We start from the raw sequence: 72089 nt of genomic DNA, 5'->3' as shown, positions 1-72089 counted from the left end.
TTAAAAAAAAATTATTTTATATGATGTCACTTCCTGAAAAATGAAACTATAAATATAAAACTAACATCATCTAACTACCTCAATTGAAAAAAATTTATATGATGTGTCACCTTTATTAATTATAAACCCTATGATTTCATTATTTTAAAAGTGACATCATAAATTATTTTTGTAGTAGTGTCACCTTGGATGAGGTTCATTATTATATTGATAATGATCAAGTATGGTAAGCCTCATAGTCCATAATTTATGTATAAGCTAGATATGAGATCTCAATTTGGCACCTAGCTAGTTGACTAGTATATAGAGAACTTGAGTTAAACACTTGATGCAACCAAGCTAAGATCTCTATGGTGTCAACAATATGACATGGTGCTTGTAGAGCTATATTGTAGCATATACTTCATAATAAATGTGCTTAGAAATCAAATGCAAAGGTAATTAAGTAAATAGATTCTTGCTTTCTCATTACATGAGTTTTTTTATAAATCATTGTGATTATTTTTTATGCCCTATTACAACCTTTGATGTCTAAAGATAGAGGTTTGGTGTATGCTACTCTAGTAAGTCTATGGTCATGATTGATGTGACCTAAAGGAACATCATTTAGAAAACAACTAATTAAACTAAAGATAAATGACATGAGGACAAGGAAAAGGATATTTCGCTACATAGTCTTATGCTCATTATCAATAATCTATGTTATAATTTGGATGTTGTAATATATTCATGAGAAAAACTAATTGAAGTGTGACTCTAAAATATTTTTCTAGAGGGGTCAAGGGTGCTTATTGAGAAATGACTAAATGAGTCTAGGACATGCTAAGATTTATCGAAGATGAACTATGTTGGTCTATGTGAGATTTGATATAATACTATTTGTTTTCCTTCATGTTCTCAATGGTCACATGATTTATAAGTCAATATGAACTAAGATGGCAAAAAGATTGACGGAAGAGAGTTGATTATTGTTTTGCCCACTATTAAGTGATAGATGATAGAATATGAATCATAAAAGTCGCTTGAAGTAGGCAAACTCCTATGACGTTGGGTTCTTCCTATTTTCTCTTCCTTATTCCACTTTTCCTATAATTATTGGTTTGATTGACTAGAAATGACGAGGGATAGGAATTTAGGTTTAATTCTACTAGGCACTCTCCCTTGGTAAAAGAGGGGCCTCTTCTTTCCTTTGCACTTGGAACACACAAAAAAACCTACATACAAAGGTATAGATACACATTAGTATTTCTCTCTCCCTTCTTCCCTCTTTTTGTTTTTTCACTGAGGTTTTTTGGATTGTGAATGTAGTGTGCATGCCCTTATAATCTTCACCCATGTAGGACCTATTTTTAATAAATCGTGAGGATATCATTAGAGGACTAAGATAAAGGTATGTCTAGATTTAGGTTTTGCATTCTGTGAGCATTTGTTTTTTTTTTTTTTTTAATGATACTATATATTATTATTGTTATTGTTGATGTGGTTGTTAATGCAAAAGTTGTTTTTTTTTTTTTTGTAGAGAAAGTAAAAAGAAAGAAAAAATAATTATTTATTCTATGCAATTGATTTTATGTTTGGGATCATATTTTAAAAATGATTTTAATAAAAATAAGGTTAATTTTGGTGTTTTTAAAATTTTAGTTAAATAAAATTTACTTTTTAGATAGTAGGATAATAGGGTCTTTTAATTTTGTGAAAATATAAATTAATCTTCCAATGCAATTTCCAACTTTGAAGAAGCTCTCGCAAATGGGCCTTTAGGTCTCTACAAGTTCTATCTACTAAGTTTGGCAAAAGTGGAGGCAATAAGAGGACTAGAAAGTAGGTGAATGCCAATTCAAATTAAATTTTGTTGTAGGCGTTGGGCCCATATGAATGCACTGATTGTAGAAAATAGAGACACGATCCTTTCGGTTTGACTGTGAGCGCATTGAGTAAGTGGTTAAGAGGTTAGACGTAAGTCACTTTTCCTTCTAGAAGATTCAAATGGAATTTTAATTTTGAGATTCTTGGAATTAGGTAATTTTGTTTTTAGTACAGTCTCTGACTATGAGAAGTGTAGAAACGTTAAGAAATTTTTTAAATTTTTTCATAAAAATTAATTATTTAATAGAATTTTAATAATCATTTTAAAAACCTAAAAAAATCCCTTAAAAGTAATTTTTAATGCTTCTCCCGATAATAACATTTCTTTTTGTCCAGTATCACATTAGTTAAAAAGATTCAAAATACTTCATTCTCGATTTAAATATTAATTGTGTAGACCCTTGTTAGGGTGAAGACACGGAGAGAGTGGAGTTTGGGTTTTTCTTTGGGAGAATTGTGTTTTGGTCCAGTTGGGCCCAAAAATTAATATTTGGTCCTCCAATCACCTATATTTAAGCCCAAGACCCAAACAAAGTATGAAAATTAAGATGAAGGATATTATTTTTTATTAATTCCTAAAATACCCTTATCCCTTATATATCTACAAGTGAGTGTGAATTTTAATTATTTTTGTGTTTTTTTTCTTTTTCTATTCCCTATTAAATATTACTCATTTCTAACTTTCTTTTTTCCTTTTTATTCCAATATATATTTCTATTTTATGTAAAATAAAAAGCAATAATATTTTTTTATTTTTCATTTTTAAAGATATTGAATCTTTTTGCTCTTATTAAAAGTAATGATAAAAATTTTGGGATTTTTCATTCAAATATTTTTTATCTTTTTGTATTTATCTTTTAGTTTAATTTTAATTTTTTATTTTAAATTTATATTACCCTTTCATCTATATTTTTCTCTTATTTTTAATTATTTTTTATATTTTCTACGTTAACCATATTTTAAAATTAACTATCACTTCACTTTATTATATATATATATATATATAGCTTTTTAATTTTTAGTGTTTTTATTTTAAAATTTTTAAAAAGATAAATTTGTTGAAAAAAAATAACTAAGATATAAAGTTCTAATATTATATTAATAATTTTTCTTATCTAGATAAATTAATGTAAAGTATTTTGACCCACAACAAGAAAATTGTCAATACAATTTTTTAGTTAAACTTTAAAAATTAAGTTTCAAATAAAATATATTATATAAAATTTTATCTAAAAATTATTGAAAGCGGTATTTAATTTTTTTTATTTATTGACTTTCAAACTTATCTAATTTAATTATTGAAAGTGGTAATAGAACATGTTTACAAAAAAAAAAAACTAGTTTTTCATTTTTTAAATAAATGAGTATAAATATATTAAAAGAATTAAAGATAATCTAAGTAAAAATTTTGATAAATATGATTATAATTTTAAATATAGATTCATTTGGATAAAATTTCACAAAAAAAAAAAAAAAATAGTGAAAAGAAAGAACATTGCTAAAACTACAAAAACAAAATATGCAATTACAAAATTTTGATGATGAAATTTAAAAATAAAATTCAAAATAATTCTTGAGTGAGAGAATTTGAGTGGGGGAAAAATCTTTGAGTGGAAAAAAATAAGAAAGTTTTTCAAAATCACTTAAAATCCATAATAAAAAGTAATCTTGTACACCCTTATACAATTAATAAATTTGTCTTGTATAGTTAATGTAATACCCTTGTACAATAACTCAAAATTTTATTTCTTATGTGTTAATTTTTGTAGGGAATGTCTTAATGAAATAGTTTGGTAAAAAAAAGAAAAAAAAACTATCAATAATCGTCTTAATATCAAATTCAAGTTGTTTAAAAATCGTACAAAACCTATTAGGAGCCTTATACACCCTTGTACACTTAACACATTTCTTTTGTACAATTAGTGTAATACTCTTGTACAATGACACAAATTTCATATTTGTCATAACTTAAACGTATTTTCAAAAAGAGACAATATAAAAAATAAAAATAAAAACTAGAAAAATATTTTAAAACCAAACTCAAATATAATCTATATAATTTTTAGTTATTTGTTTTCATCTAAAACAAGTAAATATACCTTTCAACCCTTTTTATATAAAAATAAATAAATAAATTTCTACTATGTATTGATATAATCCACTTCTAAAATTAAGTCATATGAAAACATTTTAATTGAGTACTTAAAATAAAAACTATCCATCCATCATCATTTTAATCGAGTACTTAAAATAAAAACTCTCAATCCATCCACTTTCTTTATTTTTCTTTTTCTTATTTTAATAAATTTTCAATTAATTTAAATCATTAAAAAAAATTCTTAATAAACAAATTTGTAGCATTTCATATAACTTATTACTAAAAGTCATGTTCAAAAAGTTATTAAAATAAGGAAGGAAGAAGATTAAAAAAAAAAATTGAACTTTTTATTTTATAATAGTAAAAAAAAAACTTTAAAATACTTTTTAGTATAAAAAAAAATTAAAATAGTGAATATATTTATTTTAAATGGTATTTTAATCATTAAATTATTTACTTCTAAAATGTAAACTATAAAAATAAATGTAAAAGATAATTTTTATTTATTTAAATTAATATTTATTTAGAAAATATTTTCCAAAATAGTCTTTGAATCGTTAATATAATTTTTGTTTATTTATAATTTAAAAATAAAAAATAATGTAAATTTTCAATTATTTATAAAAGAGTTTTAAAAAAATAAAAAATCCAAAAATGGTTAAATAAGAAAGAAGAGTGGCAAGTAGTAGAATAAAGACAAAAATGAGTCAAGTGGGTATTTTTGTCAATTACTATCTCATATCCTTGGGCTTAAATATAGATGGTTGGAGGACCAAATATTAATTTTTGGACCCAACTGGACCCAAAACACAATTCTCCCTTTTTCTTTTTATTATTTTTCATTGCATTCCTTTTGAAGTGTCCATGAATCCCGCCCAGATGGGACGGGCAGCCATGAAGGTGGTTAGGAGGCCATGCTGCTGAGGGCATGAACAGAAAAGAGGGGGGAAATGGCTTGTAAAGAAAGATAGCACCGGCTGCCAGAGGGGGGAGGGTCAAGGAGGAGATAGTTTTTTTGGAGGAAGAAAAAGGAAAATAGAGCAACTCAGGGAACCAGGTTGGTCTTGCTAGTACTGGAGAGGCAACTTGCAGGTTAGATCCCCAGACACTTCGTACTCCATCACTTTCTCATCATTTTGGCTATTAGATGTTAAACATCGTTCAGTTATTTCCGTTGATTCCTAAATATTGTTTTTTTAAGTGATGTTTGAGGAGCCAAGTTTAACTCACATTTAAACTCCTCTTGGTGTTTTTGGTTCTAGTTTGAGTATTGATTTGTTATTCTGGTGAAGGTAGACAAGGTTCGTTATTCACTTTCGTTAAGCTTAACCCCCTGTATGCGTGTTCTAAACTTGGGTTTCCTTTAGTTTCGTGAGTCCCCCTCGCTTTGAACCCATGAGTGTCACGTGAAAGAGAGGCTTGTACAGTCATGCATTTCATATCCTCATGCTTGCAGCCCTGTATGTGGTTCTACCCACCATGTCTCGCCTCTGGAAGCCATGTACACGCCCATCATCTCTCATGCGCACCCCCTACGTCCGTACTCCCTCCAGCCTAGGACACAGCTCTGGAAGCGGTGGCTTTCTTCTACAGCACTCCAGCGAGCCCCATGCACTTTCGCACTTCGCGTAACGCCGTCGCCGTCAGCTTTCGCCGCAGCCTCGTCGTCCACTGGCGCCGGGTTCAAATCCTCCGCACGGCTCGCATGCTATAGGGGCTCCTCGGCGGCGACGTCGAGGGTGATGTCCGCCGACGAAGCTCTCCATGCTCCCATGAAGGCTGCAGCAGCAGGCTCCACACCGACACCAAGCCGCTGCAGTTGGACGTGTTCGACGGCGGAGGAGGCAGCACGACAAGGCGAAACGGCGCGGAGCGGCTGCAGCTTGGACCAACTTCGAGGACCTCCGGCGATGCCTCTCTCACCTCCGCTTTCTCCATCATAGTCTTCCTGAGGTGAAGAAGAAGAGCACGTGGCTGAAAGGCCCAAAGAGAATATGAGTATGGATTTGGATTTAGTGGTTTGGACCCAAAAGAGAAGCCCAAGTTTGTGAAGGCTTTAATTGCCTTGGGCTTGCCCATTGATATCTTTGGACTTGGGCTTGAATTGGGGCACTAGGCCCAAGTTGGTGATGGATTATTGTATTAGGCTTGCCCAATGAAGACATTGGACTTGGGCTTGAGTTGGAGCCCAGGCCCAATTCGTGTGGATGATAAGCGCCATGCCAATCCTTCAAAAAAATCCTAAGTTTAATTTAATACTTTCAAAATACTTGTTTAAATCATATTTTTATAAATCAAATCATTATCCCTTATTTATTATTTATTCAAAGTCCAAGCTATCAAAAAAATCATCACATGTCTTAATTTAGTTCTTCAAATACTCTTTTAAACCTTATGTTCATCAACTAGAATTATTATTCTATATTCACCTATCTATCCATGCCAATCCTTCAAAAATCCTAAGTTTAATTTAATACTTCAAAATGCTTGTTTAAATCATATTTTTATAAATCAAATCATTATCCCTTATTTATTATTTATTCAAAGTCCAATCTACCAAAAAAGTCACGTGTTTTAATTTAATTCTTCAAATACTCTTTTAAATCTCATATTTATCGACTAAAATTATTATCCTATATTCTCCTATCTATCTATGCCAATCCTTCAAAAATCTCACGCTTTAATTTAATTCTTCAAGTACTTGTTTAAATCTTAATCTCATAAATCGAATCATCATCCCGTATTATTAGTTGTTCGAAGTCTAATCCATTAAGAAAATCCCATGCCGTAATTTAACTCTTCAAATACTCGTTTAAATCTTATGTTCATCAATGGGAATTATTATCTTATACATTCATTTATTATTTAGCCTAACCCTTCAAAAATCCCATGTTTTTAATTTAATTCTTCAATTTCTTGTTTAAATCATATTTTCATAAATCGAATTATTGTCCCATGTTTATTTAGTTATTCAAAGTCCAATCTTTCGAAAACCCTCCTGTCCTAATTCAAACTTCAATCCCAAAAATTCTACTACCCATCTTTATTCGCCTAAATATTATTCTCGTTAATTAGTATTATAATCTCATACCTACCTATTTATTCAAAGCCTAATCCTTTAAAAATCCAACGCCCTAATTCAAATTTTCAATTAGAAAAATTCCACTATTTTATTCGTTCAAACATTATTTTTGTTAATAAATATCATTATTCCATATTTGTTTATTTATTTATTTCAATCATTAAAATTCAACTCTTTAAAACCGGATCTCCAAATTTAACCTTTAGACTAAAAAAAAAATTCCACCATTCACTTTTATTCATTTAAATATCATCATTGTTATCGTTATCATAAATTCCACGTTTACTTATTTCTTTCTTCTAAAAATTCCAATAATTAGAGTTCAATTATTCAAAGGTCCGACTTTCAAACTTAATTCTCAAAATCCCACTATTCACTATTCATCCGTCCAAATATCGTTTTGATTAATTAGTAACATTACTCCATACTTACCCATTTATTTCTCTTAAAAATTTCAATCATTAAAGTCTAATTCTTAAAATTCCGATTTCTAAATTTAGCTATTTGAAATTCCAATTGTCCCACCTCCAAATTTAATTTTCAGTTTCCCATGCTCCAATTCCCGTATTTATCCTGCTACTTATTATTATCGTTATCATTATCATCTTATTCATTATTTCTATAAATTCTGCCTTCGAATGATTTCTAAGATTTCCAATTTTTATACATCAACTTTCATAGTTTCTACGCTCAAATAACTTACGATTCTAATCCCTTTCAAAATTTAACTCCCATAATCTCAATTTTCGTAACTTAATTATTCTTAAAAATCCTGAACTTTCAAATAATTCTTCAAAATCCCAATTCTCTTTCAAATTTAATTTCTAAAAGTTCTCATTCTTACATTTAATTCCTATGAATCCAATTTTCAAATAATCTCTAAGATTCTGACTCTCAAATGAATTTCAAAAAATCCAGTTTTCCTTCGAACAATTTTAATCCTTGTTTAGTGATGCATGTGATCTATTTTGTGCTCTATATGGTGTACTAACTCTCTCTATTGATAGCGCACGGTGGCTCGTTGCCCAAGTATGTACCCATTTTCCCTCTAATCGTTGTCTATGCATGTCTCAATTCTTATGCGTGCATGATCATTCAAGATATTCATTGATTTACTCATCAATTGCCACGTCAGTTTCATCTCATTAGTAAAGACCCGTCTTTAGGGACTTAGAGGGATGCTATGGTCTTCACCGTACCTTCCCTATAAATAACCTGACCCTAGAGCCCGATCCGGTTTTTCGTAGATCACCTTTTCCAAAACCAGGAGTCGCACTTAGGGTTTTCTTTCTTATTTTGTTTACCCTTTTAAAAATAAAACAAAAATAAGTGGCGACTCCAAGTCATTTTCTTAATCAATAAAGATCATTTTTTTTCAAATCAAAATCGAGTTTGCCATCGAGAGGGAAACGCATGAGCCGAAATACGGGTCCACAAATTGACATCTAAATATGAAAATTAAAATAAAATAAGATGGAAATGAGACCTATTTTAGTAAATGGCTTTTGATTAGGTAGCATTTTTAATATGGGTTTAGTAAGTAATTGTTGAAGACCACTCTCCCATTTACATGACACCAATACGTACAGGCGTTAATCTCCAATGCATTCGCAGGTTCATGTTTTTCCTACACATATCTCCACTACTTTATGACAAGTCTATCGTCGTCTCCCATGAACATTAGGGTTTTGCATGCACCTTCTTTACGACTTTTACATACCTTTTTCTTTTACATTTTAGTTAATTAAAAGTTGAACAAAAAGTCAAAATCATATATAAAGATGCAACAATTTCCGTCAGGTGTTTTATTATCAAACCTTAAAGCCCAAGCAACTGGTTGGAAAGAAACCCATCTTATTTAGGAACTAATGACCGAAGGATCTACATTGCACTACTCAGCCTCCATGTCAGGCCATTTTGTGTTTTTTTTTTTTTTTTCCAAGGTTTTTTCTTTTAATGTTATCGTGAAAATTCCTTCTTTTTTTTTTTTTAAGACGTGAGTAAAGAAGTCAATTTATAAGAGCCATTAATTTTTTGTTAAGAAGACCTTGATGATAGAAAAAGATGTTTTTTCTATATTTCTTTTTGTTTCATGATTCTTTACCCTATGTTTGTTCCTAAAAAGTATAAAAATAAAATAAAAATGAGAAAGTAATGGAAACGGAGAAGAGAGAGAAAAAAAATGTTAAGATTGTGATTGGTTTTTTAAAAATAATAAAAAAAATGTTAAAAAATTATTTTCATATATTTGGATAATACAAAAAATATACTGAAAAAATGAAAAGAAAAAAAACCTAAGTAGGAGGAAAAAGGTAAAAAAAAAAAATTACAATTTTTTTATTTAACGTTTCATTGAAAAGTTACTTTTCTTAAACAATTAAACATTCCTCATGTTTTTTTTTTTTTTTTGAAAATGAGGGAAAAAAAAATCTTAATAGTTTTTCCTTTTTTTTTTTTTTTCTTAAGATTTCCCATAAACCGAGCATAGAATAAGGAAGAAAATAGTGAAATTGCCAAAAGATTTTCTTCTTTATTTTTCTTTAAAAAAGTGGAAAAAGAGTATTTATATAGTATCAAGAACTTTCTCCCTTGGCCAATGTAGGACATTACAAACACCTCTCATACAAATGCAATATCCTCATTGTGTCTCATAGGATTCTAGGGTTAAACAAACAAACACCCCCCATAAGATCAAATAAACTCCCACACTAAGGTCAATGATCGACTTTGATACTATTTGTTGCCTACACCCAATCATATAAATATTGTCCACTCTAAACCCAAAAGGGCTCTTATGGCTTTAAAACGTATCTACATGATTAAGAAAAGTTCATACTTATATAGCATCAGAAATTTTTTTTTCTTATCCAATGTGGGATATTACACTCATACTTTTTAGAAACAAAACATATTTTAAAAGTTTTTGTTTTCCACAATTTTTCTTAAAAACAAGGTAAGGAAAGTTTTGGATAAATTTGATTTATTAATGATTTAATTTTCTTTTTCTCTAGTTTTTTATAAACCAGCTTTCCTTTTTTTTTTTTTTCTATTTTATTTATCTCAAATTCCACAAATCAATCATAATTTTATGAATATCTTTAGTCTAACCAAATTTAGAGCTCATTTTAGAATAATTTCGATATATTATAAATGTTTCTAATACTTTGACATATTTTCTTAGAAAAATGAGGTGCAAGGACCTACACCTAACCGTATAGATATTGTCCATTCTAGTCCCAAATGGGGTTCTCACAACTTTAAAACTCATAAATACAGTTAAGAGGAGTTCATACTTATATAACGTCAAAACTTTATCTCTCTATCCAATATGAGATATCACAAACATCCCTTCTTCCCCACCTTTCCATGTAAACATAACGTCCTTGTTGTGTCCTATGACATTACGATGTCAAATAGATAGACACTTTTCATAGGACCAAACAAACCCCTACACTGAGGTTGAGAATCAATTCTAATACAATTTATAACAACTCAAACCCAATTGTGTTTTGGGCTCAAAGGGGTCCTCACAAGGAGTTCATACTTATATGGCGTCAAAAAATTTCTCCTCTATCCGATGTGGGACATCATAAATACCCCCAAGTAGACACAACGTCCTTGTTATGTCCCACAAGATTGTAGGGTCAAACAAATAGACCCTCCTTATAGGACCAAATAAACCCACACATTAGAGTGGGGGATTAGCTCTGATACCATTTGTAACGATCCATACTTAATCGTATAGATATTGTTCGCTTTCGACCCAAAGGGATCATCACATTTTTAAAACTCATCTATATAGTTAAAAGGAGTTCATACTTAATAGCATTAGAAACTTTCCCCCATATCCGATGTAAGATATTACAAACATCCTTCATGCAAACATAACATCCTTGTTGTATCCCGGTATTATGAGGTTAAACAAACAAATACCCCTCACGGAGCAAAACAAACCCCCACACCGAGGTCAAGAATTGACTCTAATACCACTTTGGATTTAAAGGGGTTCTTATGACTTTAAAACACGTCTACAAGGTTAAAGAAAACTCTTACTTATATAGAGTTATAAACTTCTCCACTATTTGATGTAAAATATCACATGAGGTATTTGATAAAATTTAAAACTCAATTTTAAAAATCTAGAAAATGACTTAGTAAATACTTCTTTCAAAAATCACTTTTTATTTTATTTTTATTTTTTATGGAGTATACCACCAAAAACATAATCAAAAGTGCTTTTTAATTTATATCCAAACAGTAAATAATTCTCTATAAAAACATTTTTGATAAAAATGTTAAAAATAAATGTGTTTTTATTATCATCAGTCCTAAGGAGGCCTTAACCAAACAATAATTTTCTTAAACTACTAGCTAACCCAAAAGTTTAATTTAGCTTAAAGGGAATAGGTCAATATTGTCCTCCCATGCTCTAGGCTCAATAAATATGTGAATAACTGAATATGTGAATAACTAGGATACCTGGAGTTTTGAATTCAGCAAATGTACCTATGCCAGGACAGAATATGACGGGATTTTTCTTTTTCTTTTTTCTTTTTCTTTTTAGTATTCTTTAGAAAAAAATATTATTAAAATACAATTATTTAAAAAATAAATAAATAAATAAATGACACTTTTCATCAATTCTTTTATTTTTGCACTAAACTCATATTTTTAAAAATTGAATCCATTTTTTATTTTGAACTCTTCTCTTGAAAACACGAGTTCACTTTTTGTATTGAATTTGTCTTATATTGAATTCGTCTTTTCAAATACAAGTTTCCTTTTTATCATAAAACTTTTTTATGCTAAATTCATATTTTCAATAAACACATTCACTTTTACACTTAACTCACCTTTTCAAAAGACAAATTCTACTTAAAATTGAAAAATGCTATAATTTTAAAATTATTTTTTATGTTACAGTTTTTTAAAAAACTTAGTACTCATTCAGAAAACTTGGATATGACAAGGGTCCATGTATGAGGATACTTTTCAATAATCAACCTTCAAATATTCATTGTTTTAAGTTTTATTTATTTTCTTAAAAAAAAAGGGTAAAAAAGAAAAGAAAGATAATTTTAGGCCCAATTTAGGAACTATTTTTAAATTTTATGTTCTTAAAAAAAAAAAAACATTTAACAATTAAAAAATAAAAAATAGCTCATCTTCTTAAAAATAAAAAATAATGTATTTTTAGAGACTATTTTATTAAATGTTTTCACTTATTCTTTATGAATTATTTTAAAAAGTAATTATACAAATATAGAAAAAGATTAAAAATAAAATATTATATATAAAAATTATTTTTAAAATATATTTAAAACAAGTTAAGAACATTTTTTATTTTAAAATAAATTTTTGTTCTACAATGTTTCTTTTTTAATTATTATCAAAAACAGTTTTTTAAAACTGTTTTCAAAAACAATATTTCCCAAACAGAACCTTATTTTTTACAAGGATATGTTTTTTTTTTTTTTTTTTCTTCTAGTAGACTTTCAATTAATTTTTTTCCCCTTTATTATGTGATGCAAATACCATTCAAGATCATTTTTTGGTTAAAGTCCCCCGCATCCTAAAAGTTGAGATATTAAAGATTTGATGCCTAGACACGCAGTCACACACTTGTACCTAAACCCCTATTAACATATGTGGACATACACATAGGTAGAACACAAGACCAAGCTCAATAGGATAATTGAAAAATTCAACTTATATCAGGTCCTATCTCCACCAAAATCATGATAAAGGATGCTTTAGGTTTTAATGGTGATTTCTTTTTCAACCTTTTGAACCTCCATAAAGGTGATTCAAAAGAGTAAAAACCCTAGACAAGAATCCATTAATATAAAATAACACAATGCAAGCTCTGAACCAAGTAAAAAAAAAAAAACTGAAACCATATAGTAAGAATGAGAAAGTTAAGCAAATCAATTACACTTGGCATGGTTACTATTAAATAAATGTCTTAAAAAATCATATCTTTCTCAATTCAGAGATCTGCCTGTAAAAACAAATTAAATTTGGAAGGATAACAAGGAAAGGATGCCCACTTCTCCTTGACTGCATAATATGCAAATAGTCTTAACTTTGGAGCCTTAATATTTGTAGGAATAAATGCAAGCTTGTGAGATCTCAGCACCAGTGGCAAAGGAGCGAATTCAACTGGATACCTTAATAGAATCCCTGTCTCGTATGCAAGAGAAGAAAGAAAACTAAAAGGTTAGTAAATGAAAAATAAGAGTTGTTTTCAACAATTCAGTCACAATGATGGTAACAGATAACACAAAGAAACAAGAAGAAAATTGGTAATAAAGTTGGTAAGGATTCAATTAATTGGAGAGGTAGCTTTGTATAACAAGCAAGCATGTAGACTGAATGATGCAAATGTTGTGCCAAATGTACAAGGGTAGAGGGGTTGTGAAAAGTTTTTTAGCAAGAAGCAGGTACCAACTATAAGCATGGTAAATCTTGTCGACCCATTACCTAAAAGCTTAAACTTTTTGGTCACACTGGTAATTAGTATGTTCAGAACGCTGATTAACTAGAGGTCTTGAGTTAACCAATGGATTGTGTAAGCTTTTGGTCCTACTAGTTAACAGCTTAACCTTTCAGGTAAAATTGATAACCTAACATGGTATCAAACTTCTTGTTAACCAATAGGTTGTGAAAGGTTTTCAACAAAAAGAAGGTACAAACAATTAGCCTAGTATATATTATTGGTCGGCTATCTATCAACTTAAGCTTTTGGGTCAAATTGATAACCTAACATGATATCAAGCCCTTGGTCAATGAGGATTCATCACCACTTGGCCACGGTGGATGCAATGGCAAACAATTGGTGTGGCATTATACTTGTTTAGATTGTTGATTGAATATATGCATAACCAAGTAGGTGGTTTCATGCATCAATGGAGATAGAAGTAAGTGATGGCATGGCAAGAGGCATCTGGACCTAAGAGCAGATAGCCAAGTGACTCTGCAACATAGGAGCATGGATGCACACAAAGGTGCAACATGGCACAGGCAACAAGTGGGGTTTTTGCATCTTTCACAGGCAAAACATGGATTTTCTTAGCAAAAACAATTTACCTAGCTCGGTTTTACGAGGCATGATTTTGCAAGTGCAAGCTGCTTAGGATTTTCTTTTATTTAATAAAAATCCATTATGACAGCATAAGACAAGTTGATGTTCTTCCTACTAGAGTGGAAATGCCTCATAATGCTTGTTATGAGGAGTGGAGGGTGTATGTCAAAGCAACGGCATGGGCACTTCTGAAGGCATGGCAAGAGTTTGTCAAAACATGTATGAAGACCCTCAAAAGAGTAATGTAAGGTGTAGGGAAGCCTTACCAGCACAAGCACCATGACCATAATGCCATGGGTTGTGACACCCAAACTCTTTCAACTTCAACTAACACACTCATGTGGACACAACATGATAAGGGTGAGTATGAGATTCTTGTCAAATACTCCTGTTTTGCTTTTACTATTGACTATTTTGATTTTCTCTTTTAAATAGAGATAAAAGAGTGTTAGCCTAGTATATATTGTGAGACCCATATCTTAATAGCTTGATTTTTTGGGTTAATTTGTAGCTTAATATAGTATTAGAATTGTAGTTAACTAGAAGTCTCTATAATTTATAACTGCTAATTTGTCCCTCCATATGCAGGTATCAGACTGCATGTGAAAGAGTGTGAGCCTAGTAAACATTATGGGCTCATATTCTAATAACTTAAGCATTTTAAGTAGCTTAACAATGAGAAAAGAAAGATTTTTTTTTTTTTTTAATTCAATTCAAGGACATGTTATTTTTTGCTTCTAATTTATTTCTATTTATTTTTATTATGTCATATCCAAGTACCATTCAAGATTATTTTTCAGCTGAATTCCTGAATCCTAAATTTAAAATGTGGAGGATTAGACACCTAGAAATACACCCACACACGGCACCCATACCTGAACCCAGTAACATAAGCCATAAGCAACAAAAACTATAGCCATATGTCACAAACTGCTCAAAATGACCCTCACTTGAGCTTGTAAAGGAGATCAGGAAGCTTCTAGAACCATGTGGAGTCATACAGATCTCTACTAGTGGAGGAGTATAGAAGATTCTAGAGAAGTCTGGAGGCATCCGCACATCTCAACACAGAGGGAATATAAGGGAAAGGTGTGGAGTATTCTATAGAGTTCCAAAGATCTCTTGTACATATCATCTACATAACTTTTGTATAGGTCATTCTCGAGAATTCTAGAGTAGAGGGGAACCTTTGACGGTGCTATAGAGTTCCATAGGTTTCTATAAATAGAGGATGACCTCATTTGACCAAGGCACCAAGCACTTGAGAGCATTCCTAGTCTTGTAAAACATTCTTGTGTAATACAAGTCTCATTCTTCCAAACTCTCTAAGTGCTGCTTTCTTTGTTATTCCTAGCTTCAAAGTCATGTGCATTGCTTAGCACAGAAAGCTAAGTTCGGGGACAGGCTGACTTAATACCATCAAGTGGCTTGAGTTGTCTAAGTGTCACACATGAGCTGAAACACGTAAGTTTGTGACACATAGCTGCAATGCCATGATTGAGACAAATAAGGCCATAGGCTGGGTATTATTCAAGTAAGAAAGACACAATGGTTGGCGAGGCAAAACAACTGGGAAACATGCAAAGGTAGTGACCAATGCAAGGTCTTGGCATGGGCTACAGATCACACATACAAGTGCAAAGTGAATGGTCAGAAAGCTCTATTGGCATGGAAGGTAGTAGGCTGTTGGTACTGTTAAGGTTTTGTGGTTAAATAACTGTTACAAACTGTCAAGGGGTGTTTGGCATGTTTGCTTCATTTACAACATAAAGAAATTTTATGCGTCTTGAATTTCAAAGAATTCCAAGGTCAATTTCCTTGTATTCTACAAGTAAAAATATCAACTTGTGCAAAGTTGACCCAATATATTGAAATTTTGTAAGTGTCTCACCCTAAAGGATTTATTGGTAGGAAAGTGGGGCATTCCTAGGACCACAAAAGAAAAAAAAAGGTGCAGAAAATTTTAACCTTAGGAGGACAATTGATATCAAAGCAAACTGATGAATCAGTTTGTCTATGGTGGGTGGCATTACTGTTAAGGCATTTAGGGAACAAGTTGAACATGTTGAGGAATTTATGAGAAATTCTCCCACTAAAAGGGAGTGTAGAACAACCAAGGCAAACAGACTAGGGACAACCTCCTTTGAGGTTCTAGACAGGCACAATAACTTAGGAAAATAAATATGTGGTGAGGTTTAAACAATGTTCTGATACAATGTTCAACATTCAATTTTGCCAAAAGTTTAAGCTATCAGGATTTGAGCCTACAATGTTCTGATATCATGCTCCCTGATCTGATGGAATGGATTGCTGACTAGGCTGACAAAATCCACGTGAAAAGCATGCTACTGCAACAGAGATGAACAAGAACTTCAAAGCCATAGAAGATGAATTATCTGTTGTGAAGAAGGCAAGTTGGGTGGGTTATTAGGCAATCCAAACAGCCCAACTGAGGCAAAGGTCTCTGAACAAACAGGTGATGGTCCCTGGAATGAAAAGCTTCAAGTGAGCATGCATCGCAAAGAAATAGGAAACTTTCCTATAGGACATGGAACAGAATTTCAAGGCTGCTCATGCCAAAGAGAGGGAAAATGTAACCGGAGTTGCTAGTGATTCTAAAGAGGGTTTGGACCATTGCAATTGCTCAATGCCAACAATTTTCGGTAAGGGACTCAGAAACAGTTGCTGCATGTTTAGGCCATGGTCAATGAGAAAGTTGTGCAGGCCATCATGGATATAGGGGCTCTATACACATTTTTCTTGAAGCATGCGAGGCAACAAAGCTCAGTCTGGAGTTGGTACAATGCAGTAGAAAAGCAAAACATCAACACCGAGAAGGGGTTCATTAGGGGAAGGGTTCACAGTGTTGTGCTGCAAGTTGGAGTTTGGAAACCAGTCTTGCTGCAATTTTCCTCATCAACTTTGACATAACATTGGGGCATGAAAGGTTCATGCAAGCAAAGATGGCAGTGCTGCCACACTTGGGCCATGCTGATCATGGATGAACAGCTAAAGTGTTAATGACATGGAAAGAAGAAGCAGAAGCAGTTTCAGTCCTTTCATTACTTTCATTTAAAAAACTTTCATTTTGTTTGTTATACAAGTGCATACTTTGATGGAAGAAAAACAGTTTGATCACTACTTTGCATTACAACTCATCCAGAGTCAACGAGTTTTCTTTTTGAGTCAGCATCTGCAGAAAACAACTCAGACCATGGGGTATATGCTGCTCAGTTTGTGGGTGAACAGGGGGCAGAGATAGCTTAAGAGAAAGCTGTTTATTACAACATAAGGGATAAAAACTCCAAAAAGGCTCAATAGGAACTCAAAGATTCAGAATAAAACCCACCAATTAGAGATGTTAAGTCCTTATTGCTGACAGTAGTACTTGATATTTGGAAACATACCATTATATCATAAATAAAGATTGACTTAATCTTTTAAAATGGTCCCCAGAGATCAGAGCTTTGACACCAAGTCTGGAACAGTGAATTGGGCTTGTGGAAGACAAAAGAAGAATAAGAAGAGGAAATGTGTCCCCTAATAATCAACGAAGAAGGAACAACATTCGCCCATAGTGCTTGAGATTTGACTATGTATGATATATATTGACAGAAAAAATTAAATGATGCAATGGAAACAACTTATTTATGTAGAAAATGCCAGCAATCTAAATGGAAATACAAGGTCTGCAAACCTGATATTTAGACAGCATACCTTCATGAACCGTCCATTTCCATCAATTAACTGAAAGTTCTAATCCCAAGGCAAAGGCTACTTGGAGATAATTCTGTATGCTGGTCTCTCAGACAAATTTTCTCCTGCAGCAACAGATTTAATTTCACAGATCTGAATATCACCACTCAAACAACGGCATGTAAGACAATTTAGCAGTGCTGAATGCTTAGGGCAATGACACAAAGTCCAGCCACATCATCCAGGACTACTGATGGAGAGCTAGAACTTCCTCTAGTGGGACTGTGTATGCATATATGCATAATACATGGACATACACTTGCACATACATATGCAAAATCAAGTTAATCTGAATTACCAAATTTCAGAATCTAAGTCCAACAAGATGCCACTTCATGCAAAAATGCTATAGATTAGGACTGTATTCATTCAGCTCAGCCCTCACACCCCTGCATTGGTAGGTCTAGCACAGGGTAATGGCCTTTTCTTATAAACTAGAAAACCTTTCAAACTTCTCCAAATCTCATTGAACTTTTTACTTGTCATGCTCAAAATTTTATGCTCCAAATGAACAATAATAAAATAATCATCATAATGATAATAATAATAATAATAATAATAATAATAATAATAATAATAATCTTGTTCTTGAAGTAGAAAGTGTTCCATCTATATAATAATCTTGTTCTTGAAGTAGAAAGTGTTCCATCTGTTCCTGAATAGTTTCTTTCAAAGGGGTTTCTTAATCTTGTTCCTGAAGTAGAAAGCATTCCATTTGTTCCTTAATAGTTTCTTTCAAAAGGGTTTGAGCTTCCTCCATGAATGTTTTGGTAGAAGATATGATTTCTTGGAACCGAGGTTTATTCGTTTTTTAAGTCATTACGTAACTCAACAAGAAATTTCCTTACCTGTACAATTTCTAATGAATCAAGATAACCATTTGTTCTAATATAAATAGTCATTATCTATTCTTCCACTGTAAGAGGGGATGATTGGGATTGTTTGAGCAATTCACGTAATTGTTGACCTCTTACCAATTGACTATGAGTAGCTTTATCAAGATCAAAAGCAAATTGTGCAAAGGCTTCTAATTCTGCAAATTGCGCCAATTCCAATTTTGATTTTCCAGCTACTTGTTTCATGGCTTTAATTTGAGCCGCAGATCCTACTCTAGAGACAAAAATAATGACATTAATGGCAGGCCTGATTCCTCAAAATAGTCACTAATTATTTTTGCATAGTCCTTATTTTCAGCCCATTTGAAGGCAAAAAAAAAAAAAAAATCAATCTCCAATCAATTTTCACGAGTATTAGTGATTGTGAATCTATTAAAAAGAAAAGGTGAAAGTTTGAAAGACACTCAGTTGATTAGAAAAATATTTCAATCTTTAGATTCAAACTTGAAATAGTTACTAATTATTTTTGCATAGTCCTTATTTTCAACCCGTTTGAAGAAAAAAAAAATCTTTGGGTTCGAGTTTAAAAAAGAATCAATCTCCAATCAATTTTCAAGAGTATTAGTTATTGTTAATCTATTAAAAAGAAATGGTGAAAGTTTGAATGACACTTGTGTGATTAAAAACATATTTTGGTCTTTAGATTCAAAGTTTGATTTGGTGATTGAAGAGACTAAAGATTTAGATTCTATAACTATCAATCAACTTATGGGGATCACTAAAGCCATAAAGAGAGATTAAAAATAAATAACTAAGAAAATTATATAAGTTCTTAAAAAAATGTTACTTTAAAAGAGAATGAAGAAAATTTTGGTAATGAAAAATAATCATAGACTTGGTCATGGACATGTCCATGGCTAAGGAAATAGAGGAAGAGATATTTTTAGTTCATCAAACAAGAAGGAATAAGTCAAAATTCATGTTCCTCAAAAGAATATGAGAGAAGTTGCAACCCAAGGCAAAATGAGAGGAGAAGATATGATAAGTTTCAAATTCAATGTTACAATTATTGTCAAAAGTATGATCATTGTGCTTATGAATGTAGAAGTGCTACTAACAATAGGGAAAGGAAGAACTATGTTGAAAAGAAGGATCAAGAAAAACCGGTTTTATTGTTGGCATATAAAAGAGAAAGTGACGAGAAAAATGCATATTATCTTGACACTAGAGCAAGCAACTATAAGTGTGAATTTGAAAATATGTTTGTGGAGCTTGATGAATCGAAGTGTGGCCATGTTACTTTTGAAGATATATCCGAAATACAAGTAGAAGGCCTTTAAGGTAAAATTTTGATTTTTTTTTTTTAAATGGAAGACATCAATTTATTTCAAATGTCTACTATATGCTTAACATGAAAACCAATATATTAAGCATGAGTTAATTCATAGAAAAGGATTATGATATTCACATGAAAAATCAAAGTCCCTTAATAAGAGATCAATATACCGACTTGATTGCTAATGTACTTATGATAAGAAATAGAATACATTCGTTGAACATTCAAACCAAAGTTGTAAAATGCCTAAAATATTATGTTAATGATTTCTCTTGGATTTTACACTTAAGTATTTGAGATCCTAAATGGTGAAAAGATTGCCCTCTATAAATCACTAGAATTAATTATGTGTAGGACATTTACTTTGAAAACATGCTTGAAAAGTTTTCCAAAGAAAGCAACTACAAAAACAAAAAAGCCTCTAGGACTCATTCATACCAATGTATGCAACCAATACATCCAAACTATTTTGATAAGAATAAATATATTTCTCTTTATTAATGATTTAAGTGAAAAAAATTAGGTGTATTTTTTTAAGAAAAAATCTAAAGTACTTAATGTTTTAACAAATTTAAAGTGCTTGTTGAAAATAAAAGTGGCTACAATATAAAGGCAACGAGATCGGATAGAGGAGGTGAACTCACATCAAAAGAATTTGAAGAATATTATGAAAATTATGAGATTCATTGACTCTTAATGGTTCCATATTCTCCACAATGAAATAAAGTAATTGAAAAGAAAAATAGAACCATTCTTGACATGGCCCAAAGTCTGTTGAAAAATAAGAAAATGCCTAAAGAGTTTTGGGTTGAAGGGGTTGATTGTGCGATCTATTCGTCAAACTATTCTCTTAATTGAAGTGCATAGAATAAGATACCACAACAATCTTGGAATAGAAGACAATCAGGTATTTCACATTTAAGAGTGTTTAGAAACATTGCATATTCATGTACTAAATAAAAAACAATCAAAGTTAGAAGACAAGAATGGAAAACATATTTTCATAGGATATGACTTGAGCTCTAAAGGCTAAAAGTTATACAATCTAATCAATGGAAATATCATCATTAACAGAAATATCAAGTTTAATGGAGTGGAGTATAGGATTAGAGTGCTCAAGAATGCAACTATGATACTCAGCTTTATGAAGAAGAAGAGCAAACAAGTGAAGCCTTACATCAGATCATTACTCTACCTTCATCACTACCTCCATCAACTCATGGAGTTCCAACATTATCATCTTAATTGTAAAATTCAAGTGAAAGGACACCATGTTTTAGGAGTCTACAAGAACTTCATGAGGAAACATAAAATCAAAATGATCTACTTTATTTTTTCATTTTGCAAATTGTGAGACAAATAGGTTTTGAATAAATAATGCAAGACAAAAAATGGAAAGGTACTATGAATGAGAAAATAAAAGTAACAAGGAAGAGTGACATAAGAGAATTACGATATCTTCTAAAAGGGAAAAAGACGATTGGAGTAAGATAGGTGTACAAGACAAAGAAAAATGCAAAAGGAGAAGTAGAGAGATACAAAGCAAGATTGGTAGCTACAGGCTATAAGGAACAACAAGTCATTGACAATGATGAGGTATTTGCTCTTGTTGCTCATTTAGAAACTATAAGATTAATTATCTCTTTAGCGGCTCAAAATAATTGGAGAATTTTTCAAATGGACGTGAAATCTAGTTTTTAGAATGGACATCTTGAAGAAGTGTATGTGGAACAACCCATTGGGTATGTGGCAAAAGGGCATGAGAATAAGGTTCTAAAATATGAATTAAAACAAACACTAAGAGCATGGAATAGTACAACTGAGAAATATTTTCAAGACAATCTTTACTCAATGCCCTCATGAACATGCTCTCCACATAAAGGTGAATTGAAAAAATGATATATTACTTGTTTGTTTGTGTGTGGATGATTTGATCTTCACTGGAAATAATCCAATAATATCTTATGAGTTCTTAGAAGTAATGACTTGAGAAATTTGAGATTACTTACATTGGTCTCTATGAGTGTTTAGCTAGGTTGACAATTTCAAACAAAAATTCTGAAGTGTCTCCTCACTTGGATATTCTAAATCCTTCCTTGGACTACTTAATGAAGATCAAGATGTTGAAAATGCTTAGAGGCCAAGGTATATAGTCAAGGGTGTAGGTGAATGTGAATCAACTGAGTTTCAAAATTGCTATTTTTTTTATTGAACTACTTTTTTTTTTTTAAAGAGTTAAGGAGGCCAGGTAGTAGGATTTTGACTAAGTGTTTTTGTGCCATGTTCTAGGATCAATCCAAATCTAAGTAAGATTGATCTATCTTTTGTTGGATCTTTTTTTAGTCGTCTAATCGAGGGTTCCCTTTCATATTTATCCTAAGTGTTTCCAGTTTAGGACAGAGAACACCAACATCCGTTTTTCACTCCCATTAAGCTCTCTCTCTTCAATCTAAATTGGAAATGTTTGTTTTTCAAGAAAATCCTCTTTCAACTTGATTTTCAAATTGTTTTTCAATTGGATTTTCTAAAAAATGGGCTGATTCATTTTTTCCATTCATTTCTCGTGTTCTTGTTGATTTGAGTTTGAGTGAAAACTCATTTTCTTCTTATGTAGATTCAAAAAGAGCCAATATAAAGCTTGGTGTGGACTTCAAGTGTGCTCCTAAAGAAGAAGGTGTGAAGCTGAAGTTGGAAGGTGCTAGTCAAGTAGTCCGTGAAGGATTGGTGGACTTGAGCTAGGTAAATCCTTGTACATATTGGTTGTTCTTCATAGTGGAAGTTTTTTATCGTTGCTAGGCCTATGGTTTTTTATCTATTAGAAGATTTTCCATGTAAAAATCTGGTGCTATTGTCTCTCTCTCTTCCTCATTCTTCTCATTTGTTCATTTTCATTTGTTGATCTCAATTCCATGCTTGGTTGTACATGTTGGATGGGTGAAAAATGAGCTAAAATAAGTTGAATTATTCTTTGGAAATCTTGGCTAATTTTCATTTTAATTTGATTATGATATCAAAGAGTAATTGGAGATGAGTTTTAAGTAGTTAATTGTTCTTATGAATTTTGGTTAGGGAGTGTTGATTCATTTGTAAATGAATTGCATTTATAAATTGTGAGGAGAGTGTTGTTTCATCCATACTTGCATATGATTTTTATTCTTTGTTGAAAAGTTGTTGGAAAGGAAGAATCTAAACTGTAAGAAATACTAAAGAAAGATAATAATGTTGGGGGACCTCTTGAATTTGTTTTAAAATGCCTATTCAACTCCCTCTAGGTGTAATCCATCATTGAGATTCACCCTCAATCTCATGTCATATTATCTTGACATAGAAGTGAAACAAACCGAAAAGAGTATTTTTATTTTTCAACAAATCCATGCGAAAGAAATTTTCAAGAAGTTTACCATGAATAGATGCAATCCATTAAACATACCAATAGAATGTGGAGCTAAATTGTCAAGACATAAAGAAGGAGAAAAGATGGATCCACACAATATAAAAGCTTAGTTGGAACCCTAAGCCACTTGACTATTAGTTGGAAGTACCAATAGTGACTCGCATGAAGACAACCAAAAGAATTCTTTATTGCATCAAAATACACTTAATTATAGTCTATATTACTCACCTTCTAATTATTTTGAGCTTGTTGGATATAATGATAGTGATTAGACAAAAACTTAGATTATTTAAAAAGCACCGCTGCCTTTATGTTTTTTATGAGAGATATCACATTTACTTGAACTTCAAAGAAGCAACCAATTATGATACTTTCAACTGTGGAATTTATTTCAACATCATGCATATGCCATGCAATTAAGGTCAAAAGTTTGTAAAAAAAGCCTTAATTTTCAAAAGTGGACCTCACAAAGATCTATGCAGACAACAAATCGGTGATTGCATTATAAAAAAATATAGATTTTTATTATAGAAGTAAAGCCATTGATACAAGATATCATTTTATTAGGGAGTGCATTATGAAAAAGGAAGTGCAATTAATTTTTCTAAAGTCTCATAATCACATTGTTGATATTTTTACAAAACCTCACAAGTTTGAAGATTTGAGTAGGCTAAAGATGCTAGTTAGAGTTACAAATCAGATTTAAGGAGACATGTTGGAAAGTAACCTTGAATTAGGAAGTTTCCAAAAAATTAGAAATTATTTTGGTTTATGAATGTTAGAATATTTTTATTTTGAGTGGTTAATTTAGTTTTAATATGTAAGTAGTTGAGTCCTACTAGGTTTCCATATTTTTTTATTAAAATTTCTATTTTGTTAGATGTGAGTATCTACAAATAAAAGGTTGCGTAGTAGTTCAACAAAAGTGGTGAAAGATATTTATTTTCTAAATTTTTCTCAATTATTTATCTCTCTTTACACAATTATTTGTCTATTTTTTCAACCCTATTACTCCAACAAAAGATTAGCTTGGTTTTAAATTAATGATTCAATTGATCAAATTAAATTACTACAGAAAATGTTTGCAAAATACTTTGAAAGAAAACTTTCCAAAATGGATGGATAAAACTCATTAGAAGGATCAATTTTTATTTAGTGTACTAAATGGAATCCATTAGACAGTACTCTAAAGTTTCCCATTCATAGTGATATGGAATAATCTATTAGGAATTTAACCACACAAGGGTTTCATATGTGTCTAAGCCAACTACTTATTAAAAAAAATATGTATCTAAGCCAACACTCCAGTTAATTTCTTTCCCTAGAAGGTAAATGTGAGTATGTGAGAGCATGCACATCTATTAGTATGAACCATCACCAACTTTGTAATTTCTCGATCAAAATGGAAAGTTACTTTTCTAAATCATTGCGTAACTTGATCTTTCTTTCTTGGTAACACAATTTATGTAATTTACAACATAGAATTCCACGTCCTATTCTATAATCTTTCTATCTCTCCAAGGAAGTAAAATAATAATAATAATGATAATGATGATGATGATTCATAGCATGTTTCAGTCACTCCAGTGGCTTTCATAATTTATAGAGCATAGGATAAAAGTATGGTTTGTTCTTACACTCAAAGGTCGCCCAGGAAGAGTAGTACGAAGAAGATGCAATAGATCGCCTTGGTTTTGCATCTTGAACATAAGGCAAGTGGAAGAGATCTGTAGTAGCATTACCCTTATTCAAGGATGTGTTGCATCCTGTGAATGGTGGTCCTTTTTCAGGTGGTGAAATCTTATTCAGATCTAAAGAACCCTGTTCAGAAATGATAAATCTTTAGATTATGACATAAAGAAATTGATCTAAAGAATTTGCCCAAACTACCATCAGTGATGATTTTCTAAGGGGAAAGAAAAAGAGATTAAAGAAAAGAATTCAAAGAGAATGGAGAACAAAAAAAGAATATGACGATTTCAGCCAAGGACTCCTTGAACATTGACCTGACATTATTGTTAGTTAATTATTAGAAAACAACCATATTAAGACAGCTAAAAATAACATATGACAATATACTAATACATAAGCACATTTGTTGGTTTCAAAAGCCCTTGGCACATAAACTTCCCTTTCTTCATCCAATTGTTACCTTAACAATATTAGAAGCATATCACAAACTTACTGAATATCAAACACAATGATAACATTTGTAAAAATTATTAATGTAGTTCTAATGCTGTCCTAACTTTAGGGAGAAAAAGAAATGAAAAATATTCCCATGGTCTCATATTGATGTAGAGAAAGCATGCACAAACAAAGAAGTGAGCTTAACCACTATTTAGTGCTCCATAACTATGGTTGAAGTTTGTGATAAAAGAAAGAAGTTAAGAACAATGTGAAAGGAATTCCACAGAAACACTAACAGATTCTTCACCTACATAGAATTTCCTTCAACAAATGAAAACCATATTCCTCAGAAGTTCATAGTACAGTACTTAACCACTAAACCCTAAAGATGGAAAAGGACCTGAAAAAGCTTAATTCTAAGAGTGTCAAATTTACTTGAGACTAATCATCCTGGTGTTTGATAAAATAAAACAAAACTTAGTAGGAAGCTCAAATTTATACTTCTTCCAAATCTTATGGGGAATATGTATGGGAGCACCTAACTTTGGTTGTCATATGACCCCTTCCATTCCACCAAAATCAGATGGAGTGATATCCTCAAACTGAAACCTAAATGGGAACTAAGGTTAATATTTGATACTTGATTCTTCAGGGCAGTTCAAATATTTCTTCAGAAATTAGCCTGCTGCCATTTTCCCAAGGAGGCCAGATAAACCCAAACTATACATTCCCTAACCAGCTGTCTCTTGGTGACTCAAAATATGAGAAAATGAACCAACTGAAAAATGAAAATGTCTAAACAAAGTTCCATCTTATGCCCATGCTAATAAGCATGAAATTCCACATCAAAGGAGTTACATCTGAAGGAATGTATAATACATAATTTCTATTTTATGCACAAAAGACACATGCAGGGATAAACCTCGATTAGGCTCCTTTTTGAAGCAGATGTCCTGTTAACTTTCATGAGAGCTATAACTCAAACTGTGGCTTAATTTAGGAAGGAGGTTTTGAAGATCAAAGCATGTTGCTTATGCTGAAAATGAGGAGGGTGTCCTGACGAAAGATGGCTTTAAAGAGAAGTTTGCATAGGAAACCCTACTTAACTTGAGAACCTAAAATTCTAGAGACTACAATTTAAGATTCAAATACACATGATCACAAACTTCAGGAAGAGTAATCAACTCTCAGGTTTCAGAACAAATTAAACATAGCAAAAAATTAATACTGACAGGTTCCAATTGAGAGGACATGACATAGAAGCAATGGAGGCATCACATCATTGGAGTGTCTGAATTTTTATGACCTAATTAAACATTATCTAACATAAGGGCTAAACGGAAAAATATGACAAATAAATTTCCACTACTGACAATACAATAATTATTAGCTGGGTTACAGTACCAATGATTTGAAGAGGTACATACAGTAAGAAATTGATCCTACCAGCCACTCTACAACCAAAACTGAATACTTAGACACCAAGAAATTGATCCTAGGCCCCCCAGAAATTTGGGAAAAAATCATATTAGAAAATATTTTTTTGCCCTCTAGTATAGACCATCATAAATGCATTAGGAGCCCCTAAATTTTGTTGGCCACCTCAACTGTCATTTTGAACATGGTCATGAAATAAACTGGGACCTAGGAAGTAAACAGGATCAGAGTGATTCAAAACTCCTAATGATATGTAGTTTTTTAATTCTAAGGGGTTAAGACTTCCCTAACATGTCTAAGATCCCAAAATTCTGTTTATGCAGTTCCCCTCATAGAAAAACTGAAGACCTGATAGAGATCTCAACAGCCATGTGCTTAAATCAGAGTTTATGGCCTATGGGGCTGCCAAAGGAGAAGCCCATGTTCAAGAATCGAGACTAATCTGAGGCATTTGGAGTTCTTAATTTTAGCCCCATTTTGTAGACCTTGACTTCTAGAAACAAGTTTTCAAGACCAATCACAACTTCTAATGATATTTGGATAGGCTCTCAAATGTGGGCCCTACAATTCTAACCAAGATTTATCCATTGTTTTGGAAGAGGAGGAGAGATCCCTACTTTTCCTCAAAAGCAATGTGGAAAATATATTTTTATTTATTTAAATTTCTAAAAATGTTAAGACTATCATCACCTTTAATAAAAACTTTTTTAAAATATAATTTATGTTAGTGCATTAGGCAATTTTGATTTAGGTGACAATTTTGTTCCATCCATCTTAGTTTAAGACTTTGCATACTTTCCTATGATTTATAGTCCTTTTGAAGATTCAAAGTTGTTGCAAAATTAACCCAAGATTAAACAGGTAAGTATGGTTAAGTTAACTTAGAATAATGATATAAAAGGTATGAAATAGACTTATATGGAAATTGAGAATTTAGAAAGGAAAATCTTTCCAAATTTTCTTCAAAAATTTGAAAAGGAATTTCATATAAGGATTTAAAAAGGAAAATGTTTCTAAATCTTTTTTAGCTTAAAAAAGAAAATCTTTCCAAATCTTTCTAAATAAGTTTCCTAAATTGTTTTTTAGTAAAATATGAAACTTTTCCAAATCTATCTAAAATTTCTTAAGTTTCCTAATTTTATTTTATTTTATTTTTTTGGAAAATATGATTTATAAATCAATGTCAAGTCCACTAGGTTTTGTCTAATATGTATCTATTGGGAGAGTTTTCTAAAGAACTCATGTCCCTAAGTTCAAGTCTAAGCAAGAATAGGATAGAATAGATAATCAAGGCAATGAAGTGAATGCTTGAACTCTATATAGCATATTTAATAGGGTTAGTCTTAATGGATTTCGAAGGATAGCCACATGTAAATGTGCTAGAGAAGATTGGGATATTCTTTCAATCACGCATGAGGGCACTTCAGCTATGAAGTTATTCAAGTTACAGATGCTCACTACCAAATTTGAGAACATAAGAACGAAAGAAGATGAGACATTTACTACTTTTTATTCAGAGTTAAGTGATACTGTCAATTCAAGTTTTAACTAGAGGGAGGAAATTCCTAATTCTAAAGTAGTAAGAAAATTTTTGAGACCTCTCCCTAAAAGGTTTAGACCAAAGGTTACTTCTATAGAGGAAAGCAAGAACAATGACTCTCTAAGAGTTTACAAACTTGTTGGCTCCCTTCAAACATATTAGATGCCCTTACCTAATTCTCAAAAGCCAAAGGAAACCACTTTTAAGGCTTCTAAGAATGAAAGAAAGAGTTGGTAATCAATCGCTTATGACTGTGGATGAAATGACCTTATTATCTAAAAGGCCCGAATATACTATGAGGATTTAGAAAAAACACTTTCAAAAATTAGACCCAAAGAAAGGAAAAAAGAATTGACAATTCCCTTAATGAAAAAGCAATATCTTATTTAAAGGGAAGACAATTGAATGTTTTAACTATAGTGAACTACAACATATGGCATTTGAATGTTCTAGTCCTAAAGATGTTAAAAAGACCATGCAAGTTACATGGAGTGATATAGAGTCAAGTGGCGGTGAGACCTCAAATCCTGGAGAAATCAAGTACAAGCAAAACGATCATCTAGCTTTCATGATATTGATTTTGATGATGATGTTTGTGCATTTCATGATATTGCTCTAGAATATCAAAAACTCTTAAATGAATATATAAAATTGAAAAAGGAAAGCATGCATAAGAATGATAAATATGATGAAAAATTTGTTTTGCATGTTTCTCTCAAAGATGAGAACAAGATGTTAAAGAATGAAAAAGAAAACTTTCTTAAGAAAATTAAATTCTAGAGGATGAACATAATTCTTTACTTGAGAAAAATAAAGCTCTATCTCCAGCAATTGAAAAACTTATAAAGGATTTTGTCTCTAAAAATGAAGTCTTCCATAGGACTAAGATGTTAAATGAAATCATTAGTAAAAGGAAGTCCATTGGAGATAATATCTATGAACTAATATTCACAGTTCCCATATGGGTGCTTCAAATTCATCTTTTAGAGTTGCTAAGACTAGACAAATTTGGCTTAGGAAAAATACCCTTGGTGAACTTCAAAGTAAAGGTTTTGTTTGCTCTTATTCTACTCCTTTAGATTCTCTTTGGATTTCACCTCCTAGGAAATCTTTTGGAATTTCCCCTTCTAAATTGGACATTTAGTTCCATAGCCTATTGTCACAAGATGTTTCAAATAACCCTCCCCATGGGCTTATATAGGAGGTGAGAAACTTCTAGAGTCCCTTGGAGACTCTACACTTAGCTACAAAGTGGAAGAGTATGGAAGCTTCTAGAGAGGGCTAGAGATGTCCACACATCTCTACACTTAGCTAGGAGAGCATTGGAATAGTGTGGGGTGTTCTAGAATCTTCAATAGACTAGTGTAGGAGCTTCTAGATTATTCTTGAGTTGTAAGGAACCCTCCAAGGTTCCAGAGAGTTCCATTGGTGCTTATAAATAGATGAGGACCTCATTTGGCCAAGGCACCACCCAAATCACTTCCTAACCAAGCAAGTGAGTTCCCAAAAGCACTTGTAAAGCTTCCTTTCAGTAATAAAAGCTTTCATTCTTTAAGAGTTGCCTACTACGCCTTCTAAAGCTTCCAAGTCGTGAGCATCTTAGCCTAGCAAACTAAGCATTATTGTGAGACACTAAAGCCTTTTGAAACATGAATCATACCGATTTTACCCAAGGCCTCTGATGTAGGACAACCCTAGGATGGTTGCCTATACTCAAAAGTAGGTGGGCTAGGGTTTCATTTTTAAGGTGTAAGGAGAGGAGCAAAGAATAAATTTTATAATAGAGAAAACATATAAGATAAGAAATAGAGAGAAAGAAGAAACAACGAAGAAAAGATCGAAAACCTTAAAGTCTCACTAAGGCCTTCTAGGAGTCTCACCTAAAAAAAAATCAATGTAATCTCACCATTGAGGATTGCAACACTTCCAATGAAAGAAAATATAATATTATTAATATCAATTTATACCTTTGATTTACATCAATTAGCCTATTTATAGGATTCTCTAAGCAATCCAAGGTCTATTAGGATTCTAATAACCTATTATGACTCTAATTCTAATTATAACATCCAAAGTCCATTGGGACTCTAATAACCTATCATGACTCAAATTCTAATTATATTATAACTTAACTAACCATTCTTAATTAGACTCCAACAAATACCCATCCTAATTCAATCCTAATTAATACTAATCCTACTTTAATTGAAACTAATACTAATTCCCTTTTTTGATAGATATCTTGGAGATTCATCCTCATCAATTCCCCCTGACTTGAAAAAAAAACTCAACCTCAAGTTTTAGTGATTTTCCACGATCAATTGAAATTCTGAGCAATGCCTTCCACCCTTTCTTTCTTCGTCGTCTCTTTACCATGCTAAGACAGGATCTCAAGATCTCTTGAACTTGTTCAATTTCATGCAAGACAAATACTAGACTTTGAAAACTTTTTGATGTTGTAAAACAAATTAATAATTCTCGAAATAATTATGTGTCTTCAACAAGCTTGTGGAGAGTTACTTCTCATACTTTTCTTGTAAACTGTCTTGCAGAAGAATAAGATTCTTGAATTCCCTATGTTCAAAAGAAATTTCAGCAGATTCTTCATGTTTGCCACTACTCAAGATAATGTTTGGCCTTGGGAAGTCAAACATCAGTTCTTTTGAAGCTTCTACAACTTCTTTGAGCTCTTTTACTGGTTGATCTAGGATCAGTTCCATCACCTCTTGCATTGCAGATTCATGATTGATGATTTCTTCTTCCTTACTAGTAACTTCGACTTGCTTTTTAATAGGAGTACTTGATGGCTCTTCTAGTTTCAAGGGTGTTAATTTTTCCTCTGGTTGCTTAAGTGGTGGAATTTCCTTCATTAGACGGAGGATCTTTTTACGCCCATCGAGCACAAGTGTGTAAGTGTTCTCATACCCATCATGTTGGACCCTTTCATAAAAAAGTCATGTTCTTCCAAGCATAATATGGGCAACTTTCATTGGCAAAACATCACACCATATTGATAACTCAAAATTATTACTAAAATTAAATGTCGCTAAACAATGAGAACTCACCAAAATAAATGTGTCATTTGCCCATGCTATTTGATAGGGATTTGGATGATCTTTTGTCTTTAGATTAAGCTTCTCAACAAGCTCCTCTAAAGCTAGATTGGAACAACTACCTCCATCAATAATCAAAGTACACAATCTCCCTTGGCAAGCAACACGAGTTCGGAAGATGCTAGTACGTCGCCAATCCTTCTCTTCGTTTAAGCTTGATATGTTCACTAATGGTTGCATAAAAAAGTTGTAGCCTTCAACCATGTTTGCATATGTTGCTCCACTCCTCAACTACATATGCCTTCAAGCCAAGAACTTTTGCTATGATACCAAAATTGATGTAGGACAACCCTAAAATGGTTGCCTATACTCAAAAGTAGGTGGGTTAGGGTTTTATTTTTAAGGTGTAAGGAGAGGAACAATGAATAAATTTTATGATAAAGAAAACATATAAGATAAGAAATAGAGAGAAAAAAGAAACAATGAAGAAAAGATCGAAAACCTTAAAGTCTCACTAAGGTCTTCTAGGAGTCTCACCTAGAAGAAAATCAATGGAATCTCACCATTGAGGATTGCAACACTTCCAATGAAAGAAAATATAATATTATTAATATCAATTTATTCCTTTAATTTACATCAATTAGCCTATTTATAGACTTCTCTAAGCAATCCAAGGTCTATTAGGATTCTAATAACCTATTATGACTCTAATTCCAATTATAACATCCAAAGTCTATTAAGACTCTAATAACCTATCATGACTCAAATTCTAATTATATTATAACTGAACTAGCTAATCCTAATTAGACTCCAACAAATACTCATCTTAATTCAATTATAATTAATATTAATCCTACTTTAATTGCAACTAATACTAATTCCCTTTCTTGATATATATCTTGGAGATTCATCCTCATCAACCTCACTCAAGTTACCATAGATTTGTGTGGGGATGGGGTCCCAGGTCCAATTCCATGTGCACAAAATGCCAATAAAATAAATAATCATTGTGATTTTGGACAAATTCTTAGTTTCAAATACAGAAACCAGCCTCTTATCTCTCGTACAACCTCATAGCAAGAACATAGGATCTCCTAATCTAATTTGATCTAAAGAACCCTCAATAGATTTCAAACAAAGTGTCTCATCCCTTAAACAACTTGAACTTCGAATATAATAAATAGGGGATCTTTGCAACTGTAACTACCTTATCAGCTAGCTCTTGCTAGACAATTGGCAAGGCTACCTTTTGACTCTGATAAACTACCCATGCTCAAATGATGACTATTGGAAGAAAGCAGGTTGCTGTTATCCAAAATGGGAATCTTACTTGAACAGACAGACATTTACTTCCCTTTTTTGGAAACAAGTTTAGACTATGACATATCAGGCCCTTCAAAAAATAAATTGCATTGATAAATGACTGCAAAATAAAGAGCAAATCTTGGAAAATATTTTGGACAAAATAATATAACGTTAATGAGAGGTGTGTATATTCACACACATACATTCATGTATTTATGTAAACATATATATATATGCAGACCCTCATGGATAAATATATATTGGCATACATTTGTATATGTATGCATCATGAATATATGTAAATGCGTACTTATGTATGCATGTATTCCTACTCATTGAATATTTATGTTATAGATTTGATAAAGAATGTGAAATGTAAGGACTGATCATAAATATCCCTGCAAGTATTAACCAATGCTGAAATTCCTCAATCAAGCATAAAAGAAGAAAATAATGAAATTCAAACTTTACCCATCGGGTTCTTCCTGCTGGAGGAGCAATTTGAGCTATATGGTTAGTAAAAATTTCTTCCTCAAGAGACAATTTCCTTGTTTTACTACGAATCCCACTTCTAGTTCCACTTTCCATTGACTTGTGGAAATTACTACTCTTTTCACTTGGCTTTGTAGTTGGTTGTGTTGCTTTCTTTGAAACCCATTTTTTCTCCACATACCTGAAAATTCCCATGTAAACATCTAATAACCAAAAGGAGAAAGAAAGAAAGTTCCCAATTAGAAAAGATAGTCCGTAGTAAACTACAGTAAATTACTTGGCGCGGATAAATCTCTCATTCTCACTTCTGTCATAATTGGGCGGCAGATTCGCTTCCCAATAATCGTTAGACCTCTCATTACCCATTGCTACACCACAAGAACACAAATCAAGTATGATTGGCATCTTGACAATACAGTATAAAGATGATTGAACAAGAAGCAAAGTAAACACCCAACAAATCTTTCTTAACAGCAATCATTATATGTTCTGTTAGCAATCTGAAAATGTTAAGTGGCTAAGATGAAAAGCATCCATAAATATGAATCAATTTAGTAAGAATATCATATGAGGACCACCATTCTTTTGATCACACCACAAATCTCATAATACTATAGGCTAACCACTCATATGCTCAGGAAAATGGAACTTTAATAACAAGATTAGAAGATTGAACCATATTCTTACACTGCATGAAAGCAACCTGCTCTGGTAGCCATGTATCCAAAGTAGTGGACCGTACCTATAGTGTTAAATCAGAAAAGTTATGCCATCTCTAAATATTACAATTGTAATAATATAATAGTGGTATGACCATGTGTAAAGAAGAAAATGGAATTTGTGAGTGTTTTAGGTAGGTTGGTAATTCTAAACAAAATTCCTAACTGTCTCCTAATTCGGTTTTTTCAAATCCTTCTTCAGACTACTTACCTAGTGAAGATCATGTTGTTGAATTTGCTAAGGAACCAAGGTATGTAGTTGAGGTTGGAGTTGGATGAAATTGAATCAACCATGTCTTTTAAATTGTTGTTTTTCTTAAAATATTTTTTTAAGGAGTTAGGGAGGCCTGGGAAGCATTTTTTTTACTAAGTGTTTAAATGCCTTGTTCTAGTATCAATCCAGTTTTAGGTCAAATCAATCCAAGTTGCACTTTCTTGATGTTATTTCATCTGTTGGATCAAGGGTTTCTTTCAACTTAAAAACTAAAAAATATTGCTTCCAAAAATAAAGAGAGAGAGAGAGAGAGAGATTAGCAATCATTTCCCCCTTTGTGCACTCTTTTCTTACCAAATCGAGGGTGTTTGGTTGCCGAGAAAACCCCATTTTCTTTCTGATTTTCAAGCTGTTTTCCAACAGATTTTCTAGAGAAAAAATGGGTTGATTTTTCCATTCATTCATATCTCAATTTCTAATCTATTTGGGTTTGGGTGAAAACCCATTTTCTTCTTAATTGAGCTTCAAGAAGAGGCTAAGATCAAGCTTGGTGAGGATGTCAAGCATGTTCCGAAAGATGAAGAATACGGCTGAAGTGAGAAGATGTTGGTCAAGTAGTCCGTGAAGGATTAGAGGACTTGAGCTAGGTACATCCTTGTACACATTGCTTATTCTTCATAGTGGAATTTTTTATCGGTGGTAGGCTCATGATTTTTTATCTCTTCGGAGATTTTTTACGTAAATTCTGGTGTCATTATCTCTCTCTCTCTTATTCTAGTCCTTAATTTATTTTCAGTCTTAGTTTTCATATATTACTTGGGCATACAAGTCGAATGGAAGAACAATGAGAAAATAGGTGTGATTTTCTTTGGAGATATTGGATATTTTTTTCTGTTTATTTTGATATAGTTATTCAAAAGAAATTGAAAATTGTGTTAATGAGAAATTGTTCTTATGAACCATGATGGAGAGTGTTCAAGCATTTGCATGTGACTTGCATTTGAAATTTATTGAGAAAGTGTTGTTGTATTCATAATTGCATGTGACTTTCACTCTTTGTTGGAAAGCATATGAAGAGAAGAACAAAATTATGAAAAATTCAAATGTTAGATGGTATGTGTTGGGGATCCTCTTGAATTAGTTTAAAAACATCTATTCATCCTCCCTCTAGGTGTAGTACATCATTAAAATTCATCTTCAGAATTAATTAAAAAAATGATATCATCACTTAAGACAACAAATGAAAAAATAAATATGAGAGAAAATTCTTGGTGATCTCATCACTATAGGAGCGAATATTAAATGGCAGGAATTAACAACATATACCTTTGAGATATGTACTCCAAGACTCCTATGGATTCCTGAACATTGCATGCATATAAATATTCCAAGGTTTACACTTGCCCATCGTGGAGCCCTGAAACAAATGCACGGACAATGCAAGACAAATTATATAAGAAAATATATTTTAAAATGGACAACTCAAAAAAACACATCAATATATATACCTCAAAGTAAAACTTACTCAAATGTAGAAACCCAACTCCAAAGCCTTAAGTTAGGATTTCATCAAATAAGCAAATTTTTTAAACAAAACTAACACAATCCTAGATAAGAAAGATGATCATAACGTGGCCCCTTCCTCATCTACTAAGACAAATGTGAGTCTAGATGCTAGATTATGGTCCAATTTGGATGGAAAATAAAATCCCATTCAAAATCACAATTAAGATATCTTAACTCATACAATTTTAATGATGGTTGATCTATGATAAAAAAGATGGACTAGGGCTTCAATTTTTTAAGATGTAAGAAGGCGAAAAAGAATAAAATTATAGCAATGGAAAAAAAGGAAAACAAAAAAAAAAAAAAAAAAAGGGAAAAGGTAAAGAAGGAAGATAGAAAACCTTAAAATTTCATTAAGGCCTTTGATAGAGTCTCACTAAGGTCTTTTAAGAGTCTCACTTAAAAGAAAAGCAATGGAGTCTCACCATTGAAAGATACAAAGTTTGCAAAATTAGAATCATTCATCATTAATAATCTATTAATCATGTTTTAAATTAATTAGTCTTATTTATAAGCTTTAGAAAACCTTAGAAGCTAAATAAAACCATGAAAAAAGAAACTTAACCTATGCAATAACTTGTCAAGATTTCATATTTCTTTTCTAAAACTCCTATCCAAATAATGGAATTAAAAAAAAGATAGAAACCTTTTTTTTTAAGAATTGAAACTTACTTTTATAGAAACTTCTTGCAATATAATGTTCTAATAAAGAAAATTATTTAGATTCTAAAAAGGAATCAAATAAAAACAATAGAAAAAAATTTAGAAATTTAGAAACTTCTTTAAGGGAGAAATTTCCTATTAAAAAAAAGAACAACTTCCAAATTTTAAATGAAATTTAAATACCAACTACTAAGTAACTATGACTCTAAAGAAGCTAAAAAAAAATTGCAAAATTAACAAAATACACTTGATAGAGTAATTTAAGATTTATTTATTTCCTTTTTTTCTTATCTTGACTATATCATGGAGATCCATCCTCATCAGTAGGTGTCTATCAAAACATCTTTGCTTGATATAAATTATTGGGCTATTCTCTTAAAAACTAAAGTTTGTGGGCAAGTGGCTGTCAAACATGGTAAAGGTTGGTTCTTCGAGACCTTCGTTACAACCTTCATCAATCGTGGGAAGAAGGTGCGAACATTATACAAGCAATAGGCTTTTCTTAACTATGTAGATGTATTTTAAAGTCACGAAGGCTCATTTGGTTTAAAGAGGATAATATTTATATGGAAGGGAGTAGGTTGTCACAAATAGTATCAAAGTCGATCCCCAACCTTAGTGGGGGATACTATTTGTTTAGCTCCACAATTCCATAGGACATGTGATTACTACTCAAAAAGAGCATATTTTAGATGATAATTCTCATAAGTTTTACATCTTTTGAGTAGTAATTATGTCCAAAATATCTAATTAATATGTTGTCGTCCTTACAAGAGTTACTAAAAAGTTTTATGAATTTTTGGAATCATTTCAAGATATGATTTTGATAAATTGGTGACAAAAGAGATGAATAGAATTGAAGAGAACAAATAATGTTGATGATGATCCAAATGCACAATTGGAAGTAATGCAATTGGTTTGGATCGGGATTTGGGCTAATTTGAGGTAGTTAATGTGAAATCAAAAGAAGGAAATGGAAGAAATGACAAAGAGGAGCTCAAAAACCAAATGTTGCATATTCGCATGATCATGCGAAAATTTCGCATGATTGTGTGAATTAGACCAGAGAAGGGATTTCTGTTGCAGGCTAAGAAAGATGTGTAAGTTGATTTCGCATGAACATGCGAAAATTTCGCAAAGCCATACGAAATGGTCCAAAAAGCTGCTGCTGTTGCTCCACTGATTTTGTACAACAATGTGAAATTGATTTTCTTCTTGCGAAACAGTTATTTTGCTGCTAAACTTTAGATTGTTGAATGGAGAAGGTCTTGAAAGACCTTTTAAATGATGTCAAGTATCCACTTGACCTTGACATATAAATAGGAACTTGAATCTCTCATTAAAGAGCCTTTTGACACTTTTGATTGTAGATTTTTTTAGAAACTCTTTCTCTCAATAGAATTCTCTATTTTATTTCATTTTCTCACTAGCTAAACATGCCTTGTGAGACCAAATCTCCAAGCATGAGTGGCTAAATCTCGTTTTTCTCAAAGGAAGGAGGATTTAGAGGTGAATTAGAGAAATGAGCTTTAATTGTTAAGGTAATTTGATCCAATTGATTAATTAATTGAATTTTAGGGATTTTTCTCTTCAAATTATCGTGAATGACTACTACAATGCAAACTAAGTAGATTCATTAAATTCTTAAAGCTAGATTTAATGAGATTGAATAGTTGCATTGCGTAAATCATTGGAAGATAATTTAAGATATATTGAATATATGTTTTAAATTGATCTCTTAGATTAAACAACCTAATTTGAAGAGAAATTAGATTTAGACTTAGAGCTAAATAAAAAATTGGTTTAGATGAGAATTTAGATTTTCAATCTAACTTGATGAAAAATTGATCTCAATGTCTATTCATCATAGAAATTGTTTTCTAGAAAATCCTAACTCTGAGAATTTCTTTTCCTTATTAACTTTCTCTAGTTTTACATCTTATTGTTCCTCTCAATTTGAAACCATTGTTATTTTGAATTTTCATTATTAATTGTAAATCCAATTTAACTTGATCATAATAATTTCTTTTCCCCTCATTCAAGCCTTAATTATCGGAAATAATCCATCCATAGTTGTGAAAGGCACACCTAGGCTCCAGGCGGCATGACGCCACCGTTCGGCGCCTCACCTAAAGGTAGGCGACGCCCCTTCACGAAGGCGATCGCCTCCAGCAAGGTGCAACACGGTCCACAGGTGCAGACGTCGTTTAGTCCCTGATCTTTTAAAAGAGTAGGGTCCAAAACGACATTGTTTTGAGCATTTTTAAAAAGGGTCAAAACAACGTCGTTTTGGCCCTTCTTATTTTAAAAAGAATAGGCCAAAACGACGCCGTTTTGGCCTTGTTTTCCCTTCCACCCCCCTTTTCTGGTTGTTTTCAACCCGACAACTCTCCCAAATTTTGGCCTAGCCTCAGCCGTGTAGTGGGGAAGTGAATAAGACGAAGAAGAGGAGGAAAAATAGAGGAAAAATAGGAGAAAAATAGAGGAAAAATATATGTAAATTAGGGTGTGCCTCACCTCATTAAAGCCTGCGCCTCAGGCTCCAGAACTACTTTGCGCCTTGATGTGCCTTGAGCCTTTTAAAACTATGAATCCATCCCAATGGACTACACCTAAGACTACTATACTATCGTAACTTCTGCTAAAAACCCTTTTTGATCGGGTAAGAGTTACTTTAGCATAGTTGAATTAAGTTATAAATTTTGTTTTGATGCAATAAACAACGAAAAATCAATCAATCAACACAATAAGGATACCAATTTGCATTTTTATTTATTTACTTTATTTATTATTATTATTATTTATTTATTTATTTGGGTGGGGGGTTGAATGTTGATTGCAATATCCTACTTTGATTAGGAAAAGAAATTTCTAACCTATATATGTAGTGACCTTTGCATGTTGTTATAACCTTTGAGCACTATTGCAAGTGGATTAACATTACATCAAAATTGTGGTGAGAAGGTGGCCCTCTAAAAAGCCATATATTACATGTTTTAACAAGCTGAGCAACTATTCCATCTCGTCCTAGACCTAGCCCAGCCAAGATGGACTTTGACCAATTCAATATGGGTAAGATCAAGTTCCGGAAAACTTTCAAATATAGGTTGCACTAGGCACTAAGTGGGCCTAACAAAGTCAAAGCAAGATAAGGTTCCATGATGTAGGTTGTGCTCCGACAAGATGGAAAAATTTATGCTCTAAATCTAATTATTTAGCAGGCCCAACTAGGTGGACAAAAAGAATAATATGGCACCTTGGTTCCTGACATCTTTTAATTTTGCAAGAGAAACTTGATTTGTCTCAGTGGTTCATAGATAAGTACACTTTTCTTGATTTTATTTTTTATATTTAGTGGAATTTGCAATGCTTAGCTACAAGGATTTATAATTGCAAATAAGAGTTCTTTGGATTTGATCTTCAAAATCATGGGTTATAATTAGTTACATTTGGCTAATTATATTGCGTAATAAGATATCTTGCATGCCTCTCTCTACCTATGATACAAGTACTTCATGTCAAAGGGCTTAAGGTCCAAATATGTTGGGAAGTTTAAGTAAAAACTAAATGTAAATTTAAAAATTGTAAATATAGCCTGCCAATAACTTATTGTATGTATCATTTGGAACCTAAAACTTGGCTTCAATTGGAGTCACCAAGTATGCAAATCTTAAGAGGCACCTAGTACCAAGATAAGCCTCTATATATTGTCTTCAACTTTTCTTCTTAATCTTCATGAAAATAACTCATAAATATATTGCAGTGAAATTGTCAAAGTCCAATCGTCGAGGCAGGTGACTGTGTAAGCTCAAGTTTCTTACTTACAATCTGAATAACTTATAAATGAAGAAACTCTGGTCCAAATAACTTAGTAATCTAAATTTTGCAATAAAAGAACTTATTTGAGAGGGTCCTTATTAAATGATTAACACCTCTTCTTTCTTCCATTGAACACTTGGATGCTTTTCCCAAAGCCATAACGACATAATTTTTTATTCATCATCATCATCGGCAGCATTATCACCATCATCATTTTTTCTTAATATACACCACCACTTTCCATGAAAAGCATCTCTTAAGCTTAGGATTTCAAATATGTATTAGCTGCATGTTGAACCACTGCAATGAAACCTCATGGATTTAATTCTTCTAAACTTTCAATTTCCTTCTCTTGCAAATTCTAGGAAGTATTCACTAGTAGAAATTAATATTGTTTTCAAAAAATGTTCTCAATTTTTTAAAAATAATGGAAAACATGTTTCTTTTTAAATCATTTTCAACATCAAAAAACTTGCACTTTTTAAAAACATAAAATTTGAAATTTCCCAAATGTCATCTATTTTTAGAAAATGTTTCCAAAAGAATTTCAAACAATGAATAACCAAACATTTTTTCTAAGTCCTATTTTAAATTTTTACATTTTGAAAAACAGTTCTTACTTCCACTGAACATACATTCCAATCACCAAAACTTTAGCTTTTACTCTTATCCTTTAACCTCTAAGCCTACTACACCTAACATCTGTGCATTATAACTTTGAACGGATCCCTAAGCTTAGGGCCTTTCCATTCTATCAACCCCTCAAAATCCTTGCTTACACTTTTGTTAGGCCCATAAACCCTACCCTTTTCTGTTCAGCCCAGCACATAAAAACTTTAGCTGCCTCTCTTACTTCCAAAGGAGGCGTATTTAGATTATGATGGCATGCCCAACCCACCTAAGAGATCAGGATGACAAGTCTACCCCTCCTAAGAGCCTACTGCCCTAGCATCGACATAATCATTTAAAAGGTATAGTGAACATCCAAAAAATGTTTACAAGTGGCTTACCCTCAAGCAAATCCAAGTAAAATATATAAAGTAAATGTTTGACTTGACAACAGAATAGATACTAGGAATACTGGTTTGAAAACAATGAAATATTACTTAAATATTAATCACACATTTCTATTACATTCATAGAATAAAACATCACAAATTCCAGAACATTAAGCAATGACTGCAAAATAAGAAACCATTATGGCAGTTCATCAATAGTCATCAGTGACCAATCCCCAATGCAGCTTCTTGCACATAAAGGTTTTGAATGGTTATAGCAAAATCCAACCATAATACCAGTTTCCTTTAGTATTTATTACTAATAGTAAACTCTTCCCTTTTTCCTTTTTTTTTTTTTTTTTTGATTGAAGTAAGCTAATATGCAATGGGATCATCAAGCCACACATCATAAATAGGTTCAGAAACTGCATACTTGCTTCGACAATCTGCACATTCCCTATTCTCCGGCTGCTTGAGAAGACCCTCCAATATCTGTACAAAACAGGAGCCACTTTGCCATTGGATTTAACATCTAAGTACAATACTCATAATAAATAATAAAATAAAGAATGAAACTTTAGGAAATAAAATAAAATGTGTAAATCTGGTATGCATTATGGACCCATATCCTAACAGTTAAAGTTTTTAGGCCAATCAATAAAAAAAATTGCAAAGACCAAACCAAACAATTGAAACAAATAAATATGGAGATTTCACAACTAGCAGCATCTGTCCATCACTCATCAAATGTAGATGTTACACCAAAGTATCAAGACTTGAACACAAGTTACATACACCCAAAAGTTCAAACACACATGGATACATATGTATACAACTATATAAAATATTGAGAGCTTAAGGATTTATTGGAGGGGCTAGAAAATCGAAAGTAAAATGAGTTAAGGAGATTCTCAGTTGTGTTGAATTGGATGCAGCCAGAAGAAGGGCTTTGAGAAAATGCTCATTTTAAAAAGTGAAAGGGCATCAAGGAATCACTTTGAAGATATATGTATTTCTATGAGTGTGCTTTCACTAATTTGTTAACCAAGTTATTGGCATGGACTACGTGTTATAGAAAGACAATAACCAAACCTTTTGAATCTCAATAGGAAGTTAGCAACGAAACAAGCATGGAAAAATGAGTTATTATATTTAGAATTTGTATATCAATGAATAAAAGTTCACAGAAAAAAAAAAATGATTTTCAATGTGTTCTCTAATGAGGAAACTAACACTAGTTATCCTAGTTACTATAAGTCAATTGAGAAAGGAAAAAAGAAAAACATTATAGAAAAATAGCTCAGATTATTCTTTGACTTTTGGAAATTAAGGCCAAGATTTTTTCCTAATTTAAACATAATATTTTTTTTGCAGTTAAGGATAGGATTAGAATTAGGAAAATAAAGATTATTCGTTAATGTATTTTCATGTATATTACAACTAATTTCTAGGAGTTCCAGTTGTACATATTTTTTCTTTTTCCTATATATTTTGTATCTATTCATATTGTAAAGAATCATAAAAAGGAGTCGGTTCCTTAATGAATTTTTTCTATTCTCTTCTGTTTTTCATCAAAAAAAAAAAAAAAAAAACAACAACAACAAAGACTATCATCAAGTGTTTGTTTTTCATCCATACTTGATGTTACCCATTCATATTAGCTCCACTCATTGGTGTTTTTTTTTTTTTATATATATTGCAATATTATTTTTATCCTGTTTCACGTTTTTTTGTTGATCGTTTTTTTTTTTTTTTTTCTCTTTTGTTAAGGAGTATTACAGCCTAATTCAACCCTATTTTTCCCCCTTATCTTGCTTTTCTAAACATGGTAGAACCTCCACAAACCCTTAAACTCCCTCACATAATGATAATCTTACCATTGTGAAATTGAATGGAAAAAACTTCATGGAGTGGTCTCAGTCAGCCAAAATCTCTTTGATGGGAAAAGGGAAATTTAAGTATGTTAATGCTACCTTACTTACCCCAACAGTCACAAACCTAACTTATGAAGTTTGGGAAATTAAGAATTCCTTATGTCTTGGTTACTGCATTCGATGCAACCAGAGATAAGTAGAACTTATCTTCTTCTCCCTACAACACGTGATATCTCGACGATAGCTAGGGTTTGGTGAAGCTACCAAAAGGAAAGTCTCATATTGGATGTAAATGGATTTTTTTCGATGAAGCACAAACTAGATGAGACTATTGATTGATTGAAGGCAAGATTAGTGGCAAAAGGATACACCTAGACATATGGAATTGACTATCAAGAGATGTTTGCACCAGTTGCTAACATGAATACTATGAGAGTTTTACTGTCTCTTGTTGCAAATTTAAATTGGCCTCTCCACCCACTTATTATCAAAAATGCTTTTCTAAATGGCAAACTTGAAGAAGAAGTCTATATGCAGTTACCACCTAGCTTTGAAGAAAACTATGGTAGAGAAAAGGTGTGCAGGTTATAATGATCATTGTATGGATTAAAGCAGTCTCCTTGGCTTGGTCTGATTGTTTTTCAATATCTATTAAGGGAGCAGGATATCTACAAAGTCAGTCAGATCACACCATGTTTTTCAAATTTTCCAGAGAAGTTTGACAAGAGATGATGTGTATGAAATTGATCACCTGAAAAAGGAACTTGCAAATAAATTTGAGATGAAAGATTTGGGCCTTCTAAGATATTTCTTGGGTATGGAAATGGCACGTTCAAAGACTGGTATTGTAGTCACACAAAGAAAATATGCACTTAACTTGTTGAAGGTAAGTAAGAATGTTAGGTTGCAAGCCTACTAAAGTTCCGATTGACCCAAACCATAAAATTGGCCTCACCGAAGGTGGTTAAAATGTCAATAAGGAGAGGTACTAGAGACTTGTGGGAAGTTGATTTATTTGTCACATACTAGACCGGATATTGCATTTGCTATTAGTGTAGTAAACAAGTTCATGCATGCACCTAAGGGGGAGCATTTAGAAGTTTGTACAAAATCCTAAAATACCTCAAGAGAACTCCGGGTATCATTATACAAAAAGGATGAACAGATTCAAGTGGAAGCATTTACAAATGCAAATTGGGCAGGCGATAGAAGATCTACTTTAGGTTATTGTACATTTGTTGGTGGAAATCTTGTAACTTGGAGAAGTAAAAAAAAAACAGTGGCGGCAAGAAGTAGCACCGAGGTAGAATTGAAAGTTGTGGCTCAAGGTATGTGTGAGCTCCTTTGGTTAAGAAAACTACTTGAAGAATTAAGGATCAAGATTGAGGGACCAGTGAAGCTCTACCGTGATAATAAGACAGCCATAAATATTGCTAACAATCCAATGCAAGAAGACAAAACCAAACATGTTAAGATAGATAGACATTTTATTAAAGAAAAGTTGGAGAGTGGATTAATTTGCATGCCTTTCGTGTCAACTAATGAATAACTAGCAAATATCGACACCAAAGATCTACCCAAGCAAGCATTCGAGCTACCAATTAACAAGCTAGGTCTCATTGATATTTTGAAATTTTCAAACCAGCTTGAGGAGTGTAGGAAAACAGCTTAGATTATTCTTTAACCTCCAAAAATTAAGGCCAAGATTTTTTCCAAATTTAAACACAATATTTTTGGGTAGTTAAGGATAGGATCAGAATTAGGAAAATAAAGATTATTCTTTAATGTATTTCCATGTATATTACAACTGATTTCTAGGAGTTCCAATTATGCATATTTCTTCTTTTTCCTATATATTTTGTATCCATTCATATTGTAAAGAATCAAAAAAAGTCTTCGTCAATAAAATCTTTTATTCTGGTTTCTCCATGGCTGCACACAAACATAATTCAATATTTTGAACGAAAACTTATGAGATAATTCGTGTATTTTTCTTAGAAACATATCTAAAGAATACAAAATGTTGGAATAGAAGTAGTGATATGTGATTCACTTCATTTATTTCTACTATTCTTCTTGTTCATTAATGATTGTTAGTTGAAGTGTTCTATTACTTATTTTATGCCCTTTTTTTCTCCAAACCTCATGTAGTGATAGTATTTACTGTGAGCATTGTCGTCCCCAACCAAAGAAGAATTGAGTCCACTTGCATAAAAAAAATATATATATAAATATGTCTTCAATCTCTGGTCCTAAGGATTGAAATACTATGTTTCCAATATTTCCCCAATTTGATTTAATAAACATAAAAATATAAATAGCTCACATAAAAATTGGCATGCAAGCACAAATTAAGTTTTTATGATATATATAAACAGAGAGCCTAAGGGGCATGTTTCCAGGTGGAAATAAGAACTAGGGTAAATTATAAAAACCACCCTTGGTATGTTCACCTCTCAATTTGACTTTTAAACTTTTCTTTTAGAGCAATGTCAACCCTAAACATGTGACAAGCGCGTTTATAGATATGATATTTTAGATATGTTCAATTCATACAAATGTTTTTCTAAAAAGAAAATCTTAAAAAAGAAAAAAAGAAAAGCTTCTTCTCCATATTTGGATATATATTAGGGTTGATGTTGCTTCAGAAATTAGTTTAGGGATAAATTGAAATACGATGAAAGTCCTGGAGTGGTTTTTGTAATTTTCCCTAGGAGTTATTTCTGATTTTAAAAGCATAAACATATGAGTAATACAGAAATCAGACTTGGTAGCATGTCTACAAAATCTGCTTGGAAGTGATTTTCTCAAAAACAGGTCATTTTTGGAAAATCTCGAAACATTGCTTTTGTGTTTTAAGAAAGCAAACATTTTATTGCTGGAAAGGAAACCAAAAACAAACAAACATTTTATTTCTTTTACATATCTATTATTATTCACAAAAAAAAAAAAAAAAAAAAAATCAAATTTGTCATCTTTCTTTTTGTTTCCAATTTTCTCAGCAACCAAACAGAAAGAACGAAATAGAACAAAAGAAAAGGATACCTTGGAGTGCTTGGCGTTGAGCTCCTTGGACACAGACGCTTTCTCATTCATATTTGCCTCTTTCGCCTTGAATTTTTCACGCTTATTTCTTTTTTCTTAGTTTTAATTGATGAATAACAATGATAGAAACAAAGCGAAGAAGGCAAACAAGGAGAGAGAAAGGAAGAAAAAAAAATGGAACTTGATTCTAAAAAAGGAAAATTGGAATCGGATTTGAATTTTTTCTCTCAAACGTCTAGTAGTGGCTCTACATCTTCCCAGGAAAAGCCGTTAGGAGTTTTTGCTTTCCCTACAATTTCGCATTTTTATTGCAGTAAAAAAAAATTACTGTAAATTATATAAATTAACCCCTACTTTTATTCTTCTCTAATTATATTCAATCCAAAACTATGCTAAGGACTTTTATTGTTGTCCATGTACTTGTCACATTGGTTTTTCTATCTATTTTTGTTGATATATTTTAATAAAAAAAATTATTTGATATTTTAGTATTAAAAATGAATTACTTTGAAAACTATCTATTTTTGTTGATAAATTTTAATAAAAAAATTTATTTGATATTTTAGTATTAAAAATGAATTACTTTGAAAACTATCTATTTTTGTTGATAAATTTTATTAAAAAAATATATTTGATATTTTAGTGTTAAAAATTAATTACTTGAAAAAAAATTATGAATTCAATTAAAATACTATCATTTTTATAATTAATCCAAAATTTTATTGACTTTTTCTAATTTCAAAAATTAATTGTTGCTAAACTTTATATATATATTTTTTGCGGAAGTAGACTATTTTTAAAAAATATCTAAAAAAAAAAAAAAACCAGAAATTTGAATTTCAAGCATAACTCACCTTTTGAAAAAACCAATGAACTTGTCTTTTCACAAGATAGTTCAATATATATATATATAAAGTAAACTAGTCTTGTAAAAAGAATAGTACAAAAAGGTTTTATTGTAAAACGGGGAAGTTATTTTTTTTTTTAAATTAAATTCAATATAAAATTTGAATTGTCTCTGTAAAAGACAAGTTCAAAACAAAAAATGAATTCATTTTTGAAAAGATGAGTTTAGTGAAAAAATAAAAAATAATAATAATAATGAAAAATATCATATTTTTATATTTAATTTTAGAACATCCATATTTTAATAATATTTTTTAAAATAACATTTAAAAAGAATACATATGCATGGATGGACAGGACACAATTTGACTCAGGAGGGTTTGGATAAGTATTCTTCAATACTTGGATGGAGTAGAGTTTTGTTAACCCCACCTTGTGTTGGAGTTGGCCCAAGAGATTGCAAACCAAGCCTCCCTTGAGTTAGAATTTTGAATTTCAAGCATAACTCACCTTTTGAAAAAACCAATGTAGTTTTTATTTTTTTGGGTATACCATTTGAAATGCATCCGCATTTGGTGATATCGTTTTATAACTTGGTAATTTGTTCCTTGTTCCTTCTTTCCATCGCCACTTGCCACAACCAACTTCACCCGCTCATAGCCACTTAAACCATAAATTAAAACTCGACAGTGAACTCAATAGAAATAAGGAAGTTTTAAGCTCCTCCTAAAGGCCAGAATATCATAGTGGGTGGTATTCACTGCGAAGGACGATCAAATCTACTCATCAAATGCGGTTAAGTATTAGTAGTCGCATATAATGATTGTAAATCAATAAATATTTATTTGCTAAGGAAAGAATTTAAATCGAAAACGCTGGGCTAAATTGATTCCTATCATTTTTTTAAATAAGTCGTTTACTTCATTTTCTTTATTTTAACCTTTCAAAAGACTATAAGTAGTGTGGTCAAGGCCAACTTTTGTCTAAAACGGAGAGTGAAAGAAGCAAATGGCAGTAATTGGCCCTAACGGGGGATGGAAAACACCAACAAGTACTTCAGAAGAACCCATAGAGATGGGCTCTTAAGAATCCTGATGTTCTCAGTGACGAGAGACATTGGATAATGTAGGCCCCTCTATGTTTGATGATGCACAATTTATCCTGCCTTGATGAGCCTCCAACTTCATCCATCAAACCAAGGCCTTTAGCATGTCCTAAGAACTTAATTGTAGGACTGTTAAGCCTACCGGTACGGTGCACCAGGTCTATGTAGGACTTCTCAAGCCCTACTCCCAAATCGAGTAAGAGTGATAACATTAAGGCACCACACCCTAAGTGGGATGTATTCTAGGGAGTGTGGAGATCAAACAAAGAGGTTGTGGATGATAGAGACTTGAAGGAAGGTAGGCCCCATCATTCATAGAATGAGGGAGTTTTGTGTTGACACTATCCATACAAAGGGTAAGGTCAACACCACCTTATATTGAAGCAAGCCAATGTCAACCTTACCTTAGGGATTAGGTTAAGACCACCTTATACCCTTCTAAGTCAATCAACCTTGTTCTAGTTCCTAAGGGACTAAAGGGGCCATCCCTTCGCTCCTCATGTAGGTAAAAGAGCGATGTGTCACAGGATGCACAAATGACCCTTCTCATGGGCTTATATAGGAGGTGAGAAGCTTCTGGAAACTCCTGGAGTCATCTATACTAAGCCATTGGTGGGAAGAGTGTGGAAGCTTCTAGAAAAACCTAGAAATGTCCACACATCTTTACACTATGGTGGAAGGCATGAGAAGAGTCTAAGGCTTTCTAGAGAGTTCCAAAGGTCTCTTGTATATTCTATACATCGGCTTGTACATAGACTTGTCTAGGGTGCTCTCAAATATTCATGATTTGTAAGGAACCCTCCAAGATTCCAGAGACTTCCTAAGGTGCCTATAAATAGGTGAGACCCTCATTTGGTCAAGGCACCAAGCAAGTGAGTTCCAAAGCACTTGTAAAGTTTCCTTTAAGCAATAAAAGCTTCCATTTTTCAAAAGTTGCCTACTACACCTTCTAAAGCTTCCAAGTCGTAAGCATCTTAGCCTAGCAAACTAAGCATTGTGAGTAAGACCGACTTAGCAAGATCAAGGGTATTAGCTTGTCTAAGTGCCGCATGAAATTAGGAAAAGACTAAATCTATAGCAGTTGGTATTAGAGCACGACTACGAAGTGGGCATAGTGAAGGAAGCATGTTGGGCTCCAATGTGAACGAGACTAGTGAGCAAACCCATGGAAGGGCGACCGAGCTTGCTGCACGGGGCAGGGGTAGGAAGGATAAGTCTTGTGATGCCTTAGCCAACATGGAGGCAAGGCTAACCAAGGTGGAGATAGCCATGGCAAACACCTGGGAAGGGGTGGACTTGATTGAGCAAGACTTGGAGAAGGGCTTAAAGGATATCAGGGAGCAGATCAAGGACCTTTGTGAGGGGGTGCTCGTCTCACAAGTTTAGTCGATGTCACACGAGGAGTTCATGTCCTTTCAAGACAAGGTCATGATCATGTTTGCTAGCATAGAGTCAAGGGTGGAGGCCTTGGTTGCACGCATGGAGGCTCGAGACCAGGAGGTTCGATAAGAGTTGACCATCTACAAGATCACCGTGTCAGCATGGGTCATGGCCACTCATGAGACACCAAGAGTGGAGGTGCCAAAGTCACACACGTTCAGTGGCAAGTGGGATGCCAAGGAGCTGGACAACTTCTTATGACACATGGAGAGGTACTTTGAGGTTATCGCACTAACGGATGAAGCCACTAAGGTACGTATTGCGACCCTCTACCTCACTAATAATGCTACTTTATGGTGGTGTTAGAGGTTTGCTGACATAGAAAAGGGGACATGCACCATAGACACATGGGATGTCTTTAAGTAAGAGATCAAAAGGCAATTCTACCCTGAGGATGTGACTTACCTAGCAAGGAAAAACATGAAATGTCTCAAGCACATGGGCTCGATCTGTGAGTATGTCAAAGAGTTCTCTACACTTATACTTGAGATACCTAACATGTCCGAGAAGGAGCTACTGTTAAACTTCATGGACAACCTGCAAAGCTAGGCTGAGCAAGAGTTGAGGAGACATGGTGTCCAAGACCTAACCACGACCATGGCGGGAGTGGAGTCCTTGATGGAATACAAAAGGGGAGACTTCTCCAAGCCCAAGCCACAGTCCAAGGTTAATCATGCTAAAGGTGGGAAAGACAAGGGATCACGGGGCTACACTCCTAAGGAAAGATCAAGCAAGACCCTTGGTGGCAAGGATGGCAAAGGCAAGGGCAAACAGAAGGAGTTCATGCCCAGAACCAACTGCTTCTTATGTGACGGTCCACACTGGACATTAGACTACGCCAAGAGGAAAGCCCTAAATGCCATGATCGGAGAGAAGGAGAAGGAGGGTGATGCTCATGTGGGATCATTACAACTCCTAAACACCCTCAAGGCTAAGCCAGTGCCTAAGACGCCTCAAAACAAAAGGCTAATGTATGTAGAGGCCCTTGTAAATGGGAAGGCCACTAAGGCCTTAGTGGACACTGGTGTCACTCATAACTTTGTCTCAAAGGATGAGACAAAAAGGATAAAGCTCCAAGCATCCAAGGAAGGATTAATTCAATTGCTAAGCCATCATACAGAGTAGCACGCAGGGTGGCTATGCACATTAGCTCATGGGAAGGAAGGGTAGACTTCACAGTGGCACCCATGGATGACTTCAAGATGGTACTAGGGATGGACTTCCTACAAAAGGTCAAGGTGTAGACCTTCAATTTTGTCCCTTTAGCACATGTCTTTAAATTTGTTTTCAATGCTCCACAGTAGTTCCTTGGTGGCCTATTACTACTCGTACAACTTACCTTTTTCTGAGCCACCTCGGAGAGTTTGGTTGAGGGATTATCTGACCCCTTATTGTGACTCTTGGCAGCCCTAATTTAGACTTAGGCTTTTTTTCAATCTTTTTTAGGATAACTTTTAGGCCCACTTAGACACTTCATTAGGCTTAGTTCACTTAGGCCCATTTAAGCACTTTTAAACCCACTTTTTATACGACTGGCATGATTGCATGGCCTACATGACTTGTGTGGCTTATATCGATTTCTTTATTATTTTTATTTTATTTTATTTTATCTTATTACAAGTTTTCGAAATCATATTTCTTAGCTTGTTGGGCATGAGGAAACGGGTCGTCATCTATTTGGAAGGAGAATCAACATAATTTTGAAAAAAAAAGGAGATTTTGTTTTTAGAAGGATAACACATATATTATTTCCATGGGAGAATCGGTTATAAAAGGGAAGAAAATAAGAAAGGAAAGTAGATTACAAAAGGAAGGAATGAGGGGATTTTCCTCCAGCAGATTTGGGGGGTTCTTAGGGGGAAGGCTGACACATATACGTGAGGGAAGAAAGGGAGAGGGGGAGGATTCTTTTGATTGTGAGGGGTGGAAAGGTGCAGAAGAGCAGGAAAAGGGAGATTGCAACCAGGAATCTGCCAGGTACGCTTCTTGTTCTTTTTTTTTATTTTTTTTGTATTCCCGTTTACATTCCACTCTAGATTCTCTGGCTGTTTTCGAGAAGTTATTTTTGCTGATTGGAGTGGACATTGAGCCACTTATTTACGTTGTTGAATCGAAATTTCCTTCAAGCTTGCTCTGTTATGATTGTGTTCTTGATTTCTTAGATTCTTTCTACAAATAGCTGAAACAGAGATTTATGGCTGAGCTTTAATGTTTGTGAAATCTTGGTATAATCTGAACTAAGTTTGTCTTAATGTGTTCAATTCTTCAAGCCATTTTGAAAAGCATAAAATGTGACTTATTCTGATTACCCACCCATCATCTTCCTTTTCCCTGTTTTCTCTTCTTTTCTTTCTTGGTCTTTTTTGTGTGCATCTGTATCTACGTTTCTTCCCTTTCTTTACCTTGGTATTCTCGGATATGGGGACTATGAGCATTCCGAGAAATGTGGGAACTTGATAAAGGCTGTGTAAAACGGGTTTTCTTGGAGTTAAACAGATGCAGAGGTTACCATAGTTCTTGAGGGTTCTTAGTTTATGGCATCGCCCATTCCACCTGGATACCTCAGCCGCCATTCCACCGGGATACCTCAGCTGCCATTCCACTCGGCCGACATCCCATTTTCTCTGGATGTCTCACAGCCGCCATTCCACCCGGATACCTCAACCGCCATTCCACCCGGCCGACATCCCATTTTCTCTGGATGTCTCACAGCCGCCATTCCACCCAGATACCTCAGTCGTCATTCTATCCGACCGACACCCCACTTCCACCCGGATGTCTCACAGTCGTCATTCTATCCGGCCAATGTTCTACCTTATCCGGATGTCTCACAGCCGCCATTTTATCCGGCCGACATTCCACCTTCTCCGGATATTTCACACCCGGCACCTGCCGCCGGATGGGAGAGGAGGACGATTCAACTTCCAATTGAGCTTACAAATCAAGATGTCTTTTAAGTTGAAGCATTTGACAGTTGAACACTCTTGTAGTGAATTGGTCCCTTCTATCCAGAATTTCCCGGCTTCACTTCATGGCAACCTTGCTATATACACCTTCTCCTCTGTTTGCTTCTTTGATTGGGAACTTATTGTTTTAAATTGAATTTTTGAACCTTTGTTCAACTAAACATTCCTGGTTTTGAAAAATTCATCTTAAGTCCTTTTCTAGGTATAAAATCCATATTCTAACACACTCTTACTGCCATTTTCCTTCCGACATGCATTTTCACTATTTTATTTGATTTTCAACTGATTTTCTTGATTTTTCTCGATTTTCAACAAGCATGAACAAACTTCATGATTCCAAACAATGGAGTTCATTGAATCAATTCGTGCAAAAGTAATATGGACTTTGGTGAGGGTCCTACATTCTTGATATCTTTACTAATATTGATTTTAAAGATGATTGTTTGGTATTTAATTGATTTTGTTTCCTCTTGGAGATATGCTTGAATTTTTTTTATATTTGTTATTGGGCTAACCTTGCTTCCCATAAAGGCGCTTTAGCTTGCTATCCAAGTACGCTCCTTCTAATCTTTTTTTGAGAATTCTATAGACACGTATGCTATGGGTGACTACATCCATGCACGATGTGATTCTTGGGTGTTTAAATATATATTAGATTTGCCCGGATAAGACATATGTTGTGTGATAGATTCCTATACTAACTCTTATGTTGTATGATAGCGCTTGAAGAGCGGTTTAGGTACGCACCCTAACTCTCCTTTATTGCAATTTGATTGTGTTTGGCATGCCACTCTTTAAAATCACCTAGCCTACTTAGGTATCCATAATTAACTGATTAATGGCCACACTTCCCTTAACTTTGTTAGTAGAGACCTTTATAGGGCTTAGAGGGGTGCTACCTCCTAGAGGTACCTTCCCAATAAGTAATCTGATCCTCGGATTTAGACTCAGGTTTTTCAAAGACATGTTTTTTCCAAAAATTATGGAGTCACATTTTAGGGTTTTTCTTTCTTGTTTTATTTTCCCTTTAAAATAAAAATAAAATAAGTGGCAACTCCGACTTTTCCAAAAATTATTTTTCACAAATAAAAAACGAGTCTCGCCGATCAAGTGGGGGTGCACGTGAAAAATGCAGGTCCACACAAGGCCATGCCACTACCCTTCCTACGCTCAATGACTATCCTAAAGGAGAAGAAACCATGCATGGTCCCTATGGTCACCGAAGGTTTGCCCAAGACCCCTATGTTATTGGCTATGCAAGTAAAGAAAGGGTTAAAGAGAAATGAGGTGACCTACATGACCACCCTTAAGGGGGAAAAGGATGATGGGTTGGGAGAGCCCATGCCTAAGGAAATTGAAGGAGTCCTTGATGAGTTCAAGGATGTGATGTCGCCCAAGTTGCCCAAGAGACTACCACCTAAAAGAAAGGAATACCATAAGATCGAGTTAGAGCCAAGAGCTAAGCCCCCTGCTATGTGGCCATATAGGATGACACCGCCCAAACTGGAGGAGCTAAAGAGACAACTTAAGGAGTTGTTGGACGCAGGGTTCATCCAACCATCCAAGGCTCCCTATGGCGTGCCGGTCTTATTTCAAAAGAAGCATGATGGGTCCCTATGAATGTGCATCAACTATTGGGCACTCAACAAGGTGACGATAAAGAATAAGTACCCTATTCTGCTCATCATTGACTTATTTGATCAACTTGGTAGGGCGAGATACTTCACGAAGCTATACTTAAGGCACTTTGTGAGTGCCAACCAAAAGAACTGAGCTAAGTTGCTAGATGTGGCCTAGTTCTCATACAACTTACAATGGAGTGAGGCGACCAATAAGAGCCCGTTTGAGTTAGCCACGGGGAAGCAACCATTGACTCCTCACACACTAGCAATGGGCTATACAGGGAGAAGTCCGATGGCTTTCAAGTTTGCTATACTTGGACAAGGTGCTAAGAAAATGAAGAAGTGGGTTGACAAGATGCGACGTCACATAAAGTATAAGATTAGAGACATGGTGCTTGTCAAGCTCCTTCCTCAATAATTCAAGTTGCTAAGGCTGGTTGCATAAAGGCCTTGTGAGGAGGATGAAAGACCCTTCCTTATACTTGGGAAGGTCGACAAGGTGTCCTACAAAGTTGAGTTGCCACCGAGGTTGAAGATTCATCCTATCTTCCACGTGAGTTACTTAAAACCATATCACGAAGACAAGGATAACCAAAGCTGAGAATTGTCCAAGAGGGCACCTACAGTTGTAGTGACTTTCTATGATAAGGAGATAAAATACATCATCACATACCGAGTCATAAGGAAATGAGGTATGCATCCGACTACGGAATAATTGGTGAAGTGGAAGGGACAACCAAAGAGCGAGGCTAGCTGGGAGCTAGCAGACACGCTATGGCAGGTCCAAGAGTAGATTGAGCAGTTTTGGGCGGAAGGCACAACGATTATGTTTTCGGCTTAGGTGGGGGAAAGTGTCACAGGATGCACAAATGACCCTTCCCATGGGCTTATATAGGAGGTGGGAAACGTTTGGAAACTCTTGGAGCCATCTACACTAAGCCATTGGTGGGAAGAGTGTGGAAGCTTCTAAAGAAGCCTAAAGATGTCCACATATCTCTTCACTATGGTGGAAGGCATGAGAAGAGTCCAAGGCTTTCTAGAGAGATCCAAAGGTCTCTTGTATATTCTTGTACATAGGCTTGTACATAGACTTGTCTAGGATGTTCTAGAATATTCATGATTTGTAAGGAACCCTCTAAGATTTCGAAGACTTCCTAAAGTGCCTATAAATAGGTGAGACCCTCATTCGGCCAAGACACCAAACAAGTGAGTTCTAAAGCACTTGCAAAGCTTCCTCTAAGCAATAAAAACTTTCATTCTTCAAGAGTTGCCTACTACGCCTTCTAAAGCTTCCAAGTCGTAAGCATCTTAGCCTAGCAAGCTAAGCATCAGGAGTAAGACGAGCTTAGCAAGATCAAGGGTCTTGGCTTGTCTAAGTGTCGCACAAACTTAGGAAAATACTAAGTCCGTGACAAATGTCTCACTAAGAAAGTATCTTCCTAATTGGAGGGTGATGGTACACTCCTTTAGCATTAGACATTAGTGGCCATTGATTGAAGTGAGAGTGGACACCTATGCCAAGCATGCCTTTCAATCTAACAAGAGTATGCATCAATGCTTATGTTGTAGCAATACAAGAAACATGTACTTGCATGAATGAAGAATCGTCTGATACGCATACTAATGCATTACTAATGATCTAATATTTTGCGTTGGAACAAGTTAGGAGTGTGTATAGGTCTACATAGAGTGAACAAAGTTGGGCATCAACACATTTCTCAAAAAAAATTTCCTTATCACATCTTGCAATAATCCCTTAACTTATTATCAATTCAATTGGCAATTACAAGACCTTGCATCACTTCTTGATTACTTGAACAAGTCAATGGTTGAAGTAACTTTTTCTGCCCTAAAATTTGGTCAAACTTATCAATATCTCCATTGTGCTTTCCACACATTGAAAAAAGTCCCATAAACAAAATAATAACCTAAGACTAAAAGCATTACTAAATTACTACTAGACAACCACAACTAAAATAGAGGGGTTAACAAGAGCCAGTTAGAAATTCAACAATGGATTATTTAGACCTATAGGAAACTCTACAAGCTCTTCCAACTATCAAAAAGAAAAAAAAATGTAATTTCACCAACATTAAAATAAATACAAAAAGTTTTTGTGTGCAATGATCATTTGCCACATTAACAAGCAGTGAAAAAAAAAACCCAATAAAAATGGTTGTGCAAATAACATTTTATTTTTATTCATCTTCCTTTCAAGTTATACCATGCCCAAGTTTTCATCCAACAGCTTGCAGATATATAAGTAAAAAATTGAGACATAAAAGTACAAAATTTGAACCCCATCACAAAACATCACCCAACAGTAAGCAAGTTATTCAGCCAAACATTTCTTCCAACATTGAGTGAGCAAATCATTACTATTTTTGTAGTTTGAATCATCACTTAAAATGAGGTTTCTCCATAAAACCTCCCAAACCAACTATCAACATAGACAATTCTAACCATGGCATTCTTCTATGAAAATTTTTATTTTATGAATTAAAATGTTAAATTTTTGCTACTCTTGATGAGCTCACACAACACAAAAGTAAATATAAAAAATCACACAACACAAAGCAAATTATTCAGCTGAATATTCCATCTACCTATATGAAGAAACTAAGAATCATTCAATCGTATATTCAATTGTGTATTTTTTACATAATCGGGTCCCAATTTAACATATACACAGAGAGCAAAATATGGGGAAAAAAAAATAAAAATCAAACCAAACATTTAGCTTGAATATCTTCTACCACAATATCCTGCAAATCACCCCCAAAATCATACGGGATTTCCACACTCCCCCTCAAATTGGATCATAGATATTAATCATGTCCAACTTGCAAATAAAATCTTCAAAGCTAGATTTCTATAACCCCTTGGTGAATATATCTGCCAATTGTTCCCTTATAGGGATATAAGTCATGCAAATAGTCCCCTTCTCAATTTTCTCCTTTATAAAGTGTCTATCCACCCACTTCTATATGTTTAATTTTATCGTGCTGAACAGGATTATGAGAAATACCAATGGCGGCTTTGTTGTCGCAATAGAGTTAGATGGGGAGCTCTACTATAATGTGTAGTTCTTTCAACAGTTTCTGCAACCATAGTCATTCACACATACCTGTGCAACTGCTCTGAATTGAGTCTCAACACTACTTCTGGCTACTACACTCTGCTTCTTACTTCTTCATTTTACTATATTTCCCCAAACATAGGTATAGTAGCCGGTAGTAGACCTTATGTCTTCTACTAATCCCGCCCAATCTACATCTGTATAGATCTCTACCTTCTTACTGTCACCCTTCTTAAAGAATAGTCCTCTCCCTGGATAACCCTTTAGATATCTGAAGATCTTATACACTGCTTCCAAGTGACTTTCCTTTGGTGAATGCATGTATTGGCTAACCACGCTTACGACGAAAGCAATGTCTAGTCTAGTGTGAGAAAGGTAGATCAGTCTACCTACTAGTTACTGATATCTTTCTCTATTCATGGGCTTTCCGTCCTTTTTCTTGCCTTGATAAGGGTATCGCTTGGCTTGCAACCAAGCATGGTAATCTCAGTTAACAAGTCAAGTACATAATTTCTATGGGAGATACTAATTCCCTTCCTTGATCTGAAAACCTTCATTCCTAGGAAATACCGCATTTGACCCAGAACTTTTACCTCAAACTTTGTGGCTAAGACCTTCTTCAACCTCTCTACTTCTCCTGTTTATCTTCAGTGAGAATGATGTCATCGAAATACACGATTAGAATGGTCATCCTTCCATCGTTGGACTGTTTGAAGAACATAATATGATCCGACTGCTCTTGTCGGTATCTTTAGTTCTTAATCACCTTTGCAAATCTATCGAACCATACTCTTGGAGATTGCTTGAGACCATACAAAGATTTCTTCAATTTGCATACCCTGGTTTCTTCTTTTTCCTTACAAAACCTTGGTGGTAGCGTCATAAACACTTCTTCTTCCAGCTCACCATTCAGAAAGGCATTCTTGATATCAAATTGATGGAATTGCCAGTCTAGGTTTGCTAACAAGGATAAGAAAACTTGTATAGTGTTCAGTTTTTCCACTGGTGTAAATGTCTTGGTATAGTAAATGTCATAGGTTTGAGTGAACCCCTTTGCAACCAGGCGAGCTTTGTATCGTTCTATTGTATCATCCACCTTATATTTCACTATGAATACCCATTAACAGCCCACCGATTTCTTCTCTCTTGGCAAAGTCATCACTTCCCAAGTCCCATTTTTTTTCCAATGCCCTTATTTCTTCCATCACTACCTCCCTCCATTCTGGAATCTCCAAGGCTTCTTGAATGTTTTTAGGAATATGGATTCTATCAAGGTTAGTCGTAAAAGCACGACACTTTGTAGAAAGAGCATTATAAGACACAAATTTTGAGATGGGATGGAGAGTACATGAACGAGGTTGCTTCCTAAGAGCAATGGGTAAGTCATCTGTTACCTGATCAAGATTGGAGCTAGACTCTTAAGGGGTTGAAACTATCACTGGTTCTGACTCTTTTAGTGCTTCGGAGGTGAGTGTCTCATTGGACTTAGATTTTGGCCTCTTTAAGTAGACGAGTGTTTCCCTATTTGTCTGTATTTTCATATCTCCCCCTAAGTTCAAGTGTCCTTCTGTATTAGGCGAAGGGGTAGATATAAGGCATGAAGTGGATTCGAACACAGCAACATCGAGGTAGTCTAAGGTTAAGGGGGGTCTAGCTTCACTCACGGACTCCCCCTAAAGCGAGTAGCAGGGAGTATGCTGGAAGAATGTAACATCTAGGCTATATAGCTTTTGTGAAATTAGGTTATAGCATTTGTAGCCCTTTTGTATGGAAGAGTAGCCAAGAAAGACACATTTAAGCGCTCTAGGATCCAATTTGTTTCGCTTAGGTGCATGAGCGTGGACAAACACAGTGGACCCAAAGACACTAAGTGGAAGATGTGCACCGAGTCTAGAATGGAGAAAAAACTCTTGGAGTTTTTGGAGAGGTGTGACAAAAGATAAGACCTTACTAGGCATTCGGTTAATAAGGTATGTGGTTGTCAAAATGGAGTCACCCCAAAATTGTGAGGGCATGTGAGAGGTAAATAGCAAGGCATGAGCAACTTCAAAAATATATCTATTTTTCCGTTCTGCAACCCCATTTTGCCAAGGGGTGTCAACGTAAGAACTTTGATGGATAATACAATTTTCTTGTAAATAAGTGCTTAAGAAGTGATTGAAATACTCATTACCATTATCAGTACGAAGAATTTGAATTTTGGTGTGAAATTGAATTTGTATCATAAAGTGAAAGTTCATAAAGACTTATCGAACATTGGTTTTATCCGTCAACAAATATACCCAACACAGGCGAGTGTGATCATCAATAAAAGTAAGAAACCATTTTTTATGGGTCCTATTAGGGGTACATGAGGGTCCCCATAGATCACTATGAATTAGAGTAAATGGTATGGATGGTTTATACTTAGATTTAGGAAAAGATGCACGATGGTGTTTGACAAGTTCACACACTTCACATTGGAAATCCCATGAAGCTTTATTTGAACATAGTGAAGGAAATAAATGTTGCAAGTACTGAAAGATAGGATGACCCATCCTTTTGTGCCATAACAAAAGTTCACTTTCCCTAAGACTGGATGCAGAATTACAAATAGTAGGAGGACATTGTCCACGCACATTAGCTTCATTGAAGTAATATAGCCCCTCACATTCCTTAGCACTGCCAATCATCTTCCCCAATGATAGGTCCTGAAAAACACAATGAAATGGTAGGAATTTAGTTGAGTAATTAGACTGTTTAGTTAACTGGCTAATAGACAACAAATTGCAAGATAAATTAGGAACATGTAGGACATGCTTGAGAGTAATAGACTCAGAAATACGAATACTCCCTTTGTCAGCAATTAAGGATAAAGTACCATCTGCAATTTTTACTTTTAAATTACCGACACAAGGATATGTAAAAAATAAATGATGAGCATCAGTCATATGATCAGATGCACCAGAGTTAATAATCTAGGGAGTAATATGAGACGTGGTGCTAAGTGCTATAAAAAAGGTACCTTTGTGGGCTAAAGAACCAAATGACAAAGTAGTAGAAGACTGACCAGAGGCTTGGAAATTAGAAAAAAGCTCATATAATTTTGTAAGCTGGTCGGAATTAAACCCCACACTAGAAGTTGACTAATGATTTTCTGTGGGAATTTTGTCTGCCTGGGTTTCGGTGGAGACCTGATGACTATGGCCTTTATTGATCTGTTTGGGCTTCCAATTCGCGGGCTTGCCATGTAAAGTCCAACAAGTGTCTTTAGTGTGGCCCGTTTTTTTTTTTACAATGCTCACAATTACTCCTCTTAGACTATCTTGGGCCAAATCCAACATGAGGCTCATGGGTTACAAGTGCTGAAGCCTTGGGCTCAGGAGTGAGAGGTTCCTACAACATCACTTTTCTTTTGCTTTCCTCAAGTTGCACCTCAGAGAAGACCTCTCGGATGGAGGGTAGTGGTTGGCGACTAAGAACCCTATTCCTAATGTCGTCAAGCTTGCGGTTCAGTCCCGCTAGAAACTCAAAGACTCTCTCGTTCTCCATCTTCTTCTTGAATCGCACACTGTCACCCATGCACTCGCATTCCTTTTCGCGGCTGAAATCGAGATCTTGCCACAAACCCAACATCTCGGTGTAGTATTCTGCGACTTCCTGATCCCCTTGCTTCATCTACCAAAGTTGCATCTTGAATTTGAAGATTTGGGAAGCATTCTCGGCATCAGAGTATGTTTCCCATATCACATCCCACACATCCTTTGCCGTCAAGAGGAACATATACGTTTCCCAAATGGCTGACTTCATGGAGTTGATCAAGCATGAGGTGATGAAAGAGTTTTCAGACCACCATTTTTGGAATGCTGCTGCATCAGTCGGAGGTGGTCGTCGAGTCTCGCCGGTAAGAAACCCTAGCTTTCCATTTCCGTCAATCACAAGCTTGATTGCTTGTGTCCACTCTCTATAATTCTTACCATTCAATTTTTCAATGGTAAGATGGAGTGGGGAGTTGTCAAATGCACCAGCCGAGCCCATGGAGAAGTTTATCTCCGACTCTCTTTCCTGGGTTGCTGATTGATTGGACTCATGGTTGTCTCCTTTGTGGGCAGCCATGGATTGATTAGGGTTTTAGAGCAATCTGTGCTCTAATACCATGAAGAAACTGAGAATCATTCAATCGTATATTCAATTGTGTATTTTTTACACAATCGGGTCCCTATTTAATATATACGCAGAGAGCAAAATATGGAAAAAATAAAATATGGAAAAAAATAAAAATCAAACCAAACATTTAGCCTAAATATCTTCTACCACAATATCCTACAAATCACCCTTAAAATCATACGGGATTTCCACACTATTCCGCCAAAACTTTGACCTCATCTTAAACTAACTTATCTGCTTTTGAGTTCTTAACCAAGAATGGACAGCAAACTGCTAAACTAAAAAACTAAACAATCCTAATTTGATAAATTTAGCTTATTCTGTATGTATAATATGATATTTAGCTACTCCAACATGAAACACCAAAAAGTTTATTACTTTTTTTTAGAGGTAGTGATTTTGATACGATCCAACAACAAGACTCGAAAATGACACAAATTTTATCAGTTTTAGTTTGGGCATAATTATGTCTATGCCAACTTGTATAACCCATTTAATAAACAGGGTTTGGTCACTCAATACATCTAACCTATTTATTTAATTATGTCAAAATTGACCTAATTCATTTATGACTCATTTAACCTAATTTGTTAATTTTATATATTTAAAAAAATTGAAAAATTAAAATACACTTTTAATTATGAATATTATATAACTAAACAGTTGAATAACTAAAGTAAAACTTTACATATTTCATTATAGAAATTAAAAATATGTCGTATTAAAACATTAAATAAAATTATAAACAAAAATAAATGTAAGAATTTAATTTGGTTTTTATGCTATAAACATATCATAATTAAAAATCAAATAATTAAATGTGAGTTTGATACACCACTTATTGTTTTATTTTAAAATTAGAAAATAGTAATAACTTTTATATAAGATACAAAAACTTTTAGAGGCTTATATTAAAAAGTAATAATTTTAAAAATTGATTAACAAAATTGTGGAATCAAAAAACTTTTATTACCTCAAATTTTAAAATTTCTAAAGATAATTTTTAAAGACTAGGTAAAATTTATACTTTTTTTTGCATAGGTTGTTGTAATTTATATAAAAGTTTCTGTTTTTAAAAACAAAAAAAATAGAAAGCGTATCCAAACAAACATGAAATTAATTAATATTTAAAAAAAAAACAATTAAAAGGTATTGTTTAACACATCATAATTGTATTTACAAGTTATTTGTGTAAATTCATATAGAGTCAACTCAACCCATTTATTAAACAAGTTAAATAGGTTGTGTTATTCCTATAGTTTTACGGTTAAGGTGCAAAAGTCTTCTAAGCTAGGTTTAGACTCAACACAAGACACACACTTGAATGAAGTGAAACATACTTGGATGTATATCATGTTTATAAAATATGATGCAATATCCAACCCGAGCAAGAAAAAGTTCATAATTCCAAACATTCAACAAAAATAAAATAAAATCATATGAATTTCAATATACCATTAGAAATGTTAACAATAAAAGAGTTAAAAAAATATAATGAAGTAAACCAACTGGGCCTCTCCAACAAGGTGCACACCTCGACAAGGAAGGTGTTATAATGAGGGAGCGGTTGAGCCTTGGGTCCAGGCTCGCCTTTTACAACTACAGATATTGGCATTTAGTTTGAATACTTATGTAAATTTCAGTATTTCATCCAACAGCTAGTAAGCAATATCTTTAAACTGATAAACACCAACCAATTATCAATTTCTTTGGCAGCTCTCCTTGTGGAGACTTTGCAATAATTTCAGAACTTTTTTCCTAGGAAATCTTTTTCAAAACAATTTCCATCGAATCATTTTTCAATAAACAGTTCATTTTCGCTGCCAAAAAGTAAACGATTCAACTGAACAATTCATCGAACCGTTGATACCCACATCTCAAATCAATGAATACACCCAATTCAGCATATAAAGAATTCAACAATTACTACTATTTCTGCGGTGCCTTTTGTGGGGTCTGTGAAACTATGAAAAGGTAAAGAATTGACCATGTTTCCCAGGAAATATTTTCCAAAACAAGTTCCAAAGGGTGTACCCATTATTTTTCGGTGTTTTTCTCATATTTCTTCGATTTGGAAGGAAGAAAACAGTTTTCATTTACGCAGCCAAACAGTAGGCAAAAAAAAAAGACAATTCTAACTGAACATTTCATCAAACAGTTAATGACCCATATAGAATCAACGAATTTACCCAATTCAGGACAGAGAATTGAACAATCACTACTATTTCTGCTGCACCTCTTGGGGGGTTTTGGCGACGATGGAGATCGCGTGTAGGCCAGAGCTGAGTTCATCCGCTAACAAGTCGTAGACCATACGGTGTCGCTTGACGAGGGTGTGGCCCGTGAACTTTGGAGAGACGATCTTCAGGTTGAAGTGAGTCTCCTGCGGAGCGTTGGGGAGGGCCCTCATGGGCGCGTGGCCAGCGTGCTGGTGGGAGACGTCTTCGATCTCTAGAAGCGTAGCTTCGAGCGCGGATTGGAGTTTTTGCCTCATCCTGTAGGCTCTCGACACCACCACATTGGTTCCGCGCGAGGCCATCTTTTGTGTTGGTCTTGTTTGAGGCTTCCTTATGTGAGGAGGAAGTGGTCTGTCTTTATGGGCTCCTCAAAATGTCATTACCGTAAAATAAAAACAATTTAGGGACGTTCGTGCTCCGGCCCAGATTTTTTTAAATTATTAAATAATAAATAAAATTTCAAGATTTTTTGTATTTTTATTTTTATGAGAAATAAACTTATAATTTAATCTAACAATAGATAAAGTTAGGGATGACAATGAAGTAGGTTTTTTCGAGTACCCATCCTACCCCGCCTCTAATGAAAAGGGTTTGAAATTTAAATAAATGGGTGGGTTGTGCGGGTTTGAGATTTTTTTTAAAACCCAGATGGGTTTGAAATTGTCTTGTCTCACATCTCCTAATTATATATAAAATTAATTTAATATTTATTTACCTATTTTTAATAATAATAATAATAATAAATATTTTTAATAAAATGTGTTGTAAAAATAATAATATTTGATATTATTTATAAAATTATATTTATTTTAATGTAATTAAAAAAATTAAATAATTTTTGTAATCTTCTTTTAATTTTTCAAAAAAAAAAAAGTTAAAAGGAGTGAGGCAAGTATTGGAATTTCATATACCCACCCCGCCCCATTTAATTTTTTTAATAGAATGGGGATGAGAATTATTTGCAATAAACAGTGTGGGGTTGGGATAAGGGTAACCTGTCTTGAAGTTGCCCCATTATCATTCCTAAAGAGAGTTGAACAAAGATATTTTATTAGCACAAGAGTAGGTGAAATTTGATTTCGAAAGGGATTTAAGAATGTTTTGCTTGTATTTTTCAAAATAAATATAAGACTTGGTTTGAATCAATGTTTTCAGGATTAGATTGGATATTAAACCAGAAAAGTTACCGATTCACATTTTATTGGTTGGACTGGTGGTCAAACAGGTGATATCATAAATATATAATTTATATTTTATTAAAATTTAAAATAATTATAAAATATTTAAAATATATAATTAAAAATTAATAATATTTATTATATTATTTATTCATTTTTATATAAATGTATTAATGTTTTAAATTTATTAAACAAAATATATACAATATTTAAATATGAAAATATATTGAAAATGGTAAATTGTAGTATATTAATATTTATTATACCATTTCTTTCTTATATTTTTTTTTAGATGTAGATATGACTCCTGAGGATCTACAAATAGGACAAGGAGGGCTTCAAGATGTCCCAAGAGATTTTGGAACAACCTAGTGGATTGTAGTGTAGTTGTTATGTTGGTTTATTTTGGGACTTGTATTAGCAAACTTTGAAATTATATATTTGTACTGAGACTTTATTTTGATTAATTTGCTGATATTGTGGACTTTCATTTTAGACTTGAGTTGGATATCACATTGTTATTAAATTTTCTTGTTGCTCTTGAGTAGTGATTGGTATATTGATAAATTGAAATGTTAGTTGGAGGGAGCTCTAGTGTGATTTATGTTTAGAAAATAAAAAAAATAAATTTTTAGAGCGTTTTGGTTAGCTACCAGCTTAGATTGGGAGGAACCCTTAGGGTCAAACCTTTGACCTGGGGTCATGGGTCAAATTCTGGATAGCCTAGAATTTTGGTCATGACAAGAAAGACGATAGTGAGACCTGGTAGAGGTGCAATTGTAGGTTGTTGTTGCTCAAGACATGAATATGTTATGTACAAAGGCTTCAATTCTAAGAGACAAGCAAAAGAGGCATTTCAAAGTAGCTCGAGATGAGCAGAGTTGACTAGGGATGGATGGATTTCTATACAATATGGTATGGGTTTTGTTGATGGCGGGAGATACCAGAGTCACTGTAATTTCCTAAAGTACTCGCCTCCTCAATTGAGAATGATGCTTCCTTCTTTTGCCTTGCAAAAGATGTCCGAATAGGTGGTCCGGACACACCCTCCAAAACCTTTGTTAGTTTGGTAGTCAATCATATTGACATTCTTGGGCCCTTTTTTAGGAATGCTTACTTTTTTTTTTTATTGGGTTGTCGGGGGCCTTTTATAGTGCCTGGAGCCTCGTCACTTTGAAGGTGGGAAGAGTCTTTGACTTTTGCGGTCATGATGGTACTCAAAGGGTGGCAGAGCCATCATTATCCTATAGGCGGCTAACAGAGATTGTTGGGGGGATGATTTGCCGTCACCCTTGTCTTTTCACTCTACAGGCGGCGCATGGCAGGTTGTGGCAGGTCGCCTGAAAAGACCCAGGAATGTCTTGTCAAGTATGCTTTTGGCGAAATGAGTAACGATTGCCCACGAAATACGATCAAGAATCCTGTTTGGGACGACAACTACTGGGTCCGGACAGGGGGTGGGCATGCCACATGTTAGTCCATGTGATTGTCCGGACAGAGGGTGGGAAGTGCCACATGTCCACCGAAGGAGTGCCTTGTGAGGCCAAGGTGGCCTGCCACGTGTACTCTTAAGGGTGGTCCCTACAGGTTTGGGTTGGGAAGATATGATGAATGTTGAACCCATAGATGTGCTATTGTGGAATCAGGGTGAATATCCTGTTTGCTTCTACCTCGAGCAAACAATCAAGAGGGTTTGTCATTTTTCAGGTGGAGCTAGAGCCAAAGACGACTGCTCATGTTGTGCTTTTTCTATCTCCACTTCGAGACAAAGGAACATAAGAAAAAAGGATCCTATTTTAGCTTGTATTTAACTATTCATTGAAACTGGTTTTCTCTCTTTATGGCTACTAGGAATTTGTCTACCAGTGTTGCTGAAATTGTGGCTCCAACAAATGTACAGAAACGACTTCATGGACAAACCCATTTCTATTTATCACATACAAATATGAAAATGCACACTATCTATAAGTTTCACTTGGAACACTTAGGTCCCTACATAATCCACCATAGTCACTCCAAGAAAAATCCTTTAAAGGAATATGGGTAAGGTGAGGGGGTAGTCTATCAATTTTAGGCTCAGTCACCACCTCAACTATAAGCCCACTAATGACCAAAACATGTTTTCTTCATTATCAAAGGCACTGACAAGGAGAGTAGTAGGCACATCTAGGTCAGACTTAATAGAGTCAAAAAAATTTTGGATTCTTGACTCAACATATACACCCAAAAACTAAATGAAATCAGAGTGCCCACTGAAAGTTCTCATACAATCTCCAAAGAAACTACATCCAAACCTTTTCTCATATGAAAATCAAAAGAAAAAGTGAGAAAAATAGAGTAATAACACAAGTTCACAACCAAACAAACCAACAACGTTCAAGGACCTCATGAGAGGATGAAAAATAAAGTAATAAATGTAAACAAACAAGGAAATCACAACAAGCATACATGAAAATCCTCCTTTCAAGCAAGAATATGCTTGGCTTCTTGTTTTTCTTCCTCTCTAGAAAGCTATAATCTAGCCAACTCCTACCTCTACTTCTTCTCATTACTCTCCTTCCAGCTCTTTCTCTACTCTTACTTCATGCTTCCTTCCACAACCTTACTTCTATCTCAATCCTCATCTCACCATCTTTCTCATAAAGCTCCTCCCAATGGTCTCTACTACCTTTCACAGTTAAGTTCGCTTTCTCTCTCACAAACTCTCAAATTTTCCTTGTTGCCCAAGCTCATTCTCGCACCATATTCAACTCCCTTTTCCTCTCTGTAGCTCTTCTTTCTCAAGACCTTCTGCCTAGCTTCACACCTTTCTTCTTTTTGTATTTCTTTCCTCAAATAGATCTTACTGCCGAAGCACACTCCCAATGGTCTTTGAATCCTCCTGCCACATGTCACCTACTGGTTCCCTAAAAAAAGTATTCCTGCTCCCATTAACAAACATGTTGCCATTTGCTAACAACCTCTCCAAATACAACACATGCTCCTCAAAAACCCTATAGTCTAGAAAAAAGAAAGTGTGGGAACAAGCAGTCCAAAAATGGGGGTTTACAACTACTAATAAAAGTTATTTTTAAAATATAGAAAAAAGTTTAAAATATTTTAGGTTCCAAACAAACCTTTATTTTACAAAACATTAGAAAAAAAATTTTGAAATTTTTTTTTAATAACTATTTTTCAGAACTATTTTAAAAATTGGAACCAAATAAGGCCTAGGTTTTCTTGTTTCTCTAAAATATAGATAAATTTCCATATTTAAAAATATGAGGCATATGGCTTAGAGTTCTTTGTAAACATTCTTAAAATTTGTGTTTTGTTATAAAACTAGAAATAAATGAAATACAAGATATAAAAATAAATAGAAATATGTAAATATTCTTAGAAATGCATAAAGAAGATGAACATTAAGATAATTGAAAATAACTTTTTCTCACAAGGATGCATTTTGTACAAGGGATGAGAAGCCTATTATAAGCTTTACAAATGACTTTCATTTAATACTCATCTTTAAGATGAGTATATGGAAGCCTATAAATGAACTTTAGTTTCTTCATTAATCAATTCTTTAATGTCTTGAATGACTACCACATTAAAAGAACATGTCTCATTAAAACTTTTCTATTAAAAAACCTATGAGAGAAACCTAGCAAATGAAAAATTGTGTAATAATATTATAATTCTTTAAGTTGATTTTTTCTTGTTAGGACTACCTCATTAAAAAATTTACTACTAAAACTCAATGGGACAAAAAAAAAAAAAAAAGAGTATAGTACATTAACATCCTTTTAAAAGCAATATACTCCCCTTCATGCTAATATCTTTATGCTAATTTATCAAGAAAGATCCTTTAGTCGGTATAGTTTAATCTTGTGTATTAACCTCTTAAATGTGAGGTTGACAATGACTTTGTGAATAAATTTGATAGATTATTACTTGAACATATTTGTTGAACATCAATTTTATCACTCTTCTAGGGTTCATATGTATAAAAGAACTTCGGTGAAATGTGTTTGATTGTATTTTTTTTAATATAATATATTTTTAGCCATGAAATGCATACAACATTATCTTCATATAATATTGTTAGGTTGTCTTTGATTGAGGATTGTCCATATGTTTGCCACATATGTTAGATCACATATCTTAGTCATACACATTTACGATTTTGTGGACTTGCATTTTTTACATGCGTTCCCACTCAATGATAAGACTCACTTGTTATTATGAAAAAATAATTTTCGAAAAAGTTAGAGTCGCCACTTCTTTTTATTTATTTTAAAAGGGAAAACAAAATAATAAATAAAACCCTAAGTAACTCATTTTTTTAAAGGAAAAACAAAGTCTATGAAGATTGGGTTTAGATTCGAAAATCAGGTTACTTATTAGGAAGGTACTATAGGGTAACACCTCTTTAAGTCCTAAAGAGGTTTCTACTAAACAAGTAAAAGGAATTAAAACAATCAACTAATAGAACATGGATACTAAGAGACAGTAGCATAAATAATCAGTAAGGCAAAGTAATAAAGACAAGAGCATAACATATGAATCAAATAAACAAAAGGAATGTGATGCATACCTCAAGAATGCTCAAAATAGGGGCATCAAGCTTATAAGAAAGAATGTGTTAGTTTACAAGGATAAAAAGTGATTTAACACAAAAGCAAGCATCAGCCAATATGTAAAAAGCATATACAACTCAAGTCAAAGGTCAAAGATAACGAATTAGCATAAAGAGGGAACTAAGCTACATAAATATGCAAAAAGGGTCAAAACAGGGCAGCAAGTATGCACTCACAAAATAAATATAAATAAAATAGCTAGAAATGATCTATGATACAAGGGAGGGCTTTTCTGATATGCACAAGAAGTCTAAAATGCAAACCAAGAGCCAAAAAAGGTTAAAAATATACCAAAAGTGGCTAATTCAACAAGTTATACAAAAAGTATAGAAACACAATAAGAAACAAACATTTACAAAATAAATCTAAATAAAATAGTTAGAGATGAGATAAAAAAAAATATAAAAAAAATCCTACAATATATTCATAATGTCTAGATCACATTGCAAAAGCTTAGAGAGTTCAAACATGCACTAAATAGTCCAAATTTAACTAAGCATCTTATTACTAAAAAACAGGGCAGAACATTAAGTTATGCAAAGGCTAAATTATTTGACCAATGTAGAGTTGAGATAAAAATCAAAAATAAAAATTCTACAACATATTCAAAATGTCTATATCACATAGAAAAATCCTAAAGAGCCCCAACATATACCAAATAGTTTAGATTTCAAAGAATATTTCACAACTCAAAATTACGTTAGCATAACAAGCATACAAAGACTAAGTTAATTTACAAGCTTAGCAAATGGTTTTGAAGTAGAACTAAAGCTCACAAACTTATTTAAGAAGTCTATAATACAGAAAAATATACAAAATAATTAAAAACTGAAGAATTGGAGTTGATTTGTAAAAATATTTTAGAGGTTAAAAACATAGCAATAGTTAGACACTTGGAAAAACCAATTTATTCAACAATCTTGGAAAGAGCTTTGTTTAAGAAAAAAAAAGTTTGTTGACACATTCAAGGTATCCAAAACACTTCTCAATCCCAAAAATAATTTTAGAACAAACCAAAAAGTCTAGCTTTGCAAAAAAATCTGAGGATAAAAAATAAGCAAGAAAGAGTCAAGGTTGGAAATCGAGCTATGTAGGGTTTGGTAAAAGCCTAAATTAATTTCCATGGACAAATCCACATCTCAACCCTTTAATGAAAAGGGGAGAGGTTCATAGAGGGTGGAGATAATCTCATTAATCTAAGATTTGTAAGATTACTCCATGTTCCCAAAATCAAGAAAATCTAAAAATTAAGAGTTTGAAAAATGAGTGATATAGGCTAAGGAAGTGAGCTATGAACTACAAGCCTTCCACTCCTTCACAACCCTCAAATGAGTATGAGCTTAAACTCACAAGAGGCATGAAAGGACAAATTAACACTCAAGTTTGGAAAAAACAAAGTGTTGGAGCATGAAAACATCCATAGAGAGGTATGTTCTCATGTGAAACCAAGTCATGTATGTCAAGAACTAGCGACAACCATTATTAGCCATAAAATGACCATAATCTTAGCTCCAAATGACCATGAGAAGGGATACAAAGAGGTTGAAAATGGTCATCTAAAAATCAGTTTAGAAAACTTTTCAAAAATCTTAAAAATAATGAGAACAACTATCTATTTCCTCAAGTATGATATTAAGACAAAAGTCCAAGGTAAGGGACTTTGATCTTTGACCACGAAATTAACCATTGAAAGGTGCTTTGAAATTGAGCCAAAAAGAATTTGAAAATAAGGTTTCACAACAAATTTGAAGAAGAAGCAAAAGAAAACAAAAACAGGCTCTAAAGATCATTTTCTAAAGAAAATTCATTTTGACAAAATATCAAATATGTGGCTCTCATTTCTTTTATTTAAAAATTAGTCATGAAGAAATTTATAAATCCTTAAAAAAATAAAAGGAAAAGGAAAATGAAATTCCCAAAAAAAAAAGAAAAAAAAGAATGCTAAGGATCTCTAAACTAAAGAGCCTCATATCATAATTTAATTAATGGGCTTAAAAAAAATGAAAATAACCAATAAAGAATAAAGCCAAATCAAGCAAGTCTTGAAAAACTACTAAATAATAATAGTAACCATGTCTCTTCTTTGCCACTCAACTCATTTTTTTGGTTCAAGCTAAGAATTCATTGCATTCTCCTTTCTAGCTTAAGAGTGGGCTTGATAAAACACCAAAGCAAGAAGACGAAAGAAATATTTCATTTAACAAGATCACTATTGGAAGTTTTAAATCATTATCATGCCTTGTAAGAAATTCTCCTTTGATCACACCATAATTTTTCTATGTGATTGACCAATCTTCCTATAGTTGCTCAATCTATGAAATTTTAACATTCCTTCCCATATATCCATAGACAACCAACTAAAGTATTGACAAACTCCAACATTCTATTTTTTGATAAACTTGTATATATTACCATGATCTAAACAAATCAAAATCAATCCTTCCAAGTGTATGGGAGCTTGATGATGTTGCCATTCCTTACTGACTTGTGGAGATGAGTAAGGAGGAGTGCTCCCTTCATCGGTTAAAGTGTGATGACCATAAATAT

General features: G+C 33.5%; 1 protein-coding gene across 4 annotated transcripts; it reads right to left on the bottom strand.

Moving 5' to 3' along the window:
- Nucleotides 1-12964: 12964 nt before the first annotated feature.
- Nucleotides 12965-64128, bottom strand: LOC100266762 (probable ADP-ribosylation factor GTPase-activating protein AGD15). Of its 4 annotated transcripts, none has more exons than XM_019226704.2 (9): nt 63748-64128; nt 41822-41880; nt 35669-35759; nt 34097-34151; nt 33687-33777; nt 33389-33590; nt 25090-25273; nt 17828-17951; nt 12965-13229 (listed from the first exon to the last, which is right to left on the bottom strand). In XM_019226704.2, coding segments are annotated over exons 1-8 (987 nt in total). In that variant the 5' UTR covers nt 64051-64128; the 3' UTR covers nt 12965-13229; nt 17828-17949. The 4 variants fall into 4 exon arrangements, with proteins under 4 accessions (XP_019082249.1, XP_019082248.1, XP_010663921.1 ...); XM_019226703.2 differs by having other exon boundaries at nt 17848-17951; XM_010665619.3 differs by lacking the exon at nt 63748-64128 and adding an exon at nt 46308-46789 and having other exon boundaries at nt 17848-17951.
- Nucleotides 64129-72089: the final 7961 nt, after the last annotated feature.

This window comes from Vitis vinifera, chromosome 17, assembly GCF_030704535.1.
Source record: "Vitis vinifera cultivar Pinot Noir 40024 chromosome 17, ASM3070453v1".
NCBI classification, from domain to species: Eukaryota; Viridiplantae; Streptophyta; class Magnoliopsida; order Vitales; family Vitaceae; genus Vitis; species Vitis vinifera.
Note: the sequence above shows the minus strand (reverse complement) of the source record. Positions and strands in the feature narration are given on the sequence as shown.

Excerpts from the sequence above, each read along its gene's own strand:
- LOC100266762 (XM_019226704.2), bottom strand. The coding sequence starts at position 64,050 with ATGGCCTCGCGCGGAACCAATGTGGTGGTGTCGAGAGCCTACAGGATG. Across the intron at positions 41,881-63,747 it reads TCGCCAAAACCCCCCAAGAG|ATATTGGAGGGTCTTCTCAA; the intron begins GTGCAGCAGAAA and ends TGTTTTGTACAG. Across the intron at positions 33,591-33,686 it reads GAGAGATTTATCCGCGCCAA|GTATGTGGAGAAAAAATGGG; the intron begins GTAATTTACTGT and ends GGGAATTTTCAG.